General features: G+C 36.4%; 1 protein-coding gene across 1 annotated transcript; it reads left to right on the top strand.

The window, feature by feature from the left end:
• The first annotated feature begins 13,892 nt into the window (after positions 1-13,892).
• Positions 13,893-71,676, top strand: LOC137391639 (CCR4-NOT transcription complex subunit 1-like). Its single transcript, XM_068078157.1, has 41 exons — positions 13,893-14,160; positions 14,368-14,577; positions 15,185-15,365; positions 17,104-17,357; positions 18,831-18,959; positions 22,317-22,487; positions 24,307-24,474; positions 24,567-24,694; positions 24,793-24,925; positions 29,067-29,210; positions 30,910-31,155; positions 31,317-31,468; positions 31,976-32,129; positions 35,619-35,742; positions 37,384-37,625; positions 37,900-38,024; positions 38,991-39,180; positions 39,869-40,055; positions 40,194-40,366; positions 41,598-41,777; positions 42,021-42,137; positions 43,797-44,042; positions 45,558-45,713; positions 47,140-47,265; positions 53,376-53,516; positions 54,405-54,539; positions 55,370-55,534; positions 55,706-55,951; positions 56,039-56,239; positions 56,563-56,711; positions 57,918-58,193; positions 58,346-58,583; positions 59,344-59,580; positions 60,239-60,385; positions 61,014-61,148; positions 65,139-65,240; positions 68,488-68,661; positions 69,378-69,530; positions 69,770-69,950; positions 70,722-70,854; positions 71,013-71,676. The coding sequence occupies exons 1-41, from the start codon at positions 14,059-14,061 to the stop codon at positions 71,269-71,271; spliced, it is 7,110 nt and encodes a 2,369-aa protein (XP_067934258.1). The 5' UTR covers positions 13,893-14,058; the 3' UTR covers positions 71,272-71,676.
• Positions 71,677-72,089: the final 413 nt, after the last annotated feature.

The following is a 72,089-nucleotide window of genomic DNA, read 5'->3' as shown; positions in this document are numbered from 1 at the left end:
TAATACACAAGGTCAATGATAGCTTTAAATTGTTGTATCAAGAACTGTTTACTCAGTTTAATAATGAAGGACAACCTAGACAATAAATGATGTATTATTTTGTATATATATACAGTTAGTTATGTACAGTAAGGCTCTCTAATCACATAGCCTGTTTATAGGTTTGTACCATGTTGACTCGTCTACTTTTGTACAAGAGTTCAGATACACAATATTAACATTTTAGGCAAACTGTAACACTATGAGTTTTCCTTACAGAGTGTGTGAGTATTTAAGTTCTTTTATTCTCTTATATATTTATTTATACAACCAAGTGTGGAAAGGAGTCGTGTCATCTCTGGCATGTGCTATATGTGTGGTCCATATATTACCTGAGGTATGTGTAACAGTTTGGGAATATTATACACCAGTATATAAGGAGAGTGTAACTTGTGGGATGTATGTCACATATAAACCTGTTGTCATAACAACACTAATATAGGGTTTTACCTTGACCATGGTCTTGTATTCTTTTTTTTATTGTTTAACCTATTAGGGTGTTCTGGAACAACTAAATTTGAACCTAAACTATATATTATTATTGGTAAAAAAACAACATCAGAAAGAGTAAAATAGTATTTATAATAATACAACAAAGTGTGTTATTTGCTAACAAGAATAAAAGATGGTAGACCTACAGGAGTTGTTATCACATTACAAACAAAAGTAGTATTGATTAACTAAGGGTGCTTTAATTAAACTGTGGTAGAGGGGCCCTCTTTGCACATAAAACTTAGCCTAATTTTCTATATGCTAAAATTAGGTAGTCGGGAGGTTTATTAAGCTTTACCGTACTATATCGTTGCTGAAAAGTTGCACAGCCTTTGTACACGGGCTCTCTTAATTGTATACAAAACTTACTGAAAACAGTGTACTTAGTACCCAATCATGTACATAATTTAAATGCTTTAAAAACAACATGTAATTCTCTGCTGAGTGAAAAACCAGCAGGGCAGTTCAACCCCGTCACACGAGCTTGTCAGAATTTAGCCCTTGGTAAACAATTGTGTAGGAGTTGTCAGCTCATTAAGAGTAAACGTGATATTGCTTATATTAACATCCTTTACTGAATCTCGCAAACAGCCTGTTTAGTATATTGTCAGCTCACCAGCTGTTGAACTTATATAGATAAGTCAAGGTTACTAAACCTAGCTGCAACTAGTAAGCTAGCTGTAAATTAGCAATAAAATTGAAGCTGCCAGGATTTGTTTCATTTTAATAAGATTGTCTACAGGTTGGTGTTTAGGAGGCTGATCATCAGGCACTAAACAGAGTTTTGAAGCCGAATATTTCAATGATTTACTAGAAAGCATGAAGCATGTGTGTGAAGATTGGATAAAAACAGTTAAAAATGTGGAAACCCATAGCATTTATGCAGACTAACAGATGCGCGCACACACACACACACACTTGTGCACGCGCACAGAAAAACACACACACACTAACACACAAACACACATACACACACATGCACATTCATGAATGCCCATACACACACACGCATGCACGCACATACACACATACAAACACACACAAATGCACACACACATACACACACAAATGCACACACGCACACGCACGCACACGCACACACATACAGAGTGAGATTTAATAATAGGATTACAATGATGAGAACCACAATGAAGCCCATTTCACACTGATCTCTTCAGCTACTGCTGCAACTCATTTAAAGTGAATACCAACATCTTTAATGTTTGCTCCATTTCAGTAGATTTGGGAAAGTAGATAGTTTGAAGTAGCAAAGGCAACAAAACATTGCTGCCGATATTATAGATGTAATCAGTAGGGCCTATAATCCTCACTCTATGATATTATAAATATAATCAGTAGTACCTATGTTCCTCACTCTATGATATTATAAATATAATCAGTAGTACCTATGTTCCTCACTCTATGATATTATAAATATAATCAGTAGTACCTATGTTCCTCACTCTATGATATTATAAATATTATCAGTAGGACCTATGTTCCTCACTCTATGATATTATAAATATAATCAGTCGGACCAATGTTCCTCACTCTATGATATTGTAAATATTATCAGTAGGACCTATGTACCTCACTCTATGATATTATAAATATAATCAGTCGGACCAATGTTCCTCACTCCATGATATTATAAATATAATCAGTAGTACCTATGTACCTCACTCTATGATATTATAAATATAATCAGTCGGACCAATGTTCCTCACTCTATGATATTATAAATATTATCAGTAGGACCTATGTTCCTCACTCTATGATATTATAAATATAATCAGTCGGACCAATGTTCCTCACTCTATGATATTATAAATATAATCAGTAGTACCTATGTTCCTCACTCTATGATATTATAAATATAATCAGTCGGACCAATGTTCCTCACTCTATGATATTATAAATATTATCAGTAGGACCTATGTTCCTCACTCTATGATATTATAAATATAATCAGTCGGACGAATGTTCCTCACTCTATGATGTTATAAATATAATCAGTAGTACCTATGTTCCTCACTCTATGATATTATAAATATAATCAGTCGGACCAATGTTCCTCACTCTATGATGTTATAAATATAATCAGTAGTACCTATGTTCCTCACTCTATGATATTATAAATATAATCAGTAGTACCTATGTTCCTCACTCTATGATGTTATAAATATAATCAGTAGTGGCATGTATCTCACTCCACAATATTGTAAACTTGCCGTATGCTTAGCATTGCACGGGTATTTACAATGCAAGAGTTAATTAGGACTGATAAAGACAGCTTAGCGTAATGGTTGGACTCACCTGTTTGTAACCATCGAAGTTGTGACTTCAAATCCAGTGTGATGCACATTTTAATTCTTAGACTTTATACGCTATACTATATGGAGAAATGAGCAATATACATGTTCTGAGATTTATATGGATATGTCACATTTTGTTAGAGATATCTGAAACATAAAAAGAATATGTTTAATTATTGTGTCCGTACCCTCTTGAGTAACCCTTTGACAGGCAGAAATTGAAAAGCATTAATACAACAACGTATCCTACAAACTTGCTGATGTCAAACTTGATGAATCTAACTTGATACAAAAGAGTGTACAAAATAACATATGTCACTTTCTACACTGCAGAATATACCTCAGATGTTGTATAGACCATCCATATAGGACAGGCTACCTTCACCACAATATTCCCACTTGTCACACCTGCCAGGCATTTCACTAATAGTTTTCACTATCACCTGTGTCTCAACCTGGATCTGCCCTGATTCCTCTTTTTTTCGTAGGCTTGTGAATATAATAGTCTTGGTAATTAACCATGACCAATTATGTGTACATATCTCAGCCATCTTAGGCATTTTTCTATTAGAATATCCACCATGGATGAGAGAACAGGGTTGGATTTTGGTGTTCTTGACCTAACCTTTCAATGTGAAAATCATTGTCATGTGTAGTTGTCTCATCATGAATGTGTGCAGCCTCTTCCCTTGGGTTTGGTACACTCTAGTTCTCAGGTTCATACAATAAGGATGTAAGGATAGCAGCTCTGTATATCTGACACTTAGTTCAGATGGTTACATGCTCATTCCTCCCCAAATGATTCTCAAGTTTTCCAAAGGAAGCACAGGCTGTTCCAATTATCTGATTAGGTTCTTCATCAAGTGATATTTATACGATATACATAATCAATGGTATTACTGGATAAAGTACGACTTAGGTATCTGAAATCTATAAAGAAAGTTAGTGATTTGTTGTCTACAAGGATGTCTATAGAATCAGGTGGTGGATGCAGAAGCTTTACAGAATGATACAGACATTATGTTTTCTTTATGTTTATCTTTAGGCTAAATTTAGGTGCTGCTTTGACAATTCGATCTATAAGGATTTGCATTTCCTCAGCTGAGTGGACAACCAGGGCACTGTCATCCCCCTACAACATCTCATTGACAAGAAACTTGGTTGTGCATGGTTTAGATTTGAACTGCGAGACTCCGCCGAGATTGGCACTGTGTCTTGTTTGGATGTAGACTCCTTTGCTGTTGTCTTTAAAAACAACTTCAAGTTTAGCAATATAAACTATGTCATGAGTAGCTGACTAACTGCAGACTGCAATACTCATCTAGTGCAACCATATTATATATGCTAGTACCCTGGCACTCTAGTGTGCTATGAGAGATCATCAAGCATACCAATAAATCACATAAAGTAAGTATGATAGATATAATTCCATGTATAACTTTTGCAATATGTTATTGCGCTTTTGTTTGTTTTATAATAAACAATTTAATTTGTTTGTTTGAATTTTGTTTTGCTACACAGAGAAAACTGTATCTGTATTTAGATTTATACATACATATGTTGAACTAAACTAACTTTATTAAATAGTAAAGAATCACATAAAATAGTGAAACAAGCAAATCCACACTGAAGGTTACATGTTACCATAGCGATGTGACAACAAATAAGCATAGGTTTTTAAACCAAAAAACTAACTGAGATAAAAGTACAAACAACAGCATAATCAACAATAGAACCATGAGAGGAAACTCAGTATTGCCTAAAGTGTAGAACTCATTGTCATTAGAGCTAGTAGGGATGATCTCCTGAGATTGCCACAGTGAGAGAGTCGTCTCCTCGGTAGAAGTAAGCTTCTCGACTTTTGTTAGCATTCTGTCTCTCTTCTCATCTTTTAAAGAGATTTCTTTGGGCTCTTCAATGTATTTAGTTACATGACCGAGCTGCGTGGTGACATGTGAGAATATTCTTGCTGTGTGAGCTACAGGAGTTGTTCTCTCAATATACCTTGTTAGAAAGGCAGGCTCCTGGAAACACAAAACACTGAGATGATAAATTTATTAGCACAATTCAGTGATGTAAAACTGCAAAGAGTGTATTAACAATGTTTCATTAATAAAAACAAGAGTAAAAACAAAGTTTTGTATTGTTTTATAAAACAAAAATGTTTTGTACAGTTTATTTATTGATAGCATGAGTTATATTACATTTTATCATATTATATAACATTATACATATATTATATTGTATTGTATTATATTGTATATATAAAATATATTATATATAATATAATATATTTTATATATGTCATATTGCATTATACATATTATTACATTATATCATAGTATATTGTACTATAATATATTCTCATATCTACTGAGTCAATCTATCAGCAAATATCTGTCAGAGAGAAAGTAACTACCTTTGTCACGAAATACCGCTCATAGTCCCTCGCTCTTCTGCTTTTGATTTTGGAAATATCAAAAGTTTTTCTAGGCCAAACCTTTGGTGCTACTTGTTCCTCATCATCAGTTTCATCTTCTCCTACCTCCATGTTATGGAAGTTGGCAAAAGATTCCTAGTAATAAATCATCACATATTGCTTCAATACATACAGAAACGATTGCTACGAAAAAGACTAACTCTTGAGTATAGGGAAGTAGTTTACAGGATATGATGTCATGAATGCTGTTGAAGATTTTCTATATTAGCCATACTGTAAAGTGACAAGTCTATGGACCATGTGACTCCTTTAACTATATTCTAATTTGACTCATTATGGCAGCACACAACCTGCAGGATAACGTTCCGTCTTGCCACATACCTGGCTACTTGTGGGAATTGTCTTTCTTCCATGAAGTTCACCGTTAGATGAGGTAGCATCTTGAACATACGGCAGGCTAAAATTAAAAGCACCCATAATTATTCATATCATGAAAACATTCTAGAAATGTTTTTAGCATCAGTTTGTTAGCCCGAGTACAGCATCAACCACACCAAATGACACACATAGTCATACTTTGATCTCTAGAGTGTTTCTTATAATTTCCTTGTCTATTGTATACTTCTTTACAATTTTTACAACTGTGCGTCTGTTGTTTCTGATAACTAGAGTTGTTTCTCCTTTTTAACAAACTAATTGTTTTCCTTAAACATCACAATCCTAGCTCTTACCCGTTGTTTGTGTCCTTTGATATCTTTTTAGTACCAGGATCAGCACAAAGTGAGACATCTGGTAGAGAGATCGATGCTGCAGACATCGACACATCTTGAATCTTCTGTTCAAGATTCTGAAGTTTTGTGATACCTGTTAGAATATGATGTGAACCCTGTGAGCTAAGAAGTCATCCGACACTCACGTACTTCAATATAACACAGTAACTATAGTCAAAAGTTTGATATGGTAACCATACAAGCTGTCTTTACATTCTCCGTTGTAGAGAGAACTTGTACATTCAACACAGGAAAATAAATCCTTCAGTACTTGACACACATAGAAGCTATCATACAACGTATTCATGAATTGTTCAACTACCAAAGCTATATGTAAACTTACCATATTGATAACATGAATACCGAGTAATATAATGTGTACTTACAAAGTGGGACAATCTTTCTACTGTGACGATTCCCCATTTTAACAAACTCTGTTACAATTTGATACGAGAGACGTGAGGGAATAGTGATACACTGTTTGACAAAGTCAGAGCTAACAATACAGGGATAAAATAAACATTGCGTATAACAATGGTATTATTACGCAAAGTAACTGTCTGGGCCTTATAGCTTGTGTATGATATATAGAAAGGTACAATTGATGAGTATTTGAGTCAAAATATCATATTTAAATTATTAACTTAAATATTAAAACCATATTAATTAGCTATGGTATTTGTTTCAAAATAATATTTCAATATTGTGGTAAAATTTTAACACAATGCTTCCTTTCACCTCTGAATTTGCTGCATACATAATCACCTTCCATACCGCTTTTAAACTACATAAAAATATTCAATACATTGTATTTAAATTTTTTAATGGATTGTTATAAATTTATGTTATAAATAGAATAAACGCTAAATAGAAATAAACTGCTGCCATAATATAAACACAGCTCAGAATATAAAGAACATAAACTGCTGGCATCTCAAAAAGCATGCAGCACTTGGTAACATTTTTCCTTACAAGATTTTAACAATTCAGGTTAAAATTCCATATTAACCAGACATCGTCTCATATGAAATTCAGTTAACATGAGAAGACAATTCTGCAAATATATCGTTTTATAAAGCTTTATTAATAAAAGATAACCACAACTTATACAAATTATACCTCCTGTATTGTGAATATACTGTTTATACTCAGTGATGCTCTCACCCAGAGAATTGTTCTATAACAAGGAACGATAGACTGGCAGCGTGCTGACTAGTCTATATAATAACTTATATTATTATACTAGCAGGCTAAATAGATTGTCATGAATAACTATATGAAACTCCAGATTTTAATAGAAGTACCAAAACTTATTTTCTGTTCAAAACTCTCACAGCTTGACTGCAATGGTAACAAATTATTTTTAAATATGGCAGTGTTACTCTATGGGAATAAAGCTATATAATTGTTCGATATAAGTCTTTCATTTGTAATGAGCAGACAACTCGTTAAGGACTGCCATCTTGTTTTTGATAACATATTGGATGGTTCTGAAGCTATTTAATTATGCACCTTGCAAGCTCCCATTTTTCTCCTTTTTGGCTCAGTTCATATTGTCAGTTGATTCACTTATAATAATACTTAAAATATTCAAGCTTATTCAAAAATTGCAAATGACTTCAGAGCATGTAATGTTATTAAAAATCTAAAACTTTGTTCCACAAAAAGTTTTTATAGAAGAATACATGGCTTACTATTTGTGTGTAAGTTGAGCTGGGAATTATGGGTATATTTAAATAGTATTACAATAAGATTTTACTCTCTACTTTTCCGGACACTTCCAACACTGGATGTGAACTTATTTATTCGCTGTTTGTATAAAGATATCTTATTTTTTAATCCCTACTCACTTGTACAATAGCATGGACGAGCACAATCCTAGCTTTATTTATTGTATCTTTAATAACTTTTATCTTACTTAAAAATGATTGGTAAAATTTCTTACAATAATGTACAACTGTAAAAAGTAATGTGCAAACAGTAATGTACAGTAATGTACATTACAGTAATGTACAAACATAAATAAGGAATATGTAGAAGTAAACAAACAGTTTAAACTTTAATTACAGATGTTAAAAATAGTTATTCAGTGTATTTTGATAACTTAGAATCACTGAGAAAACAACTCCATGATCCTTTAACTCATAATACATTTATTACCAGAAATGAACACACCTTATATGAACATAGATAATGAATATACCCAGTGATGATTCTATCCAGAGAGCTGTACTATAACTAATCAATATAATATATTTCATAGTATCAGTGTATAGCTTGCATTAACTGGCTTCGATCAACACTATAAAAGGGGCTAATTAATAAAGTCATTCATACATTTATTAAAACGTTTGTCTACAATAAAAATGTCTTGAGTAATCATAAACTTCAAATACGTTAAAAATTAAATTCTTAGCTCAAAAACTGTAATAATACCAGAATTTTAAGGTTTATTTACAATAGTAACACGTCTTTACAGTCACAGTTGGTCTTCTACATGAAGCTAGATGAACCATTACTGTGTCTAATTAATATCATTTTATTTGTAATGAGCTGACAACTCCTGTAGGCCTGCTATCTCCTGAGTTTTGCTAGCATAGTAGCTGATCCTAAAGCTAAACACGCATTGTTTTCATATTTTGGTTTGCTGTTTGATTCGGTTTACATTCGTTTAATATATTTTTGTTTTTTTTGTTTTTTAATTTGAACCTATTCTCAATAAGCCCTTTATCAATCAGTTTACTATGAAAATCAATGGTTGTCTACAAACGCTTTCTGAAGATAGATGTAGAGTGTACGGAAAATTGTAGAATATTTAAACAAACTTAATTTCGTATCTATATTTGGTCTCTTGGGGGGTAAACTTGATTTTTTTCTCCAATCCAACACCGTTTCTGATATAAGGGATTCAACCTTTAAATAGGGTTTGAGAAAGGAATCCCCTGTTTCTAGTGGTGTGCCAGCCTAATCTCGGTTGGATATATTTATGGTGCACAATTGGTTGTAGACCATGTTTCCTCTGTTCAAACCCAGTACTAATCATATACTGAGCTTTTTGGTGTTCGTACATGAGAGCTTGACTATCTCTTTACAGGATACTGTTTCACCCAATCCTTCTTGACCACTTATGTTTTCGGCATTTTCTGCACAAACACTCATTTCTCTATTGCTTCACTAGTTGTTGCGCCAGCCCTATTTTGATATTGTTGAACAGAAGGTTTTCCGTGTTTTCTTGCAGTCTGCTCTCATCAAAGGCATAGTAGTCAGTTCCCTCTTTGCTTACTTACCGCCGGCCTGCGTGATCTATTTTTTCCCATGTGATCTCCCCAACGAGATTGACCTTGTGATATGTTTGCCCATCTTTGCTCTTCTTTTTCTCTGTCGAGATCATACCGGTTTCCTTTACTTTTTCTTTTCTTCAACCAAACACTTGTTTCACGTTCACACCCAACTTTGCGTCAGTCCTCTGAGGGTCAACTGCTCTCAAGCAATATCTGATCAAGGTGTCGGTCTCTTAACGCTGTCATCATATTCCTCTAGAGAATTGGCAATCATCACTAATTTGTTTTTGTTTTTCCTCTCTCACAGCTTCCTCCTCTTCTTTTTCCAAACCCACCTTTCTTTTCATATGCCCATAACAAATGATGATGGACCTATGATGATAATAAATGGTCCATCATTCATCGCCTTCACAACTGCTTTGCCAAAGGATGTGCTTGTCATCTCTCTGTGACTTTTGTTTCTCTTTCAGCAGTTTCCATTGCAAGAAAAAATAAAAAGAGAAAGACTTTGGCAAGAAAATTTGGTTTCGTTTTGCAACCACGCGTTTTTGCTTTGGTGGAAAAAGACACTCTGGCAACATCATTCAAACCACAGGGGTTGTATTATAAGTAAAAAATATTAGTAAGTTCAAAAGATTGTGCAAACTGTACTATTGAAAATGCTTGTATAAAATTCCACTCTTACATAAAACCCATTTAATGTCCAATAAGAAGTAATGTGATTGCAAGCAAAATTTGCTTGCAATCACACTACTTCTCATTGGTCTTAGCATCGTTTGCGCCAATCACCCCCTCTATACCACTAGTGCAACGGTATCCTGGCGTTAGCAAAAGTCGATCAGCAGAATTCAACCCTGGCAGAATTCAAGACCACCAGAATTAAAAGTGGTGAATTCACAGTGATTTTACCAAATTTACAAAAACCTTTGCCAGTTTCTCTTCCACACTGTTTTCAGTTCCGACAACCAGCAAAATTGAAGGCATAATCCAGATTGATATTATGCATTCCAGTCACTTTACAAAGAGCACAAAAAACCTCGATCATTTCTTTCTAACTCCATTTTTCTCACTGGCTCCGCTTGTGTTTTTTGCTTAAACGCTCACACACAATCGATTTTAAAACTCTACAACCTGAGAAATGGCTGACACTTCAGCCAAAAATGAATCTAATGTTCAAGTAGTGTGAGTCTCCTTCAGTGATGGAAAGGAGTTGAGAGGTGAGTTTCCTATCGCTTGATTCTTGTTTACATGTGTGCGAGTTTGTGCTTGAGCATGGCCGCATGCATGTGTGTTATATATACAGCATAGATATTAGTCTTATTGTTGGGTCATTGCTAGATCCAGGATGTAGCGTAAGCCTTATTGGTTTAACCCTATAAGTAATGTGTGTTTACCTTACATTATTATTAGTATTAGTATTCCCTCTCTATGAGACCAACCAGTACAAGTAGCGGAGTTGTCATCCCTTAGTAAATTATTTGACATATTCATAGTAGTTTTACTTTCTTTTTGTGCTGTTTTGTTTTTTATTCATACCTTGTTCATACTTCATGCCTCATTCAGACTAAGTGGTAGTCAATTTGTCTCATGTGTTCCCATTTTCCATTTCTAAAGCTGATGGCATGGTTGCGGTATCCGTGCCACTTTGCAGAGTGGTGAGGAGATTGGAAGAAATGACTTCTCCAGAGAAGGAACAGGAGGAGGTAGAAGGAGGAGTTATGGAATATTCACAACCACTGGCAGTGGAAGCGATATCAGAAACAATTAAAATCATATCGGTTATGTATTGAATGATTTTGACCTTGGACATTCACATCCACATTAGCCTAGCATTTCACCATAGCATTTGTTGATTGTAGACCGCTACACCCTTGCCTGTAGGACAGTGCTGATCACAGGCACTCTCCTCCTGGGCAACGCAAATGTCTATCAAAGAGAATATATACAGACTACTGTCTGGACTGTGTTATAGTATGTGGGTTGGTTGCAGTGCCATTGACGAGATTTTGTCTCCTCGGTTTGTTTTTGTGGGGCCTACTTTCAGAGTGTGAACGCTCAGCAGGTACACTCAAGAGAGTACGCCATTGGAACAGCTATTGGAACAGCCATTGGAACAGAGAGGGTAGATTTGCAGAATAAACTGATAGTGGATGCTTGCAGATATGCCTGATTACTCTGCAAGTTGGAAGGCGAGGTTGCTGCTTGCTCCCCAAAGGAGTTTCCACAACTTGCTTCCATCCTATGACCTTTGACCCATGGCAGGTTATAATGGTGGCAATCAGATCACTACTGACTAGACTATTCCTAAAGTTTTATGTTTTTGTACTACTTATATTTTTATTGAAATGGAAAAATTGTAATAAAAAAATTTACATGATTGCTCCGCTATATTTCTTTGTCGTGGGATTAGCCTCACGCTCAGTTTTTCAGCTGTTTGGATTTGTTCTTTTTACCATAGAGTCTCTAAAACAACCACTCACCAATTAGAATAGTATCAAAATGGAAGTAGTTTCAGTTTTAAAAACGAACCAATCAGATTAAAGCAAAAGTAGCTTTATTTTAGAAAATTGAGCCACTAGAAAGATGGAAAAAATGCTCACATAGATGCTCAGATTAAAAGGTGAAGAAGTTTTGACAGTTCAGCGAATTACAGAGTTTAACACAAAATTGACCAATCAGAAGCTAGAAGCTTGTCAGCGCTGATTAGTCAGTTTTTGATATACAGCCTTCTAATTAGTGGCACTCATTAAGTCACCAACTGATTTTTCTCTACTAGGGTTTTGCTTCAGTTATTTTTTATTAATTAACGAGCTAAAACTAGGGCGAATCATTCATATTTCAGTCTCACTGCTACAACAATGGCATGCAAACTAAAAAAGGTGCCCACAATATTTATCAGATGGTTTGAATGTAAGAGTCTCATTATAACTGTTACTGTCAATAAAGTAAAGGCAAAGGTCAACTAGGTTCACTCCTCGCAAATCAACTTAGGATTAAAAGTGAATCGTTAATTTTATAAAAAATAACTCAGTGGTGTTATTACGGCTGATGAACTCAGACTAAAAGAATATTCAATGCTGTTTTGTTTCTCAATAACTTAAAGTTTATAAAGTGGTCATTTCAAAGGTTTGAAATGCTTAGTTCTTCCTGTTTTTAAATATTGATGTGTTGGAATATGATTTCATTTATATAGCGATTTATTAGCTTTATAGCTAGAAAAAGCATAAGCATCAAAAAGCTTTAATGAATGATAAAAAATATAGCCTTTAGCTTTTCAATAATAGAATAACCGATTTCTTTGCTTTCAGGTATCTCAACAAATGCTGTAAGAACCATATGTCTTTGAGTGCAGAATCATGGGCTTGATAAAAACTTACAAATTATTTCCAATCATAAAAACTAGTTATAATATTATGGTGTTTCAAACTTGAGATAACCAAATAAAATGATAAGTTAGGTTGATACCTCTCTCTACATCTAGTTAACAGTTTTAAATATTGACTTTTCAAATTACTGATGTAAACTGGATCAAACAATAAACTATAATTTTTCATTATTCCATTTTGTGTGCGTCGTCATTACATACGGATAATAGGAGTAGCCTTCATATAATCATGTGTTGAGGGTAGGGCCTTGTTTCAGTATGTAACAAACACTCTTCTTTACCCTCTTGTTAAACTTGCTAAGGTCTGCCTCCTAAAATATAAATACCTTTGTAGGAGTGGGTATATTCGTTCTTGTGCTCAACACAAGACATACGGTACTGCAAAGTTTGCTAGATCTTTTTACAAACGTCAACTAGCTAGAAATCATTTGCTTTGCACCAGCATTTACAACGCACCAACAAGCATACGTATTATCAATAAGTTACTAAGTTGACAATCTCCTAAATTGCACCAGCAACATAACACACTAGCAAGCATCATTTTCAATAAACAACTAAGCTTGCATTTTCGTAAATTGCCAAATGTTACAGTGCACCAGAAGGACAGTTGTATCTCTTTTGCCAATTTCACTTGTCGGTACCCAAAAAAAGTGTTTTTTTTCAAAAAGTAGTTTTCAAAAGCAAGTTTGTAGTACCCTGTCAACAGAGGATCAGAGATCAAACAACCCCCTTAGCCTGCTAACAAAAATCTACTTCAGTACCCATTCACTAGCAATTTCTTGTTCTCCTACTACTTTAGCAATGCTCAGGAAAACAACTTTGCTATTGTTTTAGATAATTGAGTTATTTGGGAAGTTAATTATGGAATAAAAAGCACCGATGGGCCACCGATTAAAAAATAATTGCAGAACAAATGCCAATGTTTCTACATGTACTGGTGAAAGCTCGCTTTTCGGAATGCATCCGTTTTATGGTAATTTTACGCTCACGATGCATTTATAATATGAGTTGTTTACTCTTTCGCTTCAGGCGACTAATTTTGCTTATCCAATAAAGTTCTGCCATACACTCCTTGCATCACAATGAAGAACATTGTACAAAGCTTACGTGTCTATGGGAGAGCGTTATCTCGCGCACTAGAAGACTCATCTTCGGAATCTGTCGGCCATTCTTCAAGTGAAATTGAACTCCCGAAGACCGGTCAGATAAATAGTTAAATCTTTGCCTTTGAGTGTATCGATCTTTTACTGCTCACGATTTTTATTTTGCTCTGCATTACATACATATAAGCCTAACATGTGAACTGTAACTTGCGAATGGCTATGCGAGTACAAGAATGAATCTAGCCCCTCTTGACTTCGCACTTTCCCAAATCGGTACATCGATTGGGACATTGACAAAAAAGAATTACAAGCAGACGGTTAGTGATCTCAACCAGGTGAGTACCAAGTTTGAATTTGGTTTGATATAAATTTTATTTAATAAATGCATATACTCGGGATTGGTAAATTATTTTGAAAGAAATACGACAAGCTATTTTATTAGTTACCTTGCACCTAATGTGTTGTATCGACTGCAGTTCTATCGCTGTATTAGTAGCCAATTTGTACTCTGTTGAATGTTGTTTTTACTATGCATTTTACAGTTGATCTCGGTGCATGGCCAAGAGGCCGAGCGTCACTTCTTTCGCTGTCTCTTCTCGAATATAGATTTTTCCTCCGATGGAAAGAGCAGCAACGCTAAGGATGTTTACCAAATCCAGCTTCTACAACAGGAGTGCCTTGGTCTTATTGCCAAGCCAAATTTTGCTTCCATTCTCTGTTTTGCAATAGAGAATCCTTTGCAAAAACAGAAGGTTGGTCTACACATTATACTACAACTAGGTCTACATATTTATGCGACCCTATCTTGCTCGATTTTTTTTAATAATTTCATTAGTTTTGCTCGCAACACTAGTAGAAGTTGTGCAAACTTTGTTTGCGTTTATTGCTTTGGTTGGCGCGCTACACAATACCCCAATGAGGTGTCGCTGTATGATTTCGTGTTTGCTGGTCAATTCCGTGGAGATGTCATTAAAATGCAGATCACTCTATATTGCAATATCATGATATATTTGAGTGTTACTGCATGATTTAAATTTGTAAAGATACAGCCCTATGTCAGGTGTTTAGTCGCCACTGTGTTAAAACTGCTCGTCTATAGGCTACTTTGGTCATGTTTAAGTGGTTAGTACGCTGGCAATTCTGATGATTACCTGCAGTATATATCGTCATATTTCTTAGTGATTTTTGATGGTAAATTGTTGTAGCAATGTTCATTGGATATCCCAATGCTACATTTTACAAACACACTATCTGCTGTTGAAGTCGCTACTGCACAAGCTTCACTAATGCTCCCTTTGGATCACAATTAGTTGCTCGTCTGCCTAATGGTAGCAGTATTATTAGTTGTTTTCATTGTAGACGCTGAGAGTTTCCGCTCAACTCCTTTCTCAAATAAGCCGAATTCTCAAACTGAACAAACTTCAGGAGGTGGTGTTTGGCGTTATCCTTCTCAACTCTTCTAACTTAGAATTGAGGCATCACGCGAAAAACTTTACCCGACTCAAGTTTCCAGACCTTATAAGCTCTTTTCTTAACACAGGTAAGTTTGGCACAAAAAACATGATTACAGAATTAGGCAAAAGCGACATTAGCCACGATGATTTGGCCACATGCTTGCAAGACATTCTGTCGATTTTTCACTGCAAAAACTAATCAATATTAGGTAAATACCAGTTGTGGCAGCCAAATGAAGTTTGTTTAAACAAAATTTTTGACTCGAACGCACAGATTTTTATTTTGATGCCCCATAAAAATGTTTATTAGTTACAACGATTTTATGCTGATAATGCTTTTGCAGTGTTTCTATTCCTCCGTGAAAGCTGTAAAAATTAGTACAGCTTTTACACATTTGCTCTGCTAAAGCTTTGTGTCGGTATGCTTTTTTACATTCTTTAGAGTACAAAAAATTTCTGTGGAGAAAGCTATTATACATAGTTAGCCTGTTCTGAGTTTTCCTCCTGGCAATGGGCAAGAGTTTCGAACTGGCATCCTATGTATAAGGCAGCGCTATAGTAATTACTTTTTTAATTTTTCAAAAATGCTTGCATTAATTGATAGATATGTTCGCTTTGCAAATTTCTGATTGTAACTAATTGTAAATAGAAATAACATGTATATAATAGGATATGCATGTATGTTTTATTTTATGTATGTCTGTCATTCCGGCTGTAGCTATAGCGCACGCTGATTATTTTACTGGTGCAGCTGTACGATGCCCTTTTTTCAAAAATAAGAAATGAAGAAATATTTTTCAATTGATTTAATTAGTATATCTGGAGTCAAAGCCTGTTCTTCTCACGCGGAAAATTACTTCGTCTCCATGAGAACAGTCTCCGTAAAGTAAGAGTGTCTCTGTATTCGAAGTTTTGACAGATAGCTTCTGGTGGAACAGTTACCTTTTTTGTACACGCACACACTTCGGTGCAAGAATTGTTATGATTAATTCTACATATTCATGATTTTTATTTTGTTTATTTTTAGTTCGTACTAATTGTATCATTGCCGAATCATATTTTATTGTAATCGTAGCAAAACCAACTTAATTTAGCTATTACTTGCTAATCATTTCAAATTTGCATCCAATCATTTTATAGTCGTTTTATTTTTTTTATATATTTAATCTGCAGGAAATATTTTCCTCACGGTATGAGGAAGATATGAGTTTAAAAGTTGTTTGACAAAGTTTGAAAGCCTTCACAGTTGTTTTTATTTTCTCTTAAATTATTTCAACTAACACTTTTCTCATGATATGTATTTGAAAGTTAGAATGGCAAACGTTGTTATATGTTAAATTCAAATCAATTTTCTGTCCAAAGACTGTTAGACAGCTAGTATATGTATATAATGCGGTCGGAGAGATTAATTCATAACACCCAAAATGTATTTTTTGTGCAAACTTTTTTGTGTGGATTTATAAGCACATCTTTGTCAATATTGAATTTATTGCTTTCCAATATTGCACTTTAAATTTGCAAGTGTACAACCAATTTTTTGATAAATTTAGTTTAGATATTGTCATATATGTCTTAATTAGATTTTGACCAGGTTAGCATTCTTTGCTGTTTTAAAACTGAAGAAAAGCAGCTCAATAAGACAAATGATTTGATATAGTAAGCTGTGAGAGCGAGAAATTGTTTCTGAACTATAATAAATTGTTATCTGAAAATAGAAATAGTCTGGTATTTCCTTCTGTGGGTTGGTGGCTATGTTTTTAACACAATTTTCAATAGGTGTTGAACTGTGGTACTGTTTTTCATTTGGACTCAAAATTTTTGCAGAGGCAGGTGGCAGAGAAAGTGGGCTTCATGAAGCTCCTGTTGAAGTTCTCTATCAGTTGCTGGTACATCTGGTGGATCCAGAGAACCCCTCTGATATCACTCCTGAACTCAAAGAACAGTTTCTAGCTGCCCTGCGCAAAGACTTTCCACGAGAACGCGCGCCTGTAGTGCTTACTCCACTTTTGTACACTGAGATGTTCAACTTATCTACTGAGCAACTCAATCCAACGAATATTTCACTTTCTCGCAATGTGGTAATGAAATCTGCTTTTGTATTGTACGCTTTGATCGCTAGTTAATGGTTTTATCATTGCCTTTACTTGTTTAAGTACGTCCTTCTTGAGCTGAATTCATTGTACTAGTTTAAGTGAGTTTAATTAATATTCTTATGTTGGATTTAGCATTCTGTTTGTTTTGCAGGATATCTTAAGTTCAATTGTTCTCATAACTTTAGTAAATCTGTGTTACTACTGGGAGGCACGGCATTTAGTTATTAATGTGGCTCTTGACATTGTATTTCACATAAATTCCACAATGATTGTTTTCAAAATGACTAATCTCAAAGGGAATTAGTTTGAGGTCCTACTGTTATGACGCACGCGAGATTACTTCTGTTATGCACTATTTATATCTTTAAATCTACGAGTGCAAAGTTGTTTATTCCTTGTTTGTTACCAAATATTTTAGTTTAGCATATTTGTGTAATTGGTTAAGGTATTTATGAACAGTGTAATGCGGCCATAGACAATAACCTTAATTTTTAGTTGCAACATTCTGAAAGAAAGGTTTGTTTTTTTGCTTCGATTTCAGTTAAAATAAGGTTTTTGTTCAGATTTATCCAATCAATAATTTAATGGAAGTAAAGTAAAAACTGGGCTTGTGGAGTTTCTTTTGATATCAAACCCTTTGCAAGTTGAAACTGGTGTTTCTATAAGAATAAATTGTATTTTGTTTAATTTTTTTCTGCCAAAAACCCTGGACAATATTTCAAGTAATAGTATAACATTGAAAGAAATGAAATCCTATCTATATCAGAAATTTAACTAATGTAATAATTTTCAAAACAGGGTTGTTATTGTTATTTATCTTAGAGGCGTCTGAAAGGTGTAGGTTTGGCAATGTGCAAGTGTAGTGGTGAAGAGAGTAATGCATGTCATTTTTCCATATGAAAATTGTGCATCGGCTCTGCATCACTAGGCGATTGGACAGATTTCAGTAGAACATAGGTGTGTTCTTCATTCTATTTAACCAAAAGTTCCCTGATCAGCTCAAGATGCAGGTTATTTTATGGTTACAAGATATCCGTCATAGAAGTAACAAACATTCATGCAGCTGGGTCTTTATCCTGTCAGGAAGATCAAATGATGCCAATATACAGATTATTAAATTTCATGTATTGTTGCAGTTTTTGGCGACTACTTTGCTGAAACCAAAGTAAGTCAAATCAAATAAAGTCAAATCTTTGTAGTTTTACATCTTTCCCTGCTTAATAAGATTCTATAGTTCCTCCAAGTTTGCTCCATAGACATGGTGATGCTGATTGTGTTAGTATTCTAGAATAGATGGCCATGTATTAGGTGCTCCAAGTCTCCAATGTGTTGTTTAATCTGGTGTATCGCTCACTCTCTCTCTCTCTGGAATAAAAACATATTTGAAATAGAAAATAGGCTGTGTGTGAGTACTGACAGTTATGAAATGCTTTGATAAGTCACAATTTACTCCTCCAGACGGAAACAGCCCTAGCTGAGTCCCTAAAAGAGATTGGTTATGCATGGACAAGTGACAAGGACAGGTGCAGGCAAACGCTGACACAACTCGGAGGTGTCAGAGAGGTGACTGCAAAAGCCGTCGCTCAGGTATCCAAAGTTTAGCTTGCTTTATATTTGTTATCTTGCTGTACGCTTAAAGGTTGACCTGCAACAAAATTCGCATTACAGGTATCTGGTGTCAAAAGATTCACCATGTCTTACTTTGTTGTGTTGAAGGTGCAAAATATGTGAAAATGTGATTACAAGCTCTCAAAAGCGAAAAGCCGCCGTAGATTGGAATCAGTTTATTTCTCCGACTTTGTCATTACATTTGGTTATTGTTTTGTCAAGTGATGTTCTCATGTACATTGAAAGGCCAATAAAAGGCTCAATATACTGTACTTTTCGGACTATAAACCGCACCCCTATATAAGCTGCATCTGCTTTATTTTCCAAAAAACGATTATAAAATGATACATAGGCCGCACCTTTGTATAGTCCGCTGAACTCAAGATGGTGCTTTTTAACCCGGCAGCAGCTTTGCTGTTTAAAACGACGCTTTTTAACCTATTGCCCAACGGAACAGTACTGTTAGGCATTGTTTCGTATTTTCTTTCACCGCTAGAGGCCCCACTAACCAGAGATTCTGGTTAATGCGCCCGGCGATGAAAAAAAAGCCACAGAATAGACGCACCCCTATATAAGCCGCATGGCTCAAATTGTCAGAAAAAAGTAGCGGCCGATAGTTCGATAAGTACGGTAAATCTTCTCGTAGCACTAGTTTATGATAAACACTGGGTTTTACCGAAGACCCCGTATCAAATATAGATACTCGCTACTTTACAGTTTTGTTTTGGCTCTGTCTAGTCGTAATCTGATCATGTGACCCATACTTCGTGATTAATTTCTGGAGCATTTTCCGATTATCACAGGTGACCAACAGGCTCGTCATGTTTATCAGACAATGATATGTACTCCTTCGAGCTAAGGTTACAAAATTAAATGAATTTTCACGGCAGGTTATAAGATATCACTGCTGAAAGTGACAGCATTACAATGACGATAGCAAAGACGCGTAAGAACACTAGACATGGTTTTATTGAATTTGTGAAGTGTATTTGTGAAAATATTTCGACGAATGAGGTTGCATGAAAGTGTGAACAGAAACCATCTTGTACAACTACGTCCCATTTGAGCCATTTTACAAAGAGATTCTAACCTATGGCGGGCTCGTGATGGCGACGATTAATTGTTTGTTTTTGAGCTTTTAAGAGCTTGTAATCACATTTCCACATAATTTGCACCTACAAAACAACAGAGTAAGACATAGTGAATCTTTTGATACCAAATAACTGTAATGTGAATTTTGTTGCAAGTCAACCTTTAAAGAATAGAGAGAGCATAATATTATTATGCTTTATTATTTATCTTGAGGTGTTGACTGATGTTCTAAAAAAAGAATCAAGGAGATTGACCAACCAGAAGCTGAGATATAGTCAGCCAAACGCAGGTCTACCAAAAAACATAAGTGTTTTGGTAATCATCAATATATGACGTATGAAATCGACTTGTGTGCCATTGGTCAATTAAGCCAACTAATGGGTTCTCCTATAACAATCATGGCGTTTTAATTGGTTTAATCCCTGGAAGTATAGAACAATCAAATTTGGTCTAACAATCATCGCTCTGAATTCCGAACCAGTCCCTCTGACGCGTAGATTAGTTTTAGAATAAAATAATTACACGCATCTATTATTTCGCAACATTCTGCTATCACTTTCTACAAATTATATTAGTTACATCATTTATTCTATACGCAGTTGTATTATTATTTTGTATAATATGCATTATGATTATTATATTAATCATAAAAAATAATCATAGATAAGATAATAGATCGATAGAAAAATCAAATCAAAAGTTATTGTTTTCTTTTCTAAAGGTGTAAACACACTAGGCGATTTTATCACGAGCGTCATGAGGAGGGCGGAGATATCGCTAGCGTGTGCATAAACACACTTGAGCGATTCACTAGCAAGCGATATAATGGGCACGCCCACAAACTGCCAATAAAATTCCGTATCATTAGTTTCTTCGGAGTTGTTAATAAATTTAGGTCAGTCAATATGGCGCCGTCTAGGCGACAACGTAAACAACTTACGCATTTGTTATTAAACCTATCTCACTTTCACGGATTGTACACTGCCTACACTACAAGGAGACATAAGAAAAACGATTATTGCATTTTTAGCTGTAATATTTTTCACTATTTTATACATTTTATTTTGTAGTGGTTTTTTATATTTAGGCCTAATGTATTAAATATTTACCGTTCTCAAGATGGTCAACCTGTGCAACGATTGACTCCAAATGTTGGTTTTCAACTTGGTTTTTTGTAGTTTTTGTTTGTTATGGTGCACATGACTGGGAGTGCTATTATTAAATTTATGAACAATTCAGTGCTCGTTCTGAAGATGTTTCAATATTAACAAAATCGCAAATTGTCGCTGCAGTACGTTGGTGAACATCGATAAGAAATAATTACCCGCCATAAAATTGCATTCTGGTAAAATCCAACCAATCGAAATGCATCTTGCTAGCGATAAAGTTGTGCAGAGAAAGTCTAGCGTTATCGCTCTGGATGAGCACGTTGGGTGAATTCTAGCCCAGATTAGCGCCACGCAGCGCGATATCGCTCTAAATATCGCCTAGTGTGTTTATACCTTAACAGCAAGAGCAGCACGTTCAAGTTATTCTTTTTAGGATTATGGCTGTAGTGAACTTAAAGTCTGGTAATAGTGGCGATAATCATGAAAATCAACTGAATGCTGCAGTAGATGCACAGTAAAAAAATGATGATTGAACAAAAATTCACATTCTTATTCTAAACGAACTGCAATCGCGGATGTCGCATATAGACTATACATGCGCCGTTCGTTGAACAGAGGATTTTCGGAGCATTTGAAGCACAAAATTTGAAGCACAATAGTCAAAATCTGCTCTTCTGTTTTGAAAAATCACGGCGAGGGGTTGTGGGCAAATGCCTTTAGCATACAATGTTTGCTTGATTTTCCTGAGAAACCAGAGCTAGTCTGTAAATTATTTACTATCGTGAGAAGCGTTTCACATCTCGTAGCCAAAACAATCATTATACGTAACGGCGGTAAGGGTGCGCAACTCATGAACATTAAGTCGATTTCATACATCACAGTTTTCGGGATTTTCGAAGGGTTTTCCTCTGATTCTTTATTACGTAGACCTGTGTTTGGCTGGCTATATCTCAGCTTCTAGTGGGTCAATCTCCTTGATTCTTTTTTTAGAACATCAGTCAACACCTCAAGATAACTAATAAAGCATAATAATATTATGCTTTCTCTATTCTTTATGAAAGAGATCACGAATAAATGGAAGCCTGCTATAAATTATCGAAAAGATGTTTAACAGATATTATGATTATTTCTTTAGGTGTTGGGTGTGATGGCTAGAACCGTCACTGGCCTGCAGGATGGGCTGCATATGCAAACCTTGAACATGCCCAACTCTTTGTGGATATCCGAGAACCGTCCAGACGGACAGCAGCAAAGTCAGCAGCAAGGCTGGAACGTGGATGTTTTTGTGCAGGTTGTCCAGGAACTGGTAAGTCCAAGTGAACTCAAAATTGTTAGTGAACGCTGTCCAGTTGCAATGAGATATTGTTGTGTAGGCAATGAGATATTGTTGTGTAGGCGGTGAGATATTGTTGTGTAGGCGGTGAGATATTGTTGTGTAGGCGGTGAGATATTGTTGGCTAGGCGGTGAGATATTGTTGTGTAGGCGGTGAGATATTGTTGTGTAGGCGGTGAGATATTGTTGTGTAGGCGGTGAGATATTGTTGTGTAGGCAGTGAGATATTGTTGTGTTTGCAGTGAGATATTGTTGTGTTTGCAGTGAGATATTGTTGTGTTTGCAGTGAGATATTGTTGTGTGGGCAGTGAGATATTGTTGTGTGGGCAGTGAGATATTGTTGGGTGGGCAGTGAAATATTGTTGTGTAGGCAATGAGATTGTTGTGTAGGCAATGAGATATTGTTGTGTATGCAATGAGATATTGTTGTGTAGGCAGTGAGATATCGTTGTGTAGGCGGTGAGATATCGTTGTGTAGGCGGTGAGATATTGTTGTGTATGCAATGAGATATTGTTGTGTAGGCAGTGAGATATTGTTGCTAGAGGTGGAACGAGACACGAGACGTCTCGAGTATCGACCTGTCTCGTATCGGTCTCGACTTTACTATTGCCAAACTCGAGACAGTAAATAGAACTAAAGCGCCTGCGCACGGTTGTTAAAACATGGCTTCTTGCGGTAGCAACACAACTCCATATATTGTAATGGATTGCGGGCAACTGCCTTTAAAGTTATACCCGGTCCGTTACTACCTGTTGCTATTGATTATGTTGGCCACTGACTCTAATCATGTAGTCTGGACAACGGCCTTGTTATATTTTAGTTCGGTTCTGTGTCCTTAAAACAGATACCGGGTCGTATCTAATTACTCTTCGGATAATCCAATTTAATAAATAAGACTTTTGCGGGTAGAATGTCTGTATTTTATCGTGTCTAAACACCAACTGCCCTTCATAAAATTCGGGCCTCTTTTACGTATATACTACCAATCGCGGTAAAACTTGCCCGGACGCGGAGAAACGAACGAAAGGCCGTGTCGACCATAGTCCGTGTTCGGTTAACAATGACGTTTTGTTAGCCCAATATAAGAATATACACGTGCATGTATACAGTAATTAATATAATTTCATGAGTACAATTTAAATATAGTTCACATACTACAGTTAATACACAAACAACACTTAACATTAATGAAACGATAAGAATGAAAGTGTTATCGTGTGTTTTTTTAGTTGCGGTATTTCTTTCTAGAGCGCCGGCTATCGGTTTCATTACATTAAAAAGCAAAAACTATTCAATAGATGGTAAAAATATACATGTACAAAGCAATATGTTTATAATAATTATGATCAATCAAGCTCAAAATTCTTAGAATATATAACTTCGGTATTTTAGAGCTGTTTGTGTCACTTTTGTTTACAAAAACTACATGCATATCACTATTAAATTGTTGTATTTAAATCGTTTACACCAGGTGAAAATTCAATTTAAAAATAGTTTTATTAATTTTATATATACCAAGTAACTAGTACTTGTGTAGTGAAATCATCACCAAATGCTCATTATTTTACTGTCTCGTGTCTCGAGTCTCGAATTTTTACAAGACAGTGTCTCGAGTCTCGTCTCAAACTTAAAAAACCTGTCTCGTTCCACCTCTAATTGTTGCGTAGGCAATGAGATACTGTTGTTTAGGCGGTGAGATATTAATGAGGCTGCTGAGTGTTTTCTGTTTAGTAGACTCATTTGTGTCCTTGTAGTTAGAATTACCTCAATCTGTTCCATTTTTCTCTGTAGTCTCCAAGCATGAACTGGCGGGAGGTGGTCAAGGAATTTGACCATCCTGGCTTTCTCATTCCTAACAAACATGGCCTCCAGCTTGTCACAATCGCTGTGCGTAAAGCGCTGCATGGCATGTTTCCTGTTGATCATCTGTTTCGGCCTTGGGAGAACACCGAGGGCCAGGTAAGCGTTGTAAATGCTCAATTTTCACGAGGTTTGGATGCGTTTCAGTTTCTTGGTGAGTAGTTGTTTTTACTATACATATTTGTTTGTAGCTTTCCTGGTTTGTTTATTCACTCAACAACCCAGACATATTCTGCTTCGCTAGTTTCCCGAAACAATTAGTCAACATTGACATGCTGAAAGCACCACCCGATGATGACAACTTGGATATCGCTACATGGTAATTACTGTACTCGCTAGTGAATGGCAGTTGGTAACTTTCAAGTTCATTTGAATAACTATCGGCTATCGGTGCTGACATATTTTCTCGCTCTTTAGGAAATCAGCTGAACTAGTTGAGTCGCTGTTAAGGCTTTCAGATCTCGGACACTATCAACAAGTCTCGGAGCTTTTCAAATTTCCTGTTCAACATTGCCCTGATCTTCTTATTATCAACATTCTACAGACCTCTGTGAGTTACTCTTGTTATTATATACTGTACTTGCTGAATATTACTTGTTATAATATACTGTACCTGCTGAATATTACTTGTTATATACTGTACCTGCTGAATATTACTTGTTATAATATACTGTACCTGCTGATTATTACTTGTTATATACTGTACCTGCTGAATATTACTTGTTATATACTGTACCTGCTGAATATTACTTGTTATATACTGTACCTGCTGAATATTACTTGTTATTATATACTGTACCTGCTGAATATTACTTGTTATTATATACTGTACCTGCTGAATATTACTTGTCATTATATACTGTACTTGCTGAATATTACTTGTTATTATATACTGTACCTGCTGAATATTACTTGTTATTATATACTGTACCTGCTGAATATTACTTGTTATTATATACTGTACCTGCTGAATAGTATTTGTTATATACTGTACCTGCTGAATATTACTTGTTATTATATACTGTACCTGCTGAATATTACTTGTTATTATATACTGTACTTGCTGAATATTACTTGTTATTATATACTGTACCTGCTGAATATTACTTGTTATTATATACTGTACCTGCTGAATATTACTTGTTATTATATACTGTACCTGCTGAATATTATTTGTTATATACTGTACCTGCTGAATATTACTTGTTATTATATACTGTACCTGCTGAATATTACTTGTTATATACTGTACCTGCTGAATATTACTTGTTATATACTGTACCTGCTGAATATTACTTGTTATATACTGTACCTGCTGAATATTACTTGTTATTATATACTGTACCTGCTGAATATTACTTGTTATTATATACTGTACCTGCTGAATATTACTTGTTATTATATACTGTACCTGCTGAATATTACTTGTTATTATATACTGTACTTGCTGAATATTACTTGTTATTATATACTGTACCTGCTGAATATTACTTGTTATTATATACCGTACCTGCTGAATATTACTTGTTATTATATACTGTACCTGCTGAATATTACTTGTTATTATATACTGTACCTGCTGAATATTAAGTACTTGTTATTATATACTGTACCTGCTGAATATTACTTGTGAATGCGTAGCCGCGGGTCTTTATACTACTTTATCTAGCTGTTTACACTATTTGCTGCTTCTGCGTTAGATAGTACAACAACACAGTTTTCCATTGGTGATCAAGGTTGCTAGTAGTGGTTCTCCTCACCGTAATAATCTGAATCACCACCGACACTGAGACTAAATCTGTATGGTGCCTATTTATTCAAAACATGCCTATTATCAAGTATCAGTATCAGCCTTTCAGCAGATGCCATGATCAATCAGCTATGGTACTAGTAAAAAGTCTTTATTGCGTGTACTCAATCCTACTGATAACTCAGTTCAAACCTTCACACACTCAAATCTTATGAGGAAAAAATGTGTTTTTGGATATTTGGCTCCGTTGTCATAGTTTGGTTTGTATAGTTTAAAGATGTAGTTGCGTCAAATTTTAAGTTGATCTTAAAAGAAAGCATTTTTTTTTCTCTATCAGTTGATATGTTGTTTGTTGTGTTACGCGATCGCATTGCCAAGATATTTGAAGATTAAAACCGAAAAAATCTGATCGCCGTAAAAACGCTCAGGCCACCAAAACGTGCCCAGACTTGCCCAAAATGATGTCACGCGTTTGGCAACCTGTCTCTATCTCTCGTATTCACATCGGGTATTTGCGATAAAATTCTAGTCTTACGCAGCTCTATTGGCATATATCTTATTTTGTATTTGCTCATGTTGGCTAGAATAAAATTTTAAATCCTGCTACAGATGCATTATTATGAATGTTTAAAAGGCCACAAATAACGAAAATTGAAAATTTGTTCTACTCACTTTCTCCAAATGTTGTGTAAACATTTGGGTACCGACTACCAATTCTACCGGTCTACGGTAATTCTGTCAAGTCACTTTATGTAGAACGCGGTCTTTGTATCAGCACAGTTCTGCAGCTACCCATATAAACGATATACAGCCTCCCATAAGCCCCGCCCACATTATGTCGCCTATTACCTACGTACTAGTTTCTTGTTAGTAGTATTCTTACCGAATACTAAATAAGTGAAATAAGCAAGCCACCTCTTTCGAAAGAATATAGACAGGGATAGAGTTTTAAGGATGAGAAGTCTGCTGCAAACTGGATTTGAACTCACATTCTCCAGTTCTGCGGACACCCATATACCATATCCGATTCACTACAATATTCTGCAAATCATGTTTTGCATTATCTTCAACAATATTATTTTATTATATAATTTTTACAAGCAAAAATATTTTCATCTGGGCATAAAGCTTTTATTAAAAATATTCATCAAGTCGTGGCCACTCACATAGTATTAGCTGATACAATAAGACAAATTCATCTACTGCAACAAACTCAAACAAAACATCATCCAGCACGCATTCAAGTCTCGCTTTCCCCTTTATGGCAGTTTCCACACTGACAAAGCTTCTTCGGCTGGTGGGACGACATAAACATTCTGTAATCAGTAAAACAAGTAAATGTAAACAAAGTAGATGCAATAAATATGTCATTCATAGATATGTCATTCTAAAGCGTATCTATTGACAGCTTCCAAATTGGGAGTTGAATAGATTGCGAGTGTAATTTTAAAAACGAATAAACAGTTAATAATGGCACAAGTACGCCAAGCCAACGATTCGAAGCTTTGGTTCTGGAAATTAAAGATTTGCAATGATCAATCGATTTTACCCACTTCCTACGAGTGAAAATAATTTGTAATCATGACTCTAATTTACCAAAGAAAATTCGAAAAAATATTATAGCTAGGTAAAACGGCAGATAAGCTATGAAACGATGATTGGAGATAGCAAAGAATTATCATTTTATTAATTAGTATATGTATTTATGACTAAAAATATTACATTTACTAAAGTATAGAAGACTCTAAGTTAATTTACCTCTATTCTGTCTTCTATTGCAGCAAAACGCTGCTGACGCCTGTCAGCTTTGGCCATAGGCTGTCTACTCCAATCTTTTACTAAAAGTTGCTCAGAAAACTCTGAGTAGCGGTCGCTCGAACTTGAAGCCATTTTAAAACTATGTATAACTTAGTAATTGTTGAAACGCGTTGAATCAGTAACGATGAGAATGAATTCTCTATGATGAGAATCTTCGAGATCACAGACAACGCGTTTTACGAGTGATAACATTTATTACGGCCTATATAAAAATTTCGCACGCATGATTGGCTAACGAATCGACCTCATATTTATCGCTCGTGGTTTCGTTTCAGATAACAAGCTAGTGACGTCACGAAATAGGCACCCGCTGGAACGTGAGCTTTTTAAAAGAGGGTCTCATTCAAACGCATATATCTCTGGACAGGGTTGGTCTACAAAGACAAAAATGGCATCAAATTGTAGCTGATGTTTTAGCCTTTTATGGGTCTTAATTTCATTTTTGACGTAACTACATCTTTAACTTTGTTATTGTTGATTTTTGGTAAGCAAAGTACATATTAAAAAAGTGTTTGAAAAATTTTGATATACCGATATTGAAACGCTGTAAAAAGCCTTCATGACTTCAGTTAAAGGACCAATCTTTATTTTGAGTACAAAATCAGAATCAGTGTGTCTGGTTTACCTAGCAAAACGATGAAAGCTGATCGTGGCAGTTATCGTTTAAAATACGACTCCACAAAATGCTTAGTCAGTTGTAAATGAATTAGTTTTTCGCTCTTGGGCATTGTTTGATCACATTAGCGATGTATGTTGTGATGTAATGCTCTACATGCATTGCTTATGTATGTAAGAATATACATAATTATATATTTAATCAGCAAATGTATTTAATTAATTACATTTTAATATAGCGTAATCTTTTTATGAACTGATTGTTTCTATTATTATAGTCAAATTTGCTAGCATGAATTACTATTAAATCGTCATGTCATATAGATATTAAAACTTGCATATATCACAAGTTAACCCATGTTCGTTACACTGCCTTCCCATAGTTGTGGATGTCATACATTTCTTTATTTCATCAAGGTGGTATAATTTGTGTGAAAGTCGCATTCATGGCTTTTTAAATGTCTAATGGAATGTTGTCTTAATAAGTTGGTGTTGTGACTCTTTACAGATTGGCTGGAACACGCTAAAGAAAGAACTGATCATCTCTCTCATTCCTCTTTTCCTTGGAAATCATCCTAATTCAGGCAGTGTTCTACAGTTTGTATGGCACTTTCCAGCTAATGTAAGGCTTTTGGCATTCCTCTTATGTCAAGTATTAGAAAATTTTACCAGGGCTTGCCATGACATGGCAAAAATCCCTGCCAGTAGTATTTTTTTTGGGAAGCAAGTATGTCAAGCCTGGCGGCGCTAGTGCCATAACTAATATTTAAAAGTTGACTTGCAACAAAATTCACATTACAGTTATTTGGTATCAAAAGATTCACCATGTCTTACTCTGTTGTGTTGTAGGTACAAAATATGTGGAAAGGTGATTACAAGCTCTTAAAAGCTCAAAAACGAACAGTTAATCGCAGCCTCACGAGACCGCCGTAGTTTGGATTCTCTTTCCAAAACGACTCAAATGTGATGTAGTTGTGAGAGATGGTTTCTGTTTACACTTTCATGCAACCTTATTCGTCGAAATATTCTCACAAATATACTTCACGCATTCAATAAAACTATGTCTATTGTTCTTACGCGTCTGTTTTATCGTCGTTGTAATGCTGTCACTTTTAGCACTGATATCTTATAATTTACCATAAAAAAATTGTTAAACTTTTTAGCCTTAGCTCGAAGGAGTGCATATCATTGTCTGATAATCATGACGAGCCTGTTGGTCACCTGTGATAATCGCAAAGTGCTGCAAAAGTTATTTGCGAAGTCTTGGGTCACATGATCAGATTACGACTTGACGATTGAATAATGCCGAAAAATGTAAAGTAGCAAGCATCTATATTTGATACGGGGTCTTCGATAAAACCCGAAGTGTTTGTCATAAACTAGTACTACGATAAGTTTTATATTGAGCTTTTTATTGGCCTTTCAATTCACGTGAGAACATACGTGACAAGACGATAACCAAATTTTGTGGTTACGTCATCGAAATAAAGAGATTCCAATCTACAGCGGCTTTTCGTCTTTGAGCTTTTAAGAGCTTGTAATTTCCACATATTTGGCACTTACAACACAACAGAGTAAGACATGGTGAATCTTTTGATACCAAATAACTGTAATGTGAATTTTGTTGCAAGTCAACCTTTGAATACCTTTTTGGCAAATGAAAGTGTGATTTTAAACATGGCTGTTAAATGATCATTATAAAATTTTCCATTGAACTGGGTCAGCACTTTCTATGTATTTTATTTAAGATGGTACTTGAAGAGCTTTATTATTATTATTATTAAGAGCTTTTGCTGTGAAGAGGCGCATGGAGCTCAAGGACACAGTCCGCGTCCTGACCTTGAAACCAACTTGTTCTGATCAGTTCTCCAAATGTCTATCTCGTTGCTGATTAGTTTTCCTGCTACCAAGTTGGCATAAGCCTTTAATAATGTAGTGGTTGATAAACCTGGTTCAAAATAATAGGTTTTCGAGCACTCAACTGGTAGCATTCGGTCAATGAAAGTACGCATCATTAATATTTGACTACACATGGCTGCTCTGCTATTGCATTCTTCTCTAGACAGCCCCAGAATCTAACCTTAAAGTAGGGACGTCTTACTTTTTAGTCATTTTTGAGAAGACTTTCAGCAAGATTAGTCTGCTCGCCAATTCTTACATAAAGGAAAACAAAACTTAGATTTTTAAATTGATAGTCAGTTTAGCTCTCGGTGTTTTCATCGCAACTACAAGGTTTGAATATTTATTTCGTGTGTGTGGTAATAAATTGTGTTTTAGTAGTATTTATATGACAGTTAAAGACGAGTATCATTTTACATTAAAACTGTTCATAAAGGAAATGGTTGTTTTAGGGGTACATGGCAGCCCTGAGAACGATGGTAATGTTCTGTATGGCTGACTGGTATCTCAGGGGAGGTGATCCCAATGATCAGACCAGGCTCTCGAGAATACTCGATGTTGCCCAAGATCTGAAGGCCCTATCTATGCTACTCAACTTGACACAGTTTACGTTTGTTGTTGACCTGGCGTGCCTCGCCTCCCGCCGCGAGTACCTCAAGTTAGACAAATGGTTGACGGACAAGATTCATGAGCACGGTGTAAGTACTAGCGGGTGTTTGGCTATTATCGATCATATTTGAGGTACTAAACAAAGGAATATCTCTTTTTTTTTGGCTTTCCGTTAATAGCTATAGGAATCTATTCTTCTAGTTACTAAGCAAACTTTTAAAAACTATTCGGATGTAACATATTCTTCTAGGAGAACTTTATAGAGGCTATGGTAGCTTTTCTCAAGAGACGCTGTCCTCCTCTGGTGGGTCTCAAGGAAGACTTACCTCACCAGCAATCCAAAGGGCAGCTTTCATTAGAAACTGTCGGAACGATTCTCACTATTCTACAAAGCTGGCTAGGGCAAGTGGCAGATTTGTTACACTGTCCTCCAAAATTATGAGATGCACTGGTGATAAGGTTAACTTTGTGTTGTATATGGAGTGATTTGTATGAGATGCCTTGGTGATAAGGTTAACTTTGTGTTGTATATGGACTGATTTGTATGAGATGCCTTGGTGATAAGGTTAACTTTGTGTTGTATATGGACTGATTTGTATGAGATGCCTTGGTTATAAGGTTAACTTTGTGTTGTATATGGACTGATTTGTATGAGATGCCTTGGTTATAAGGTTAACTTTGTGTTGTATATGGAGTGATTTGTATGAGATGCCTTGGTGATAAGGTTAACTTTGTGTTGTATATGGAGTGATTTGTATGAGATGCCTTGGTGATAAGGTTAACTTTGTGTTGTATATGGACTGATTTGTATGAGATGCCTTGGTGATAAGGTTAACTTTGTGTTGTATATGGACTGATTTGCAGTCATAGTTGTGCATGAGCTTCTTGACTTGACCACTGCTATTACAGGAGCCTTCGGTCTGAGGATCTCGCCAGAGATATCAACCAGTTGATTAACAATGCAAGTGCCCTCCTAAACAAGCCCAGGCCTATGACACAGATCTCAAATATGCCTAACATGATTGGTTTGGCAGGAGTTGCAAGCGCTCCATCGACAAGTGCAGTAAGTAACAGGGCCTGATGCGGCTAGGAAAGCCTTATTTTGTGAAACAAAAATCAAGTATTTGTTCCAAATGAATGACTGGTGGTTGTGCAATGCAGGATGCGTTTAAAAATCTACAATAAAAAATTTTTCCAATTGCAAGTTGAAATGTAATCTGATTGAATTCGGAAACCATTTTTCCATTATAAATAATACAACTTTTTCCGAGACTGTAAAACGATTTTTAAATATCACATTTTTCTACTGTATATTGAGGGTGTAGATAAGATATAAGGTACACTGAATTTCTCAAATGCTCAAAAAGCTCAAATTCTCAAATGAAAACTCATAGCCCAGCCTGGTATCCTCAGTTTTGTGTGCAATAAAGTTTGAAAATGGCTTATGGGTTTATGCTAATCAGAATTAAATAATACACTAATACGCTTAACGAAACACAATGCAGTATTTAAAACCTCAACGAACACATCTGCATATAAAGAATAAAGATAGCGAGGGAGACGAAGCAGAGCGACAGCGCATAAGTTACCACGGAGTTGTGTCATCAGGTTTCTTGGCTTATCTCGAGGAGGGCTTTTGGATTCGGAATTTTTGTTCGGCATTCAAAGCACAAACACGGATTTCGTATTCAAACTTCTATACGTTGAAGATTTAAAATGTTCAAAAAACAAAGTTGAACTATATTTTCTTTTATCCATCGTTATAGTTATTGTGGCATATATGAGTGAACACAGAATGTTTTATTATAGTTATTGTGGCATATATGAGTGAACACAATGTTTTATTATAGTTATTGTGGCATATATGAGTGAACACAGAATGTTTTATTATAGTTATTGTGGCATATATGAGTGAACACAGAATGTTTTATTATAGTTATTGTGGCATATATGAGTGAACACAGAATGTTTTATTATAGTTATTGTGGCATATATGAGTGAACACAATGTTTTATTATAGTTATTGTGGCATATATGAGTGAACACAGAATGTTTTATTATAGTTATTGTGGCATATATGAGTGAACACAGAATGTTTTATTATAGTTATTGTGGCATATATGAGTGAACACAATGTTTTATTATAGTTATTGTGGCATATATGAGTGAACACAGAATGTTTTATTATAGTTATTGTGGCATATATGAGTGAACACAATGTTTTATCATAGTTATTGTGGCATATATGAGTGAACACACAATGTTTTATTATAGTTATTGTGGCATATATGAGTGAACACAGAATGTTTTATTATAGTTATTGTGGCATATATGAGTGAACACAGAATGTTTTATTATAGTTATTGTGGCATATATGAGTGAACACAATGTTTTATTATAGTTATTGTGGCATATATGAGTGAACACAGAATGTTTTATTATAGTTATTGTGGCCTATACGAGTCAGCACAGAATGTTATATTATAGTTATTGTGGCATATATGAGTGAACACAGAATGTTATATTATAGTTATTGTGGCATATATGAGTGAACACAGAATGTTATATTATAGTTATTGTGGCATATACGAGTGAGCACAGAATGTTATATTATAGTTATTGTGGCATATATGAGTGAGCACAGAATGTTATATTATAGTTATTGTGGCATATATGAGTGAACACAGAATGTTATATTATAGTTATTGTGGCATATACGAGTGAGCACAGAATGTTATATTATAGTTATTGTGGCATATATGAGTGAACGCAGAATGTTATATTATAGTTATTGCGGCATATATGAGTGAACACGGAATGCTATATTATAGTTATTGTGGCATAGATGACTGAACACAGAATGTTTTATTATAGTTATTGTGGCATATATCGGTGAACGCAGAATGTTATATTATAGTTATTGTGGCATATATCAGTGAACACAGAATGTTATATTATAGTTATTGTGGCATATACGAGTGAGCACAGAATGTTATATTATAGTTATTGTGGCATATATCGGTGAACGCAGAATGTTATATTATAGTTATTGCGGCATATATGAGTGAACACAGAATGTTTTATTATAGTTATTGTGGCATATATGAGTGAACACAGAATGTTTTATTATAGTTATTGTGGCATATATGAGTGAACACAGAATGTTTTATTATAGTTATTGTGGCATATATGAGTGAACACAGAATGTTTTATTATAGTTATTGTGGCATATATGAGTGAACACAGAATGTTTTATTATAGTTATTGTGGCATATATGAGTGAACACAGAATGTTTTATTATAGTTATTGTGGCATATATGAGTGAACACAATGTTTTATTATAGTTATTGTGGCATATATGAGTGAACACAGAATGTTTTATTATAGTTATTGTGGCATATATGAGTGAACACAGAATGTTTTATTATAGTTATTGTGGCATATATGAGTGAACACAGAATGTTTTATTATAGTTATTGTGGCATATATGAGTGAACACAGAATGTTTTATTATAGTTATTGTGGCATATATGAGTGAACACCATGTTTTATTATAGTTATTGTGGCATATATGAGTGAACACAGAATGTTTTATTATAGTTATTGTGGCCTATAAGAGTCAGCACAGAATGTTATATTATAGTTATTGTGGCATATACGAGTGAGCACAGAATGTTATATTATAGTTATTGTGGCATATACGAGTGAGCACAGAATGTTATATTATAGTTATTGCGGCATATATGAGTGAACACGGAATGCTATATTATAGTTATTGTGGCATAGATGACTGAACACAGAATGTTTTATTATAGTTATTGTGGCATATATCGGTGAACGCAGAATGTTATATTATAGTTATTGTGGCATATATTGGTGAACACAGAATGTTATATTATAGTTATTGTGGCATATATCGGTGAACGCAGAATGTTATATTATACTTATTGTGGCATAGATGAGTGAGCACAGAATGTTATATTATAGTTATTGTGGCATATATCAGTGAACACAGAATGTTATATTTTAGTGGGAATCGACGAATTTAAAACTTTCCTTCATATTTCCCAATATAAAGGTTTAAGAAAGTAGAATTTATTTTGAGAAGCATGTTCTTTCAAAAGTTTACTGCTTATCTCTATTGGGAATGATGCTAGGGATTGAGCATTAGATGCTACAAGCGTTTTATTATATTTTGTAAATAGAATTTGGCTGCTAGCCTAGTGAGTATTAGTTGTGGCTAACCTCTAGCCATTGTTGGGAATATTTTATAGTCCCTATCGTTAACCTTTACCATATCTAATCATTGATACGGCTCTAGCTCTTAGGTAAACACAGCAAAGCATCAGTTTTTATCGATGTGACTTTGTAATGTTAGCTAGTGCTATGGCTATCTAAATACTACGTATAGCACTCCTAAATATGAGGAGCATACGAATTTGTTCAAACGACAGCAAGTGGAAGTACTCGGTGTTCATCAATATCTTTGTGATCCACTTTTAAAATCCTACAAAAACAAGCAATATCTGACACCATTCTTTCTCTCTGCAGATTGACTCTCCGTTTATACAGTCCACTACCCCTGGTGCTTCGCCTGGCAAGTTTTCTGGGCCTGGTGCTCCAGGAATACCACCAGGAGCGGGCTCCATGTCTACCGTGCGACACATGACACCAGGTGTGCTTGCAGCTTCTCTTTATTCTTTCATTTTACTTAAAGCACATAAATGACATAATTTTTTTATCATATATTTCAATACATCAGAGTCTTGGCTTTCGAATGAGCCCATTGTTTGACATGGTGAGACAGACGTTGGTGGGTGTTTATAGGATTTCCCAAGAGCTCTACCGCAGAAATGTTCAATGGTATAGACTCGAAAATTGTGACGCCACAGTTTTCATATTCAGTGTTGTGTGCTCTTATCGCCCATTTTATTGCTTACGGCTTATATTTATCAACTACGATAATGACGCTAGTGGCAGGCGAAGGTAGGACAACTCCAGAGAACCAATAAAGATGACAACGGAATCGGTGTCATTAGTTCTCTGTATACAGATTATTTCTATGATAATTAACTCAGATTCCACGCACCATACTATGTTTTCCCGATGATACTATGCACTAACCTTCTCTTTTTATTGTGATGTTGAGGGTCGCGACTGAGACTAATTAATTTCAAGCATTGCGAAAGTGCGATTGACATATAGTCCTAGGGCCACGCAACAGCAGGTCACAATTTAATCGATGTGATTTCATTACCTTCATCAACGACAGTATATTTATTGAAGCATAATTAATTAACCCAGAACATGTGTTTGTATTGGTCGGGCGGGCGTTAGTTTGATCCCTGGGCATTGTTGATTATAACATCCTAGTTTATAATTAGAGCTCTCTGGGTTTAACAGCGCCGATTGTCACAGAAAAACGCAGACTCAATGGCAGCGAAAGGAATCCACTACCTAAGGCTAAATAATAATTGTGACATCACATTGTGGGAACTGCAACCAAGTGTTTTTTATTGCAGGACATACTTTTGACACCCTGTTTTTCAGTTTTATTATTCTTTGTGTATTGAATATAGGCTCATTCGAAAGCCACGACTTTAATGTATTGAACTATAAAATAAAAAAATTATGTAATTTACGTGCTTTAAGCGATGGTCATGGGAATTTTCGTCATTTGAAGCTTTTTTGGTTGTGTATGGAAAGTGGTAGCTGGAGGAATTGCTTCAATAAGCACTTCTAGCTTGTCTGTGACAAGGTGAGCCCTTGGAAGCTGCATTTTAGCGGATTTTTGTTTGAATGCAAACTGTTTTTTAGTGAAACTGAATTTTAACAAAATGAACGGTATTTATATTGTTGTCATCAGATGATTGTATTTATGGCAGCGTTTATGAGTTTGTATAACAAAGTGTACATAATATAGTTCTCACAGACATGGATTACATGAAGGTCACAGGCTGTTTGTGTTTTACCTCTAAGACTGGTAGATATTAATCGATTAACATCCATTCTTTTATTTGCGCTTTTCTTTAACACCATTAAAATAGTGATCTACCTTAAATGTATTCTCGACTGGATTCTGTAGGATGTTTGTGTAGGTTTGTAGTATTTTTATATGCTCTTGCTAATTGCCATAAATCAGTCATTGATTACAGTTGCACAGACTGATTTCAATAAATCGATATCGAGCTTTCGTAAGAATTATTTGAGTGCCCGCGTGACAACTGGCAATTACAGTTGCCGTGACAACTGGCAATTACAGTTGCTGATAAGTGTTGAAAATATCCATATTTGTTGATTCTCTGGCATTATTTAGCAGATGCACTGGCCATTGCAGCGAGTCGTGCTCAGGCGCCCCCAACCCGAGGCTTGGGGAATATGGCTCCATCGGCTATACAAATGAATGCCATGCAGGACTTACCATTTGCTCCTGACATCGAGGATGAGGCGAATGCTAATTTTCAGAAGATATACAACCAGCCGCCCAACAACATCACCATTGATGAGGTTCTGGAGATGTTGAAACAGTTTAAGGATTCAAGTATCAAGCGAGAAAGGGTGAGCCCTTCTTATCCATTTTCTGACTCGCTTATTGGGATGTCTGTCAATGTTGCGCTTCTCCTAATGTAGTTGCAATGCTCTTATTTGTTGTAATATAACTTGGTGTGCTTGCTAACACGATGTCTAACTTTCCGCTACGCTTATGTGCAGTTACTCCTCTTATTCAAGCATCTGAATGCAAACGCACTTCAGTGCGTGATATCACATTAGGTCTTTGGTAGTTGACTGTCCATCCTAGGCATCTCTCAAACTTCCATTTCTTCTCTTACAGGATGTGTTCAGCTGCATGCTGAGAAATCTGTTTGATGAAAATAAGTTCTTTCCGCAATACCCAGACAGAGAGCTTCTCGTCACAGCAGCACTATTCGGGGGCATCATTGAGCAAGGCCTTGTTCAGTGAGTTTGCAAATGTGAAAGTTCCTTGGAAACTTTATTTTGTCATGTCATAAGCTTGCTGTTCTGGCACAGGTCAATTTTTGCTACATTTGCTGATTTTTGAGTTCATTTTTGGGAAGTCAATGCATCAAACAGCATTGTTTAGTATTTACTGAGCCAGTTTATCTCTCTGTAGGAATTGTACGAGTATAATTGTTATGGTACATCATTTAGATATTGTGACACAAATGTTACTTAGCCTGTTAACCAAACATTTTACGAATTTATGCGAGTCAGTGAAGGTTTGTTGAATATTGAGCTGGGACGTTAAAGCTAGCATTCAGCCCACATGGTTGAAGATGACCTTGTGCAAAATATTACTACATTTTATCAAAAAGTATCGGTACTTTTCTGTCAGTTGCAATTGTTGTTAACGCTTGAGGTGATTTGGCTGCCAGGATTATTCAAGATGAACATTTATAAAACTTGATAGTGATTGAAATGGGCAGAAAAAAATACGTGTTAACGATGTCATTAGTTGTAATCAGTGCAATAGTTAATATCAGATATTGCATTTAAATTGGTGTTATGCGCCTCCGTTCTGTTGGTTTCTTTGAAACTAAACCTTAAGCGTCATGAGCGCGCCTTGGATTGATCTGAGGGTTTTAACCGCGATCAAGTTTGGTCAGTTTTAATCATGAAACATCCTGGAACTCAGATCACCTCAAACACCAAAATGATTGCAAGTAATAGAGACATACCGATACTTTTTAGTAAATTTACCAAATTTGGTGGAAGTTCGTCTTTAATAGATGGTTTGGTTTTTTATTATTGCGGAGAGGAATGGAATTCTGATACAGAACCATCTTACCACTCTTGTGTGAAGCAATGATAATTATTGTATGTCTCTCTCTTGACAGTGTTGTTTCTCTGTGACGTGGAAGTTTATTTGGGCATTCTACATATCCTTTGGGTTTTCTATTACAGGCACATGGCCTTGGGCATGTCACTCAAGAATGTTCTAGAGGCGCTGAAGCAAGAGCCTAACTCAAAAATGTATATGTTTGGACTGGCTGCCTTGGATCGTTTCAAGTCCCGTCTGAAGGACTGTGCGCAGTACTGTCAACATATAGTCAGCATCCCACATTTTAACACATTTCCTCCGATACTAGCTGAGGTCAGCATGGGGTCAACGTCTTTCATTTTAGCACATTTCATTCAGCACGGGTTGAAAGTGTGAGATATATATAATGCAATTATTTTCCAATCTTTTTATTGTAGTTTATAATACAATTGTTTCAAAGCTATAAGTAGTTATATGAAGCTTTTTGTGGTTAAGTCTTTTGGGTTTATAATTAAAATACGATGTACTCTTAAGGAACAGCTGCTCTTAGCATATGATGGTTTGCCATATAAAAAGGTGATTGGAACAAATTAATTTCATATGGCATGGATGTAGTATAGAGAAGTCAGATCTGATTGGTTAGCTATCTTGTCTTAATGAGTAACAAAGGATTTGTTTTTGAGCTTCTCAGTTGTAAAAGTCGTCTCATTCCTATTCAGACAAAAATAACGTAGCGCGCTGTCATTAATTTTATAAGTGTTTGTATGTATACCTTGGTGATATTTTTCAAGATAAAAAGACCTGGTAGTTCATCTTCACCTCTTGTCTGCTTTCTCAGTTGTTTTCTATGTATTACGCTCAAGCTGGCCTCTGCTGGCATTGTGCTTGATTTTGTTTATAATTTTTGAAGCTGTCTAATTGGAAGCTCCGTCATATTTTGCGAGTAGTTATGCCACACTTTTCAACTATTAACAGAATTTCTTCTTTGTATCGGATTTTATATGCCTTTCTCTTGTTCCAGTATGTCAACTATGGGAAGATGGGTAAGGAGCCCCCTCTGGATCGACTTACTCAGCCCTCGCAGCCTGTCTCAGCGCTGCCACCCGCTGCCTCTCATCAACCAAAGGCTGGCCAGTCAATGCCTGCTGCCAACAATGCTACTGCAACGACGGTCTCTGCTCCTAGTGCAAGACCAGCCGGAGTTATTGGTCAGTTGTTTCTAAATAGATATTTGTGTGTTCGGATCTTATTTATGCCAGTTGTTTGCCATGACAATGAAATTATTTCGCTATGAAATTGTGGAGAAACATTGTGTTGCTTATACTAACCAACATTCTCATTAACAGGTCTACCAACTACGAGCAAGATGGCCAAACCATCGCTTGCCCACACGACCAACATCGACACACTACTCGCTGGAGCCGATGATAGGCAGGAACTCACAGTTCCTCCTGAAAATGTGCAGGACCGCGTCTTTTTTATATTTAACAACCTCTCACAGATGAACATGCAGCAGAAGGTATGTGTACGCGGCGGAAGGTATGTGTAGCGGCGGAAGGTATGTGTAGCGGCGGAAGGCATGTGTACGCGGCGGAAGGTATGTGTACGCGGCGGAAGGTATGTGTACGCGGCGGAAGGTATGTGTACGCGGCGGAAGGTTTGTGTACGCGGCGGAAGGTTTGTGTACGCGGCGGAAGGTTTGTGTACGCGGCGGAAGGTTTGTGTACGCGGCGGAAGGTTTGTGTACGCGGCGGAAGGTTTGTGTACGCGGCGGAAGGTATGTGTACGCGGCGGAAGGTATGTGTACGCGGCGGAAGGTTTGTGTACGCGGCGGAAGGTTTGTGTACGCGGCGGAAGGTTTGTGTACGCGGCGGAAGGTATGTGTACGCGACGAAAGGTATGTGTACGCGACGAAAGGTATGTGTACGCGACGGAAGGTATGTGTACACGACGGAAGGTATGTGTACGCGACGGAAGGTATGTGTACGCGGCGGAAGGTATGTGTACGCGGCGGAAGGTATGTGTACGCGAGGTACCCTTCTACGTGTAGCATTGGTTCTAGTTGTTTTAAGCTTACTGATGGTATACACACAGCAGCCAATTAGGCCTCATCTTTCCTATAAGGAAGATCTGGCTTCCCTATCGATTTTGCAATATGGTTGGCTATTGTAACGGAATTCGCCTGTCATAGTTACCTAGAATTCTAATATTTCGAGTGCGATAGTGGGAATTGTCTGAAAGTTTATTCGCAGTTTTTAAACTAAAAGCTTGGCTTTGGGTAGATATGTCAGTCGGTCAGTGTCCGGTGAGTTATTTAATTTAATCCAGATACACCAGGTCAAATAAAGTATTGCGATTTTAATAGTTTTTTAAGGTTATTCCACAAAATGACGTGCCTGCTAATACAAATAACATGAAGCATGTCTTTTTTACGGTTGGAAGTAATCGAGTCATGGAGAAAAAAAGTTTTTCCATTGCACTGATTATTCATGTTCTTTGGTACATGAAGTTTGCCTGTTTCTAAAATTGGACAACCTTACAGTGTTAATGATTAAGTGATGCTGAGAAAGTGTAAAGGAGTTATACAGTGAAAGAAAAAGATATGTTCTTTAGCAATTTTTTGTAAAGAGATGAATACCTCCAAGTATGGAAGATGAGCCTGTAGAATAACGCTTTACGTGAATACTCAATGCGACAGCATTATCCTTTGGTTGGCCTCTAGTAAGTTACTATTTGTCTACTTGTGACAGTCGGAAGAGCTGATAGCCGCCCTCAATGACCAGTATACCGCGTGGACAGCCCAGTACCTGGTGATGAAGAGAGCCTCCATTGAGCCCAACTTCCATCCACTCTACTCAGGCTTCCTCGATAGCCTCGACAAATGCGCTCTTAATAAGAGGGTCCTTCTTGAAACATTCCGCAATATTAAGGTTGGTGTCAAGTAGTTCTTGTTGGTTCACGGGCTAACTGATTATGTGTTGGCCTTAGCAATTTCGAGATAACTGTCTTGATTTATGTCAGCTTTTACGCATAATCCCAGCAATATTCTACTGGTTACACGAATATATATATATATGGAAACAGCTTGTTATATAATAAACAATTATATAATTGTTATATAAACAATCCTGTTATATGGAAACAGCTTGTATTAACTTCATGATAAACTACAGGTGCTGCTGAGGAGTGACAAGGGAGTTAGTAACTTCTCAGACAGATCCCTTCTGAAGAACTTGGGACACTGGCTTGGACTGCTCACGCTGGCCAAGAATAAACCCATAATCCAGCTGGTGAGAATGTCGCATTTCAGGTTCTTCGCTAACTATGATATTATCTCAGTAATGACATTGCCTGCAAGCCCTGATTTGTCAGTCTTGGTTTGTTCTCATACGGATGCGATGCGCATGTTTAGTTTGTCTTTGATGTGCATGTTTATTTTAGCTCATTGTTGCTGGACTATTGATCAAACTTTTGTTATCTGGTTTTTGACATTCAAGTTTTATGTACGTGTAGCGAAGTCTTCATCTATCATTAGTCAATCAGGAAATCTCCCAATGTGATTTCTGTCACCAGAAAGTCTTGTCTATGAAGCTCGTATGATGAACTAGTCCAGTTTCAAGTTTCTTACTACTTTTTACGTGTACATGGATTGTGGCTAATTATTAAAAAGCTTTAGATTTGAAAGTTCCTACATGAAATTGATGCAGTTTAGCAAAAGCAAAACATTCCATATTATGATTTGAGTTCAGTAGCGTGAGTAGATTAAATCTATCTAGCAACTGGTTATAAAGTACCTAAAACTTCTATTTAAACCCCCATGGTACTGCATTTTTCGACCCTTCTCCTATAGTAGCAGTCGAATAGAGTTGGCAGTCGAATAGAGGCTGATGTTGTATTTTTCAAATAACTCTTAGCTCTTTTACGGGTGAAGGGATATCACCTATATTTTGCACTCTCCTTGGTGCGGAGCAACATTATTCCTTTTAGCCACAAGAAATCTGCTAACTGACCGCCAACTTGTCGCAGATTCATTAATAAATACGCATTGGGAAGCCGATAAATATCTCTATCAGTTGCTATCTATTGCTCGAAATTAACCTGCGATGATATTATAGCCTGGGTTGCAATTTATTGCAGTTTTAAAGTTTTTTATTTCATTTTAAATTTGAAGGCATATTTTCATATAACTATATTTAGCAAGGTTGCATAAAAACTCATTGCACTCACTGATATGTTGGCTACACATGGCATTCAAATTGAGGTTTTATGGTTACCACTATTTGGTGGGGTCAAGTGTAGTGTGTTTCAGGTTTACAGGCCTTTGGAGAAATAGATTTATGAATTGGTATTCAATATACAGTGGATAAATAACTTAGAGGTTATCTTATTGCATATTAAAATTACATGTATTCGTAACCATATAGACATCATATTTTCAATTTTATTACATAGTACCAGTAGTTGATGGTATTTAATAATTACACATAATGTTATATAATGTATTTCAAGATACTCTAAAGCTGTGTGGCCATTGGTTACTTATGCAGAGAACCATTACCACAGTTTTCATTCACAGAAATAATGCCTAGTTGAAACTAAGTCAACACATAATCTCTCACAAGTCTGTAGGCCCATCAGGCGATTGTCACACATCTTACCAATTCTGTGCTAAGGCTATGAATAGTCGAGAATAATAACATCACTGCATCAGTTTCTATCAAGAAATCTATCAGCTGTTCACTAGGTAGATTATAATCAATGAAACGATTACCCCAACAGTTTGATTATCAAAGCATAACTGGATATTCTCCTAGTCGGCCATAATGAGCAAGTAGAATCATACTTGTCTTATTCATACAAGGTCTGAGGGACGTTGAGATTCGAGGTTATCGTACCTCAGATTCTTATTTTAACATTCATTGTAACCAGATCCACGTAATAATTTTTAGGATTTGGATTTAAAAGCATTGCTGTACGAAGCAAACAGCAAAGGTTCTGAGGAGCTGCTTTATGTTGTTCCATTCGTGGCCAAAGTACTAGAATCGTGTGAGAAAAGTCGCATATTCAAGCCTCCCAACCCTTGGACGGTGGGCATCTTGTGCGTGCTCGGAGAGCTGCACCAACAGCCCGACCTCAAGCTCAACCTCAAATTTGAGATCGAAGTCCTCTGTAAGAATCTGCAGATGGAGATCCAGGTATCTACTTTATATTTATCACGGATCTGCATTAGCTATATTTCCGCAGTATTAAGTAGGGTGGGCTTCTATAACAACCTTTTATGTCGATGAAGCCTTGCTAAGGTCTAAAATATACTTTCACTTAACATTTGTCTGTTTATAAATGCATGGATACTGTGGATACACAGATATACACATAAATGCATGGATATTGTAGATACACAGATATACACATAAATGCATGGATATTGTGGATACACAGATATACACATAAATGCATGGATATTGTAGATACACAGATATACACATAAATGCATGGATATTGTGGATACACAGATATACACATAAATGCATGGATATTGTAGATACACAGATATACACATAAATGCATGGATATTGTGGATACACAGATATACACATAAATGCATGGATATTGTAGATACACAGATATACACATAAATGCATGGACATTGTGGATACACAGATACACACATAAATGCATGGATATTGTAGATACACAGATATACACATAAACGCATGGATATTGTGCATACACAGATATACACATAAATGCATGGATATTGTAGATACACAGATATACACATAAATGCATGGATATTGTGGATACACAGATACACACATAAATGCATGGATGTTGTGGATACACAGATATACACATAAATGCATGGATATTGTGCATACACAGATATACACATAAATGCATGGATATTGTAGATACACAGATATGCACATAAATGCATGGATATTGTGCATACACAGATATACACATAAATGCATGGATATTGTAGATACACAGATATACACATAAATGCATGGATATTGTGGATACACAGATATACACATAAATGCATGGATATTGTAGATACACAGATATACACATAAATGCATGGATATTGTGGATACACAGATACACACATAAATGCATGGATATTGTAGATACACAGATATACACATAAACGCATGTATATTGTGGATACACAGATATCCACATAAATGCATGGATATTGTGGATACACAGATATTCACATAAATGCATGGATATTGTGGATACACAGATATTCACATAAATGCATGGATATTGTGGATACACAGATATACACATAAATGCATGGATATCGTGGATACACAGCCTGTTTCTCTCCGAGACATGCAGAAGGAAAAATGTGAAACATCAATTGCATGATAGGTTCTAGAGTGAATTAATGTAAAACAATATGTAATAGCACAGATTTATTTACACTGCCTTCTACATTCAAATTTCAATACATCATATTTGCCTTGTTATTAATAAACCCCACATTAATCTTTTATCTTTGTATCTTACACATTTTCAGACGAGCATGTAAGTTCTGCCTTGTTTAACTTTTATTCAAATGACAACGATGCCCATAGCTACTGAATGGCTACTCTGTGGCATTTGTAAGATCTGGGGTGATCGCTACATGTATTGTGCATGCTCTAGTTGTGCTGTCGCTACTGGTACTTGACGTCACAAGTCATTACTGTTGACAGGGTCTCAATCCAACAAACTTCCTCGCTGATGAGTCCTACATGGAGCTGATAGAGTGCCAGTTGACTGCTCGACCTAAGACTGAAGCACAGAATGTGCTACCGAGAGGAGGCTCGACTGGTAATCCAGAAGTTGAGACCTCTGGCACGAGTGCACAGGTGACCACTTGCAATTATAACCTACACTTCCTTCCTTTTTGATCCCTCCTTACTGCACTAATGAGAACCATACCTGTTTACCTTGGGACACAAGTTTATATTTTGCTAGGATTAGTTTCGTGAGTAGCATACAAAGTAAAATTTCGTTGCAACTTAATTTCGAATCTCTGATGAGTGCGAAAATATAGTGATGTGAAAATAAATGCAGTGGAACAAACGTAATTAGATTCCTCAGGTTCAGTTCACCGGTAAGAAATTTTTTTTTCAATTTGGAACTAGTTTGTAATTGTGAACCGCAGGTGGAATTGAGTGGACGAGATTGATGATGCAATTTGATCGCTTGCTACCATTTGTTTCTTGGACTATCAATGAACAAAGCTATTTAATTCCGTGTTTTCGCTTGTTCGTTATGATAGTTTCGCTCATGAAATTTTCGCGAGAGGGTGACTCCGCGAAAACGCGAAAGTAAGATGAAGCGAATACATATTGTAAGTGTCCTAGGGTAGTCCAAAATTTGTAAAAGCTATTTGTACATGAAGTTAAATCGCCGTTGTTATTTGTTTATGATTTAGACTTGAACAAATCTAAAAGCGCTGGCTGAAGAGCAAAATGTTTTGGGTAGGATTAGGTGTCAAAGCATGCGGGTATAAAAATATTTTAAAATAATTTAGACTTTGGGGTAGATTGCGTGGCACTCAAATAGTATCTAGTTTTTAACTTTTGCGTAACTATGACATAAACAAAGCGTTATATGAATTCAAATGCTGAGAGGGCTGATCAGATTAGAACATGCAATGTCACCTTTGTATCTGAATCAACTCAATTTTTGTTTTTAACTAGACCTCTAGCCCACAGCTAACGTGAAATCGCTGTCTTGTAGCTATGTTTAAGTTGATTTCGTTGTTTGTATTTTGTTTCCAATTTAACCGATACCTGCTAGGTTGATAATGTTAACAATAAGCAGAATTTCTGATTTGGTGTAGCAGTGATTTTAATAGCCTCAGATCTTGTTATATAACTTAGGTTTGTGAAGGTACATGTACATTCGACAAAACTCTTTTGCAAAGAATCCAATACGGGTTGTATTGCGCTATACATTCATTGTGATAATATGTCCAACAATTACATTGAAAATGACCTCATTCATGCAACTCACTGGCAGTTTAAGAGTTGTTCTCTCTTGGTATCATATTCCTAACTAGTGGTTTAATCGGAGATGTGGTCATAGCTGTAAACAGTATGCACAACTCGCCAATGGACCACAGCATAGAGATACACCCAGTCAGTCTTCTCATTCAATGTCTAATGTGGAGCTGATATTGCCAGTTAATTTCTATGGTCACCTTGCATTTTTACACCAAGGTTGCTGATTACGAGCTAGCACGCAGGGGAAGTTGGCAGATGACATGCCGTTTGTTATTTATAGGTTCTCCCAGCCGGTGTACAACAGGTACCCCCTGTTCGCACTCTTCCTACCCCTCAGTACGCCTACAGCGATATAAATGTCTCCTCTCCCTCAGCTCTAACCCCCCACATCCAAGTGTCTGAGCATGTGAGTTAGTCCTTCAACGATTCCTTTTTTTTCAAGTGTAACAACTCCCGGATTGTCAAGCTTTAAGGTTAACTGATGTAAGCTGGTAGAAAGGTGTGTAGTTGTATATTTTGTTCAATATGTGTTTCTACCATGTAGTAGGCTACACCGTGACACTAAAAATTATAACATAGTACAGTTGATAAATTGAAAACGTAAGCGATATTGTAATATATTAGAGTAAGTCAGCAGCATGCATATGCAAATAGTATAAAATTGATTATAACAACAATCTTAACATGCAGTAAAATGCCAGGTTCGTGGTTGCAGAAAAGATACAAATACAATAAAATTTCAATATTGAATTTATAAACTTAAATACCTTAATGCGGCCTTCTAATCCTGAGAGTTATTATGTTAGTTGATTGAATGTCCAAGCAGAATTAATTGTTCTTTGTATATCAAGTTTATTCTATTACTTCGTTTATATGCGTACTGTCTCTCTTGAAATCTGAGCTGTAACTGTCTGGCATTGGTGAACTCAAAGGTAGATGTGTTGACCTTAGTTATGATTGTTTGGTAGGCCAACAAATATGAGATAAACACAGGTGTAAAACACTAAGTCTAAAGCAACTAATCGACTTGCCATATTATTGCCATTCAAAGACCACAGATTTATGTGTTTTTATTATGTGACAGCCCAATGATTAATCATTCTGGCAGCAGCTGCCGTCACGTTTTTACTAGTAAAACAAATCCTTTACACTCCCCCCTTTAATTTGACACAGGGAGGTGGCAAATTAACCTTTTAGTAATTATTTTAAAAAGTAAACTGAACCACGAAATACCAAGGGCTAATTTATGAAGTTGTTCGTCATACTGCTAACATGGCGTATATGTATGTTTATTATGTTCATGAGGGTATATATGTGTATGTGATGTATGGGTTAGTATATGTGGTTAACGTGCATATGTTTTTGTAAGTAGTATTGAGTATGTATGATGTGAGTATACTTGGCACTATGCTTGTTCTGGTCTGTAAATTAAAACTACCTTGTGAGCTGGTCGCTCGTAGAAAGATTGTTCGTTATCCTTTTTGTTTCGTTTGTCAGCTTGTTTGTTTGCTTGTTGCAGCTTGACTTTCCTTACTAGCCCGTCAGCACTAGGCATAACTTCTTCAATCTTTCCTAGGGGCCAGTGAGTGCGGTTTGTGTCAGGCTTTTTTACTATAAATGGTCCAAATACGTCACACCCTGCGTAGGTGAATAGTGGAAAAGGTTCTGTTCTTTTTTTAGGGATTGGAGCCATTTGCTGTCCTTGAAGGTTTGCTCTGAGTCTTTTGCAGATTGTGCATGAGTTGATAACTGATGATATGATCGAGTGTCCTATGACCCAATATCCTCTGAGGTGCAGTTGTGCTCGTGTTGATCGTCGTCCCTGGTGGCCCGTGAGAACATGATAGTGCCTCACCAGTTGCATGGTTATGGGGTCCTTCGGTAGAATTATAAGGTGTTTTTTACCATATTCTAGATGATGACCATACTTTAGTTGGCCTCCAACTCTGAGGAGTCCATCAGAGTCCACAAATGGGTGTAATTTGTGAAGTTGCTTGGTTGCTCCTGAGTGTTCTAGATCTTTTTCATCTTGGTAGGTCTCCTTGGTAAGTATAGACAAGTAAAGTTTGTCATCAATAGACAATCCTGTAGTTTCATTAGTGGGCTGAAAATCTGATTCCAAAATGTTCAGGATCTGCTGTGGTGCGGGCACAAATGAGTCTGGTGCAAACACGACTTCTTTTCTTAGTAGGTTGTCATCTTGCACCTCTTTAGTGATAATTCTGTGAGTAAAGCATTTGCTGGTTTGATCTGTGTTTGCTTGATGGTTGCCGGTGATGCTCCAGCCTAGTACAGTTTTCTTGGCATAAGGTTCTTCTGGTGTGTTGACGATGACTTCCAGTGGTGTGTGTGCAGCATTAACATTTGCTCCCAAAAGGATTCCAACATCGATGTCCATGAGAGGAGGGAGCTCGTCTGAAATGTGTCTAAGATGTTTCCATTTCTTTGCTGCTTCCTGGGTAGGGATATGACCTTTGTTAATAGGTATTTCGGTAGCAGTTATTGTCATTGAAGGCAGTTTAACAGTGTATTGCTTCTTATAGCCACGTAACTTAAGCCCTTGTATTTGCTTGTTTGTTACCTCGGTTTGTTGAGTCATTGTGTGTAGCATCATAGATTGCTCTACTGTATCAGATGAGAATACATTAAGTTTTTTCACCAGATTTTCGCTGATAAATGATCGATCTGACATTGAATCCACTAGAGCATAAGTGAGCAGTTCTTTTGATGACCCTTTATATCCAACATAGACGGGCATGATGAACATACTCATTGATTTTTCAGCACTTCGAATACTGTGACATGCTGCTTCCTTAGATTGAGTGTTTCGAGATGTCGGCTCAGTGGCATTAGTTTCTGTCGCATCAGCGGTTTTTTGTGGTTTTGGTTGTTCGTTCTTTAGTTGAACAGTTTGACTTGGTTGAGATGGTTTGCTTTGTGCCTGTTGATTACCTTTTTTGTTGTTCTTTATCTTGCTGTGGTTGACTGTAGCATACCCTTCTTTGCAGCCAGGAACTTGGCACTTTATTGGCGTTTTGCATTCTCTGTAGCCGTGCCCTGTGTTCAAACAATAGAAGCACAAATTGTTGCTTGCTATAAACTGCTGTTTGTCTTCTTCGGACATTCTAACTAGAAATCCACACTCTGATGTAAAGTGGTTTTGCTTCTCGCACTTTATGCAATGTTTGCCCTTGTTGGGTGTCGTCTTTGACTCTATAGCGTGACACATTCCTCTTGAACGGGATTTGTCAGTTTCTTTATTCCTTCTCTCCTTTCTTGTTGTTATCTGTGTCATTGAGGGGGTTGCATGCAACCTTTACTTCATACTTGAGGAATGTGCAGAGATCTGATAGATTTGGCCATTCTCCATGTGATTCATGGTATTTCGTTGTTTTATGTATCCATTTTTTTCCAAGGTGCACAGGTAGCTTCTTGATGATTTTTTGCTGTTCTGACAATGTGTTTAACTCCCTTAGGCTCGCCACTTTGACCATCGCAGCTGAACGCTGCTTCAGAAATCCCAAGTACTCTTTCAAAGCTTGTGGATCATTAGCAGCCACTTGTGGCCATTGATAGAGCTCTTGTTTGTAAGCTTTCCCAACTTGGAACTCATCTCCAAATTCTTCGTCTAGAGCCTCCAAAGCCTCTTTCAGTGCATTTTCATTTCCTACAGTGCAGTATGCATTGATAAGTTTGTGATGGTCCGTACTGAGATATGTGCGTAGAAGAGCTAATTTGTCTTCCGGTCTGCCCTTTCTGTCCAGAATAAATCTATTCACTGATGTTTTCCAATCAGGATAGTCTGTGAGTTTTCCTGTGTATATGAAGGGTTTTGGTACTTTGAGTTTTGGGTGTTCATTAGCGTAGTTAATTGCCTCCACAATGGCTCCTGCTAGTGATGAGTGTTCCGAATTTGGAGTGGGTTGTCTTTGAGGATTATCTATCTGCATCTCTTGAAGGTGGCTATGTAGACTCGGTAAGGGGGTTGATTGTTGTTGATCTGTAGTGTGCTGGACTTCGTGCTCACTGGTAGCCAAGTTAAAATTTGCTCTTGTAGCCTTTAGCCTAACAGGTTCACTTGCTTTTGTTGCTCTATGTACTTGGGCGTCTGTTTGCGTTTCTGAGCTAATTAAAACCACAGAAGGTGCTTTTGGTGTTGGTAATCTCAACAAACTCGTTGCTTCAACTTCTTCTTCTGTTGCTGCTATTTCTAACACTTGTCGTTTTATTTGTTCGGCTGTGATTTCGCCTTGAAGTTTTGCCCGTTTTATCTCTTGTTGCTTTTTAGCGAGTTGTAGCTCTTGTTGCAGTTTGAGCTCGGCTAGTTCTGTTTCTAGTTCTTCTTGTATAGCTAACATTTGTAATTCAGCCCTTTTAGCTTCTTCTGCGGCTCTTGCTTCATGAGCTTTACGACGTAGCTTTGATGAGCTGCTAGAGTTGGTGGATGTTCCACTGGTGCTAGTCTGTGTTGACCGAGAATTTAAGGAATATGCCTTCTGTGGTTCATTTCCATTGCGGAGTTTAGCACTAAGATGGCTCATCAACTCTTTTAGTTTGTCTACTAAATTTCTGTTATCATGTGTGAGCCTATCAACTTCAAGGCCAATAGGTTTAGGTGCTCCAGATAGTTAGTCATTCAATTTAGTGTATTCTGTGTGAATTTTAGCAATGGACTTTTCAAGTTCAGTTTTTACTTGTGCCAAGCGATCGTAGTTTGTGTTTACAGCAGTTCTTTGTATTTCACGAAGCATTAGTTCATGATATTGACTTTGTGCATCAGTTTTAGCTTGAAAATTTTCAACCTTAGCTTTGTTTACATTCCTTTGTGAGATTCTAACACTACTTGCATGGTCTGCTCTTGCATTATTAGTTGCTTCTGTGAGGTGGTTTGATTCACCTAGTTGTGTATGCTTGTCACTTGCTGCAATGTGTTCTGTTTCAGTTTCTTGTTGAGTACTAACAATTCCACTTTCATTTGCTTCTGCACCATGATTGGGTTCATTTATCTGTGGGGGTGTGTCTGTTTCACTGCTGTCCTTTGCAGCCATTTCAAGTCAATTTGTGTGATTACTCATGAAATCTGAGTGGTGTAATTGTTAGCAGTAATAGAGAACAACTCCCTGTAGTGGATTATAATTGTAACGCCCAAAGATTAAAATGAATTGCCCCTCACAGTGTCAAATAAACAGCATATGAAATGACCTCCTGTAATTTTAATTAATTATCTGATGGCAGCTGCTCTCAGAGTCACTCTACTAATGAAGCAGTGACATCATGTAAAACCAAAGTAATTTCTATTAATTAAACGAGGTCTTTAAATGGCAATGCAATGGGTGGGCAAGTCTATTAAAAAATAGACCTGGCTCTTAAAAGGTGCAAAAAGAATACGATACATATGAAACATGTGAAACACCATGCTACCTAACTATGAAAAACCTGACTAACTAGACAAGAAGTGACGATATCATGTCTGGGTTGAGGTGTGTTGTAGTTCTTAGCCATAAGTTTCACTAGCCATAAGTGTCACTGTAACAACTCCCGGATTGTCAAGCTTTAAGGTTAACTGATGTAAGCTGGTAGAAAGGTGTGTAGTTGTATATTTTGTTCAATATGTATTTCTACCATGTAGTAGGCTACACCGTGACACTAAAAATTATAACATAGTACAGTTGGTAAATTGAAAACGTAAACGATATTGTAATATATTAGAGTAAGTCAGCAGCATGCATATGCAAATAGTATAAAATTGATTATAACAACAATCTTAACATGCAGTAAAATGCCAGGTTCGTGGTTGCAGAAAAGATACAAATACAATAAAATTGCAATATTGAATTTATAAACTTAAATACCTTAATGCGGCCTTCTAATCCTGAGAGTTATTATGCTAGTTGATTGAATGTCCAAGCAGAATTAATTGTTCTTTGTATATCAAGTTTATTCTATTACTTCGTTTATATGCGTACTGTCTCTCTTGAAATCTGAGCTGTAACTGTCTGGCATTAGCGAACTCAAAGGTAGATGTGTTGACCTTAGTTATGATTGTTTGGTAGGCCAACAAATATGAGATAAACACAGGTGTAAAACACTAAGTCTAAAGCAACTAATCGACTTGCCATTCAAAGACCACAGATTTATGTGTTTTTTTATTATGTGACAGCCCAATGTTTAATCATTCTGGCAGCAGCTGCCGTCACGTTTTTACTAGTAAAACAAATCCTTTACATCAAGTATCAGCATGTTTTGTAACAAATGTTCTGTATTTGTTCATGGAGAGTGGAGCTATTTAAACAGAATTCGATCAATTCCCTATCACTTTTTGCGTTACTCAGCTAGTTATTGTTTCGCCATGAGTAGCTTTTTGAATTTACCAAGTTCAACAATGTGCTTTTTGTTGCAGTAAGTGAGCATTATGTTAGAATTCAAATGATGAAAATAATTGCTTTTAAAACAATCTCATGCCAGAGTTCCTACCTTTATTCCACCTACTAAATTTCAACAAATATTTGATTTTAGCTTCAGCTGTTTGAGTTGCACAAGCAGCTGAAGCCTTGTGTGAAGCAAGCCCTGGAGAAGACAATTGCTGACCTGTGTCCACCGGTGGTTGAGAGATGTATCAAGATTGCTCTCAACACTTGTGAGAATATCATTAAAAAGGTAGTTAGTGTTATTGTTGTAGTGCCTGTTCTTTTCTTTAAAAAATTTATAGGCTTTCATTCTCTATTAACCTGCAATCTTTCGATTGTTACTCTGTGCTATGGCCAAATGACCTGCAATCTTTCGACTGTTACTCTGTGCTATTGCCAAATGATCAATGTAGAAATGGACCTTTCTCTAGGTTAAGTTCGTAAGAATTTTGACTATTTTGCTGAAGAATGGTCTTTTATAAAAAAACAGCTGCAGACTTCATGAAACTCATTTGATAAGCTTCTATGGTTATTTTAAGAAGAATGTTAGATTATTATGTTTAACATCAACTCATTTGTTGACACTTTTGAAAATGATTATAAATCCATTAGATTGCAGGTTTTTTTTGTAACGGAACCTACACTAACTTACAAAATATCAATCAGTTACTTGTTTGCTTTGCTATCAGCTGTTCACATGACCTTCACATGACCTTTCTATTAGCACTAAATAGTACATCTGCGTAAACTACCTATATTCACTTTTGCAACAATGAGTTCATGGTACAAGAAATAGACACGCTGTGTTGAGGCATGCGAGTCTTCCTTTATAAAGCTGTTCCATGAGTCCACCCTTGTTTGTTGTACTGTTGGAAAGAACATCTTCAGTCAACTAAAAGCAAAACTACTGTCAGTCGACGCTTTACACCGCGAGTTTCATGTACCAAACGATTGTCATTATATAAGACGACGATTTTTGTGTGCACTGTTAAACTTGGCCCAGACTATTTGGTGAACAATCTCCACACATCGTAATATGTTGGATAGTCACTTATCACCTACCTTCTTTTGAACCTTTCTACTTCTCCCTTACTGCGAGTCTTGTCTCCAATTATAACCTTATGTTGACTATTTGCAGGACTTTGCCTTGGATCCAGAGGAACAACGCATGATGGGGGCTGCGCATCATTTCGCTCGCAGCATGACGGCTGGCATAGCACTGATAACCTGCAGAGACCCACTGGTCATTTCTTTACAGAACAACCTCAAATCTGTAAGTTCATTCAAACCCATTTGAATTGCGACCTAAAGTCGTGTATTCTAAGTTGTCTTTGCTTACAGTAGATTTTCAAACTGATGGTATGTTTGCATTCCCTGTATTAAATTGCTATTACTGCTGCAATTTAATAATTTGTCAAATAAAGTTGGTATTTTTACCTACCCATATCAAGGTTTATAATGAATTAACGTATTGAGTTTATCCTATAATTCTTTCAAAAGTATCCTGTGTTCTGCCATAATGATTCCATTTTTGGTGATGAGGAGAAATGTGGAATAGCCGCTGCTAACAAGTCGGCAACATGTAAGCAACATGCATAAAAATTGAAGCTAACAAGCTTCTTTACCAAAAGGTAACTTTAAGTTAAGTTTGTTTCCTAAAAGACAAATTTTGTGTTAGAAATCATAAAATTTTGTATCTGATAGGGGATAATGTTTCCATATATGTAATTGGCTTATGATCAATTTGGTTGCGCACAAGTCACATTTGCTCTTCTGTCAAAAGTTGTTTCAAGTTTTTAAGCCCATTGTCGAATTTAAAAATTTAGTCGAAGTGATATTAGCTGGAAGTTTACATCGATTTAATTTTTTTATCTTGCGTTATCTTCACACTTTTCACCTGGTAGTGACTAGCAATAGTTCATAATAGTTTATAAACCTTCTGCTTCTGCACTGGAATTTACAATTTTTTTACTTCAGGACATGCCAGGGTCTAGCACTCGGGTAGGAGTGTTTCTTTGTCTTTGATTATCTGCAGAAATAGCATTCAAGGCAATCCTTCAATCCTTCAGCAGATCTATTATTGGGCCAATACCGTCTTTTTAGCTCTTCTTGAGTGCACTCCGTAGTCCAGCGACTCCCCAACAGAAGGAGCTGCTTGAGCAGGCTGCGCAGATTATAGCTCAGGACAATGCTGAGCTAGCGTGTGCCTACATTCAAAAGTCGGCAGTAGAGAAGGCTCTTCCTGAAATAGACAAACGACTGGCAACAGTAAGTTCTGTCATCCGTCTTTCTCTGACATAGTTTTCTAGTGTGGTTGGTATCTTTCACTCGGTAGATTGAGTTTGCTTGGTGTGTTCTTCTAGTGTCTGTAACATTCGGTTAGAAAGAATGCTTCTCTTTTCGTGTTACCTGGTATGGAGTATGTACATGTCTCTCCAGGAAGTTGAATATCGAGCCTCAGCACGAGCAGAGGGTAGAAGGTATTGTGACCCTGTGGCCCAGCGCTACCAGATGCAGTACATTCCGGAAGCGATACGACTAAAGCCGGGCAGTGCTGCGCCCCAGCAAATGAGTGTTTATGAAGAGTTTGCACGCAATGTGCCAGGTTTCGCTTCAACTTCTTCGAGTTCCAATTTCAGCGATCTTCTTGGGCAGCAGAGCAGCGTTCACAACAAACAACACAATGTGAGACATACTCTTAGATCTATTGCCGTGAAAACTGACAAAAGGTTTTGATTTGTATTGTATTCTACTTATTCTTTGTTTCTGTAGAACTTTGTCGCCGAGGAAGTCTGTGCTATGTACGAAAGACTTGCTGCCGATCTGGATACACAAATGCAATCTCTTTCATCACACCAAGCCTCTGCATCATATCCACAACAGATAGCCGCTTCACAGAACCTCCTTGATCTGCTAAAGGGATGTACCCAAAGTCGTGATGTTGCCATGACAGCAGTTACCTTAATACAAAAGGTATATTTGTTTTGCCGTTTTTAAAGCAAGGACTGGTGAGGCGTGTTTCACCATGTGGAGACAACTCTAGCCATATGTTGTATGAGACTAAAGCGTTAATGTGATTGTGTGTGCGTTTACACACGATGTGTTTATTTGTCATTGAGCTCTTATCTATGCTTCCTTGCAACAAAGTCTGTTGCAATGGTTTGACAGAGTAGACATTCATGCATAATTTCAGGGTTTTTAGTCTAAAATGCAGCTGCGAATCTTTACTAACTGGTGCCATGATGAAATAATAGTCATTGTACAGCTGCGCAAAAGTTGAACATTTGGTTTTGCAGACAGTGGAAGGTCTCTTGGAGTTTTACACGAGTGCCATTACCGATTCACAGTTTGCCAACCGGCTTCGTGACTACCATCTCATGATACTAAAAAGCCTTCAAGGTCCGAAGGCTTTTGGTTCTCAATGGGTGAATAAGCATGTCACGAGGTGAGTTGTTAAGGCTGAACTCGATGCAAATCAGATGGATGCAGAATCATGGATGAATTCGTTTGTGGTAAAAGTTGCAATAGTAGCCTAATGAAGGGTTAACACTTTGCTCCCTAACGGCCACTTTTGTGGCCTTACGTAGGGTGTGTCAAAAACCCTAGTGGCCGCAAAACTGGCCTTGACACGACTCTGTTTACAATCGCCGTTTCTAAGCAATAACGCAAGCCAATCTGTTTAATCTTTGCATAAAACGAAAGCCCGGGAATGTATCGACTTCCTCTATTGTAATAACAAATGTTTATCAGGACGATATCGCGAAAAAAATTGATGTGGCTCATTCGTTGGTAGGTAATAAATGATTATGATGCAAATAATTAGTTTTATTATATTAACTATATTTTTCTAGTATATTTAAAGTCATTAAATGATGATGAACATGTGTTCGATGGATATGATACTACTGTAAATATTTTTACGAGTTTATAAAAAATTTTGAACTTTCTTAGTTTTAGCCTGAATAATGATGAAGTACTGTTTTTTCTGTTTGATGACATTTGCTGTGGATTGCCCAACTTTTTTAGTAGTGTTTTATCGAATATCATTGTATTATGAGCACATTTAGATATACTTAAGAAAAGTTTAAAAACTTTGAATTGTTGGAAAAATTGCCCAGGGTTACAGACACGCGTTGACAAAAACAGCCAGGGTTAATAGGGTATCAGAAGACCTTCCCAAGTTCCAGGACATAATAAATTTGGCACTTTGATCGGGATTTGTTCAACCTTTGATGCTGTGTTGGGGGACAACAGGGAAGTTACTTGGAATCTTAAATATTTGTTATTCTTTAAAATCAGATACAAAATTGAGCACTGCAACATTTGTGTATGGAATGTGTCTATGTGTTCTTGTGCTGTGATTTGATATAGCTAGGTGGTCCTACCACCTAGCTATATCAAAATATCATATAGTAATTGATGATGTTCATACATTCATTATAAATACTCCTCAAATGAATTGTATGAGTTAGTTCTGTGGTTGCTGCTATGGTGGGTTTGCTGATGTAGTCAGCGATATATATTACTAGCAAGAGCTGGTACACCATGATGTTGTGCATACATCTACTGATATCTACTGCACGCCCGTAAAGCTGTGTATAGTCACATGAGTTTTTAGCAATGGGTGTAACTTTTTCCTTTTGTGATCTAGGTGCATCCTGGAGTCCAGGGAGGACATCAGATTCAATGAGGAAGCAATCGAGACTTTCATAAGGGCTGGATTTGTCAACCTAGCTCAATATGACTTTGCACTGTGCAATTCCATGGATAATGGTGCCAACTACATGGCAGTCAGCCATGCCATGAAACTTGTGCAGAAATTAATTGTTGAAGAGAAAGGAGATGACTCTGTTACTGAGAGTGATCTACCCAATACCATAGAGTGTCTCGCCAAAACATCAATGGCAGCCCGACAGAGTCTTGATGGGTATGCTATAGTTACTATATGGTGTTTAGAATTTCATAGATGCGCAGCTGTTGCCTCTGATTAAAAGGCATGCAAATGCTGCGCGTATGTCTGCGCTTTGTATATAGTTTAAGGGGTATCTTCTGCTTATTTGTTTTTTTTTTTAATGATAGTTTACCAGCACTCTTAGAGAGCCTGCGTCAGCGCAATGATGGTGGATTGCTGTCTGGCTCAGCCTCTGGTCCAACCTCAATGATGCAATCAGGCATAAACCAGGCAAAGGATACCAACGATCCTCCTGGTCTACAGGAAAAGACTGAGTTTCTGCTTAGGGAGTGGGTTCACCTCTATCATAATCCAACAATGCTTAGAGACTCGGGAAAACTTGTTTTTAATCAGTTTGTGGCACAGGTAAGTCTTCAGTTATTTTTTTTCTGTTGATAGCCTTCAATTTCACCATTATCCACCAGCCTTAAGGTACGGTCACTCGCCCACCTTCCCTCCTAAAATCAAAGTTAGTTTGTTGTCAATTGACTGCCAACCAACCATTTGATGGTGTATGTGTAATCCCTATCAAGCTTATTCATTGAAATCGTCTCGGCCTACCAATTCTGTAAATAGCTAACCGTGGTAGTTAGGTATACACTAACTGTTGATTTGGAACTGTGTACAAACACTACATCACGGATGGATTATGTAAGTAAAATGCAAGAGTTCAAATGATTGAGGGAAAGAGCTAGTTTTTGTTTGGTCCACTTCCTTGGTAAGCTTTCATTTGTTGTGCCTCACTAATGAAGAATGATTCGTGGTCTGCCCTGCAGGAACGTAAAAGACTAAATTGAAAAAATATATTGCGATCTGAAAAATAAAATGAAGAGTGAATCAGCCAAGATACAAACTCATACAATTATAAAACATGCCATCGACATGCTGTTATTGATGTGTTAGTGTTTAAGGAACCCCTTTTGACACTGTCTTGCTAGTAGTATTTCCATTTCTAGCCATTGTGTGCACATGCTACCTAAGAAAACATTTGTTTATAAGAATACAAATTGTAAATCATCAATTTGTGCTTAGTCGTTTATGTACAGTGCAAACTGATATGGTAAATGAAATATGGTAGAGTTGCAGATTCATGAAACTGTCCATAACAACAGGCTTTCTTTTCCAGATGCAACAGCAAGGCATACTCAAGAGTGATGAATTGATCACACGGTTCATTCGAGCATCAGCACAGCTTTGTGTAGAAGTGACTTACGGTACACTCAAAACATATGGCTACAGTCTAAACCTGGTGAGGGCGCAGTGTTTCAAGACCCTCGATGCATACGTGAAGCTTATTGTCATGCTTATCAAGCTTTCGGGGGACGCGCACAATACGGTCACTAAAATCAATCTTCTTAACAAGGTGAGCTCCGCAGGTAGATGTTGTTAACTCATCGTTAACGGTTAACTTTGACTGTGGTTAAAATGCTCAGAAGTAGCAAGACTATTTGTACGTTGTATACATGCATACGTGCCTGTAACATTGGTTATATTACAAGCTGTACCTTTGTATACATGCATACGTGCCTGTAACATTTGTTATATTACAATCTGTACCTTTGCGCATGTACCGCTCATTCTTAAAATATTAGCAAATAGCTGAACAATCACCTCACTATAATATATGTCAAAATATATCTAGAATTTTTGATTGACCAGTACTGGTTAGCATTTGTTGGACTTTTTACCGCCTTGAACTTTGATCATTGTTGCCCACTTAATGGTTGCGTATAGTTGGTTAACCATGCTTTTAGAAAGCTGATCGATATCAGTCGTTATTCCTGTTGTTAGCAAGGACAAACCCAAAATAAACAAGCCATTAATTGATTGTTTCGTCAGACAGTTCTACCAAAACTAAAGTATTTAATGTATTAACTATTTCACTATGAGCCATAATGAGGTTTCAACAGTGTAAATAGTCTGGCTTGTTGATATGGTGTAGCCTATACGATTAGAATGAACTTTACTTTGGCATCACAATGGAGTTATATTTATATTCACTAGCTTTGTGTTTGTGACAGATGCTGGGTATTGTGGCTGGCATCCTACAGCAAGACCATGAGGTCAAAGGCAAGGAGTTTCAACAGCTGCCCTTTCACAGGATATTTATAATGCTGTTCATTGAGCTGAATGCCCCTGAGCAGGTGTTGGACACTATCAACTTTCAGGTATTCCTCTCATTCCTGATTTCAGTCAGTTTGTTAACAAGCAATATTATCTGTCCCCTCACCCGCGGCGTCCTTTCACTCAAGCTCCATGGTTGTCTTCCACTCCTGTACTTCTACCAAAAATCATATCTGTAAGTGTCTAGGTATTTTGTCAATTGATGAAAATGGCCATTTGAAACCCTTGAGCACCATCCCCAAAATTTGAAACCTTTTTCCAGCAAGGGTGATCTATCTATGATCCTTGTATTCATTATTTTGTTTAAAAAGCCTTGCTGGATTGCCCAATATTTACATCACATCCCCAGGCGCAATTCCAACTGAGTTTGCTGTTTACGTTCTATTCTATGGTTCTTAGTTCTCCTATAACATTGTCTCTCAGCTCATTTAACATGTTCAAGTTAGCACTATCTAAACATTTACACCACGCTGTCTTTATCTCTCGTGTTATCTTTCCTTTCTACATTTTGTCTCAATTTTCATTTCCTGCGCATGACTTGGAAAAATATTTTCTTTGTTTGATCTGGAAAGCTGGTTGTATGGGTGTACATGTATGTAGGGTGTGTATAGAGATTATAATTTTTATATATGTCACTTTCCATTTTTCACATGACAGTTTATGTTTTACCAGGTGCTCACAGCTTTCTCGAACACCTACAGAATTTTGCGGCCAGCCAAAGCACCAGGTTTTGCGTTTGCTTGGTTGGAGTTGATTTCTCACAGAGCATTCATCGGCAGGATGTTGCAGCTGACTACTCAACAGCGGGCAAGTGTTAATACCTTTACGATTGCCCTGTTCCTTTCTCATATCCTGATTCTGCCTTTCAAATGGTTTGCCACTGACCACACTTGTCTACATCGTTAACATTTTCAGTTTTACTGCTAGCCATGAAAAACAGGTTTTTACAAGCATCAAAACAAAAACAAAAAATTTTTGCGCAAGGAATAAAAACACAAGCGGTCGGTAGCTGGGGTATGTGGTATGGTAATATAATCTTTCCCAAGGTGTAAATGGGTTACAGCAACTAATTACTATGTAGCATTAAATGGTAGCAGATGATAAATATGTATATACTGATGTACAGGGCAGGTGTATATACGTAGTGCATATCTATAGTGTATATCTATAGTGTATATATATATATATAGTTTATATGTTAATATCCAAAATACGCGCATGCATATTGGGCATGTGTGTAATGCATGTGTAGGTACGTATATACTGTGCGTATGCATCTAAGCTGAGTATACATATTTATATATTATGTGCACATGTGTTTGTATGTAAGGGATTCATATGTATATAGGGCGCGTGTACATATATAGGACATCCGTATCTTTAATTACCAGCTCAGGCACTAAATAGAACATATTCACTTTGATAATTTTAGTTTAGACTGACGAAAACTAGTCGTTTGCAATGTTTATTGGCAGTTTCACTAGTCAATGTCTCACGTGGAAGGCGGTAGTACTTTGTTTTGTAAACAATTATACATTTCCGCATGCTATCGAATTTCAATTGATGGCATCATTTTAAGTCGAAATGAAATGGAAAATAGTAAAAGGGAAATTTTGTAAGTAGAAATAGATCTAATGATGTGAATGCCCTAATCTGTTCCGTCTTCACAAAACTCAGACATGATATTTGTATGAATTTTAACTAAAGGTAGCAACCTGTAACAATACATGTTGGAATTATATTAATAAATAAAAAGGTATACATGGAAAGATGAAAGAACAGATAAATAATGAATAAAAAACTATAAACGGCATGTTTGTTTTTACCTTTGCCATTAGCCGTCTAGACGAGACAGCGCAGACAGTCGGAAATGAGAGGATGGTGATCAAAAGAGGTGGGTGTTGTATTGTTGTGTTGATTTTGCTTTGATCAGAACAAATGCTTCAAGAATGGAAGTAGAAAGATTTATTTACACCAGCACGAACTGAATAACTCATCATGCAGAAAACACAGAATTTGATTGGTAGAAGCTAAAGTTGTCCTCCTCTGTGTGTGATATATGATAACTCCAAAGTATGCAACTTACTTAATCTAAAACGTTCACAGTAAATTCAAAATGAACACAAAAAGTAAAATTTTCCGTTTTGCTTTAATGATTTTCGTTTTGTTTTTCAAATAAACGGAATGACTGGACCAAAATTTGAAAGGCCTTTCAGTCTTTCATACCTAAAAAGATATTTTTCAAGTTGAAGCAATATTTCTACAAAAAATACATTTCAGTACAGTAGACACTCCTATAATGTATACCTTCTATAACGTAAATTCCAGATTACTTAAAGAATTTATGTGAAGTTTTTGCTTCCAACTACGTAAAAAATTCCATATAATGTAAAGTGTCAAGTCGGGCGAGTTCTCAAATTTAAATTGAATGCTACTCAATCCCGCCGCTTTTGCGAGAGAAAAATGACTGGCGTATAAAGATATATCTATTATATATATATAACTTTAGCGACATTCTAGTTTGTCATGATAGATCATCATATCATGATAGATTGTCAACAGAAAACAGTTGCTGCGCGATTGTTTATAAAGACAAAGGCAATCGATTGGTGTAGGTCTTACAGCGTCTGTCTACCAATCAGAATATGACGAGTTAGAGCATCGTCGAAAGTTCTCTTTTATCCTAACCTTGACCCCTGGATACAGATAGACGATGGACAGATAGTACCAGTTTTTTATAGTAAAAATATTTTGCTTTTTACTATATCGTAGACGTATAAAATATTTGTTATTAGTTTAACTTTGCAAAGTAGACTGCTATTTAGAAAAACATAAGCAAGTAGTGGTAAATGAACAGCGAAGAAGTGCGCTCTCCGCCAACTTATTGTAAAATTATTGCAACCATGGTCTATAAAACCACTAAGATTGATCAGAAAAAGGAGAAAAGTTGTCGATGCAAACCAATAATGCTGCAGTTATGGTACAGCTGACAAATTAGAAGAATTAAGTAAAGTTGCTCATTTTTGCATTGTCAAAGAGGTAAGTTTGGAAAGATCTTGGAATGGATTAGGCAATTAATATGTAATTTACTGTTCTTATAACATAGATTTTCGATAACGTAAACGTTCTTGGAACATATTATTTACGTTGTACGAGTGTCTACTGTTCTTTAAAATTTCCTATGTAGGGTATTTCATAAGTAGAAGTTTCACGTTTCAAATAATTGTTCTTCAGTTGAATGGCACATTTGCTTGATGATGTAAAATTTGATGTAAAATTGGTGTAGTTTATGCAATTTTTATACAACAACCCTTCAAAATAGGTTTGACAGCAGCAAAGTTTTATTACCAATAATTTCTCGCAAAGTAATTATGTTATTATTGTTTGATATCCATCTCGTATTTTTGTCATAGTTTCAAAGCGAAGCGTTCGACTCACCTGAATAAAAAACTACAATATGGAAAAGTATTATTACTGGACTATCTTACCCTGTGTTTCTGTATCACAATATGGAAAAGTATTATTACTGGACTATCTTACCCTGTGCTTCTGTATAACGATATTGAAAAGTATTATTACTGGACTATCTTACCCTGTGCTTCTGTATAACAATATTGAAAAGTATTATTACTGGACTATCTTACCCTGTGCTTCTGTATAACAATATTGAAAAGTATTATTACTGGACTATCTTACCCTGTGCTTCTGTATAACAATATTGAAAAGTATTATTACTGGACTATCTTACCCTGTGCTTCTGTATAACAATATTGAAAAGTATTATTGCTGGACTATCTTACCCTGTGCTTCTGTATAACAATATGGAAAAGTATTATTACTGGACTATCTTACCCTGTGCTTCTGTATAACTTTGAGATTGGCAAAATTCATCATTAAAACAAATCCCGCTACAAGTGAAATGATGGGTGTGTATGCTGTTAGCAAACATACCATTGCATTGCTGAAGAATTTAAGTCGTATATACTGCCGTCAGACATAATTAATATAATATCATAATGGCAGAACTCAGAAAAGTTTAATATAATGTAACTTCATTAAACACAAGCATAACAAAAGTGGCTCAAGCAAATCCTCAACTTTTACCTGCTGTCGAAATATAAATATAGTCTGATGTTCAAATTACTATTTAAGCATGTACGAAGTAGTGTGGTGGCAGCAATTTAAAATTTGTAGTCAGCAGCATTGAAAGGTACCGCCAACTAGAGGGCAAGTCGAGGATATCAAATCTAAATTTAATATCCTCAATAACTACCGACTTTTTCATAATATAATTGAAAGCGTTGGACTGATTAGCAGCACAACAACAAACTTTCTATCAACAAACGAGGTAATTCTGAAGGTTAACCACGTATACAATATGTTATGTACATTTTGACTATTTATTTGGATCCTAATCAATTTTTTTATTTCAGTGATAGTTTATTTAATGATCGTTCACTTTTATCCTTATCTATAAATAATGTCTGATAAATAGTGATGAAGGACTTAATATGTACTCTGCGAAAGTTTATTTTGGCAAAAGTTTAGCAGATTTTTTGGGTTTTTAGTATTCAACCCTTAGGAATGTAATTAAGACGGTAAATAGTATTAATTAAAAACAAGGTTTTCGGTTTTGAAAGCATTGTTTTCGGTTTTGAATTCAGCAGAGATGTTTTTCTTTGTTCGTTTAGATGTAGAGGCATCGGAATGTATTCCGTTTACTTGAACCAGATTTGTTCGTGAGAGGAACATTACCATTAGTTTTGTATAGTAACTGTACCAATCTATTTCTTTTAGGGCTGGAATATGTATGCTCAACTTCTGATAGATCTCTTCAAGTTCCTCGCTCCTTTCCTAAGAAATGCCGACCTAAACAGAGCTATGCAGGTGCTATATAAGGTGAGCCATGGAGGTGCTGTATAGGATGATATGTCGTACTGGCGCTATGTAGGGTGATGGGTCATGCAGGTGTTATTTAAGGTGATGAGGCGTGCGGGTACTTTTTAGGGCAGGTTATGTGGATGCTATATAAAGTAAATCGTGTAGATTGTATGTAGTGTGAATCATGCACGTCAGTTATTTTCTATTGAGCATTTATAACTCATCTTGCATAGCGCCTGCATGAACCATCACCTTATAGAACCCTATAAGGGATATGGCAAGTCATGCAAATGCTCCAGACTTTGCAAAGAAAACAATCTTATGCAAGCTGAATCACGAGATATGAAATTTCAGGTACTCGTCATTCCAGAATAGCTTAAAGATGTGGTTGCGTCAAATCTTAGTTAATTTTAAAAGAAAGTGTTTTTCTTTGTCTATCAGTTGATATGTTGTTTGTTGTGTTAGGCGATCTAATTGTCAAGATATTTGAAGATTAAAATCTATAAAAATTTCGATCGCGGTAAAAACGCTCAGGCCAAAAAAAAACATGCCCAGACTTGCCCAAAGTGATGTATTACGTGATACAACCTGTCTCTAACTCTCGTAATCACATCAGCTATTGCGATAAAAGTCTAGTCCTCCGTGGCTCTATTGGCATAAATTTTATCTTATATTTGTTGTGTTGGCTAGAATAAAATTTTAAATACAGCTACAGATACATTATCAAATGTCTCAAAGGCCTCAAACAAGTAAAAATTAAAAACTTGTCATATTAGCTTCTTCTAAATGCTGTGTAAACATCTTAGTACCGACTACCAATTCTACCGGTCTACGGCAATTCTGTCAAGCAAACTATGTAGAATAAGGTCTTTGTATCGGCACAGTTCCGTCGCTACCCACACTAACGATATAAAGCCTCACAAAAGCCCCGCCACATTATGTCCGTCGCCTATCCTGGGAGTGGAGGCTGTATATCATTGCCTACACCGAAAACTAGTTTCTTACTGTCGTAAGTAAAATAAGCAAACTGCGTCTTTGAAAAGAATATGTGGCGAAACCAACTACATCCCTTAAAGTCATGTACATTGCATAGTCGACTGTCAACGTGTCATTATTGGTATCAATGTGTAGAAAAAATTCACTGGTCACATTTGATTAGTTGATTCAAGCACTAAACAAATGGTCGAGCTATGCAAAAGTGCCTGACCATGCAGCTCTGATTGCACTTCATAAATCCATCTATCAGAAAAGATTTCAGCACAGGTGTTAACGGGGCTATGATATATTCAATTTTCTGCAAATCATGTTTTGCATTGCAAATTATGTTTTGCATTATCTTCAACAAAATTGTTTTATTATATAATTTTTACAAGCAAAAAAGTTTTCATCTTGGCATAATGCTTTTATTAAAAATATCCATCAAGTCATGGCCACTCACATAGTTTCAGCAGATACAATAAAACAAATTCATCTACTGCAGCAAATTCAAACAAAACATCATGGTTTATGCAGCACACATTCAAGTCTTTTTTCCCATTTATGGTAGTTTCCACACTGACAAAGCTGCTTCGGCTGGTGGGACCACATAAACATCCTGTAATCAGTAAAACAAATGCAATAAATACAGTGTATGTCATTCATAGATATGTCATTCTAACCCGTATCTACTGAAAGCTTTCAAATTGGGAGTTAGATAGATTGTGAGTGTAATTTTAAAAACGAATAAATGTTTAACAAAAGCATAAGTACGCCAAGCCAACGATTCGAAGCTTTGGTTCTGGAAGTTAAAGATTTGCATTGATCAATCGATTTTCTTCACTTTCTACAAGTGAGAAGTGAACATCATAAATCTAAGTGAGAAGTGAACATCATAAATCTAAGTGAGAAGTCAAATCATAAATCTAATTTACTAGATAAAACTGTCACAGAAAGTTTGAAGCAAATATAGCTCGGTGAAACGATAAAAAGTTATAAATCAATGATTAGTGACAGCAAAAAGTTATAATTTTATTAATTAGTACATGTATTAATGAGTACTAAAAATATTACCTTTAGTATATTCATCAATCTAAGCCATTGTATTGCTAGATGCTATGGATTAAAAAGATGTCAAGAACTCACTGTACATACATATCTCGCACCGGCAGGAAATTACATTATAACCTCAAACAGGGAAATATAATCTGAATGTAAACTCAACGGTGTATCTGTAGGAGACTCAAAGTAAAAGATAAATTTACCTCCATTCTCCTATCTTCCTCCGTAGCACTTTAATCACCTGATGCACAGAAAACCCGGAGTCACCTTCGCAGTAACTTTACAGCAATTTTTACAATTTTGTCGTTCATCAATAAAACGTTTCGATCGAGTAATTCATTAAAGTTACGATGTTGATTAGTTTAGTAAATATCGATTTCCATGCAATTTAATATAGTAAAATCCCTAAATTTGAGATCACATACAACGCGTTTTACGAGTGATAACATGTATTACAACCTACATAAAAATTCCGTGCTGATGATTGGCTAATGTAGCGACCTTATATTTATCGCTCGTGGACTCTTTTCAGATGTATCACTAGTTACGTCACGAATGAAGCACCCGCTGGAACGTGAGCTTTTTAAAAGATGGCCTCAATCAAACGCATATATCTCTGGTCAGGATTGGTCTACAAAAACAAAAATGACATCAAATTGTAGCTGATGTTTTAGCCTTTTATTGGTATTAATTTCATTAAACCGACCTTTTTGACGCAACTACATCTTTAATGTAGTCTTCTTTATAACTCGCTTTGCTGGTCATGCTGTCTATGTAATAACATTGCATTATGTCTCTGTATATATGTAGTGCATTTTATATCCTAGATGTGTTAGATCTTAAACTGTTTCTTTAGCTGCGGGTATGCTATTGCGAGCTCCCGTTTATGCGTTCAGAACTTCAGATTCTTAGAGATACCCCTCATCTATGTGTACTTTTCGAACATTCCATTTCAAATCTTTTCTGATAGCTTTTAGTCTTATAGCCAGATGTTTTTTTACCAATATTGACATAAATGTCAAGATTTCTTAACCTTTACTGTATGATACTGATGTCCTATATACATCCACTTGGAAACAAGTAGAATACTTTAATATTATTTTTGCCACAAAGTTGAATAATTTACTTATATTCCAATGTCATCATTGTTTCATATAGTTACGTGTACTTGAGTTGAGCATTTGTAGTGGTGTTTTAGTAGTCCTTTCAAGTTGTTCACTACTTTCAGGGAACATTAAGAGTGCTTTTGGTACTGCTTCATGACTTCCCAGAATTCCTCTGTGACTACCACTATGCTTTTTGTGATGTCATACCACCAAACTGCATCCAGATGCGAAACTTGATTCTGAGTGCCTTTCCAAGAAACATGCGTCTGCCCGATCCTTTCACTCCTAACCTTAAGGTGTGTGATGTTGTTTGCTTAGGATTGTAAACAGCTAACCTGAAGCTTTCAATTTCTTCAAGGGTCACATGGCATGCATTCGTTTTAGTAGGTTTGCTTATAGCAACTATAAGTTCTTTGCGAAACCAATATTAAAACGCTGTAAAACGCCTTCATTACTCTGAAAGTTTGTGAGCTAAACTTTATTTTGAGTACAAAATCGCAATCAGCGTGTCTGATTTACCTAGTAAGTATAATAAAAGTTGTACGTGACAGTTACGGTTTAAGTTCTTACCGGGCATACGAAACTTTGTTTATTTGAATACAGTAAATCAACTAACATCTGTATATATTTCAAATAAATCATAGGTAATGTAACTGACCTGCCTGATTGAACTTGTTTAAAGTGAAAGCCCAAGATTGTTCACATGTGCACCAATAAGCACTGGAGCGAAAATATATTGTTGTGTAAAGAAAATAGTCAAGCAGCAAGATGAAAGCATCCGTACACACTTCGTAATTTTTTAAGAAAATGGATAATTTGTTACGTCGTCCACGATGTCTGATCATACAGCTGATCATCTCATAATTTGGGCTAGTTTTTTCACTATTTACTGTTATTTGGTGGCAACCTCTGTCGTCCATCGTTGTAAATTTCTCACGGTTATCATGAGCATGTTTACACAGCCAGTTTTTGTATTCATTTCATACCATTGAATCTATTGCATCATTTCTAGGTGGACATGCTGACAGAAATAGTTCATCCTCCCAAGCTGATCACAAATATTCCATCTATAATACAGCCCGACTCATTCCGAAAGGATCTTGATTCCTATCTAAAGACCAGGTCACCTGCCACCTTCCCTTCAGAAGTTAGGTCGAAGCTTCAGGTAAACCTACATTCTGTTTGTTTTAAATTTATGATAAACTGTGAAAAGGTGTGTGTAAATTTAACAATTTGTTGAGCAGCATTGTACGAGTATCATCTTGTTTATACTAACCCCTGGAAATATCAATATCTGTGAATTGACATGAATGTTCATATTAATCCTATGCATAATGAGACAATGCTTGGTTATTCAAGTGTTCATTCCTAGGGTTGGTATCAAATTTTTTAATTTTCTGGTAGGTGAGCTCGGAAGCTGGGAGTAAATACAACATTCCGTTGATGAACGCACTGGTGTTGTACGTCGGTATCCAGGCCATACAGGCTATACAGAATAAGGGGATGAGCCCGAGTGCAAGCACCATCGCACAGTCCAGTCATATGGATATTTTTCAGAGTCTTTCTGTCGACCTTGACACAGAAGGTATATTTAGTTTTTCGATTGGCCTCCCTTGTCCGATCATGAACAAAGCGTTGGCCTTGGTGTGTTTTGCTTCCTGTACTTTGCATGTACTGTGTCCCTCATTGGTGCGTTTCGATTAGTGGGTGGGCATGTTAATTCATTAGTCTGGTCTGTGGTGCTCCTGTGCTTGTGGATGATACATCATCGTTCGTTTGAGACACATGAAGATTTGTTTGAGATCGTTAGTTTTGTTTTATAAAAGGATAAACAACAACATTAAAAAGAACCGTTTTATCAGAAATTAGGAACTTTTATTTGTTATTATAAAATATTAGATCAAGATCAGATGTGCAAGATCGTCATGAGTAATCAGTATGCTCATAGTTAATTCGTGAAGTGGCAAGGCATCCGAATGGGATGATGGTTAGAGCGGCCGGTTGTATTAACACTATTAGTTGGTTTCAGATGAACGGACGCTGCTTTTATTGTAGTAAATATTGCAGTTTTTCAGTAACGTACACCGACTTACCTCTCATCTAGGTGTATGCTACATAGTTTAGCAGTCAATGTATGAAGTTCATATTGCGATACAAATAGATCGCAGCTCTCCAGGGTGTAGTTGGTCATTTCAGGCAATGTTAGGTAAAATTACTGCGCTTTTATAACTCATGATAGACTTATTATTATAATCATTCGAAGGCCCTGTACTACTACTGTACTATGTAATATCTACATAAATTATTGTTATGTGATTTTGTATATACATGCTTATTCGTCCAAGTTGCTTCGTAGGTCGATACTTGTTTCTCAATGCCATCACCAACCAGCTGAGGTTTCCCAACAGCCATACCCACTATTTCAGTTGCGCCCTCCTATCCCTCTTTGCTGAGGCACATAGCACCCAGCTGCAGGAACAGATCACAAGGTAAGACGTTAGAGTGTTTTATTTGTCGCATTGAGTTGTAAGTCATTCAATATGTTGGCACGGTAACAATAATTTGACAGTGATTTATGATAAAACAGATGGAATGTTTTTCTTGGCTAACAGTTGTTTGAATAATTGCTGTGATATCGGTTACACAGGGTTCTTCTTGAGAGACTCATCGTCAATAGGCCTCATCCTTGGGGCCTCCTCGTCACTTTTATAGAACTCATCCGCAATCAATCCTACAAGTTCTGGGGTCATGACTTTGTGCACTGCTCCCCTGAAATAGCTCGACTGTTTGACACTGTGGCTAGGTCATGCAACCAGAACCGATCTCAGTTGTCAACTGTCAGCTCATCTTCTACAGCTACTGCTGCCACCAGACAGGAATCTGCCGAGCAGCTTCCTGCTGCATAGCTTCGGGCAAATCAATCCTAACTGCGCGGCTTGCTAGTAGCTAATGTTGAAATATAGTTTAGTTCACGCAAAATATGCGGATAGTTATGATTTGGTCGTATCATTTGAACTGTTGTTAGTAGAATACTATTGCTCTTATGCTATCATTATTTTGGATATATTACCGCTGCCATTTTGACAGATTGCATTGTTCTACCCAGTAGTATGTTACTAGAATGATTTGTTTCTTCCGATTTGTCAAATTATTATGTAGCATTGTAGCCAAAATGTACATACGACACCTTTTTGGTGGAGTGAACATAATTTGTGCACGGAATTCTGTAAGATATTTGTATCAAAGGTCTGTACAACGATGCGTCCCTCATTCTGCAAGTTCTTTGTCATTTTATACTAATAAACTTTACTCCTACACCTACTGATCTCATAACATCAGCTGCAGGTTTTAGTCGAGTGCAAAATGAGTATATCAAAAATGAATCGGTCTTATGAATGCGCAGAAAGTGATGATGGTAGCTTAGCTGGTCAATTCAGTCAATTAGTAAACTGGTGCTTAATGCTTGCATGTTGATGGTTATTTCTGAAGGATTAATATTGTAGCATGGATAAGAGAAATTAACGAGGTTGTCATTTGAGTTACCTGATGTCTACAAGAACAATTGTAGCATATTTCATAAGTTAGTGCTTTCTGATATACCATAAAATGTTTTTAGATGTAGCATTCTATGAATGTCTGTCTCTAGGTGCGTACTTTTGATTAAGTTGCTACAGATTCTACTTGTGAAAATTGTTTTGCGTACTTGAATTGCATGGTCTTGATT

Source organism: Watersipora subatra, chromosome 3 (genome assembly GCF_963576615.1).
Source record: "Watersipora subatra chromosome 3, tzWatSuba1.1, whole genome shotgun sequence".
Classification (NCBI taxonomy): Eukaryota; Metazoa; Bryozoa; class Gymnolaemata; order Cheilostomatida; family Watersiporidae; genus Watersipora; species Watersipora subatra.
The sequence above is the reverse complement of the archived record's forward strand: the minus strand, read 5'-3'. Positions and strand labels throughout refer to the sequence as shown.

Bases quoted from the DNA above. Each gene is read 5' to 3' on its own strand.
- LOC137391639 (XM_068078157.1), top strand. From the start codon at position 14,059: ATGAATCTAGCCCCTCTTGACTTCGCACTTTCCCAAATCGGTACATCG. The intron at 53,517-54,404 runs GTAGTTAGTGTT...GACTATTTGCAG, and splicing joins GTGAGAATATCATTAAAAAG to GACTTTGCCTTGGATCCAGA. The intron at 68,662-69,377 runs GTGTGTGATGTT...CATCATTTCTAG, and splicing joins CTTTCACTCCTAACCTTAAG to GTGGACATGCTGACAGAAAT.